General features: G+C 34.2%; 2 protein-coding genes and 1 non-coding gene across 4 annotated transcripts; 1 reads left to right on the top strand and 2 right to left on the bottom strand.

The window, feature by feature from the left end:
• Positions 1–24260: 24260 nt before the first annotated feature.
• Positions 24261–24333, bottom strand: TRNAR-CCG (transfer RNA arginine (anticodon CCG)). Its single transcript has one exon. It is a non-coding gene; the product is annotated as a tRNA-Arg (tRNA).
• A 12953-nt stretch (positions 24334–37286) lies between these two features.
• Positions 37287–52035, top strand: LOC108319145 (uncharacterized). Of its 2 annotated transcripts, none has more exons than XM_052877453.1 (9): positions 37287–37554; positions 38386–41204; positions 41296–41379; positions 48977–49129; positions 49274–49437; positions 49727–49874; positions 49957–50079; positions 50436–50523; positions 51574–52035. In XM_052877453.1, exons 2-9 carry the CDS (start codon positions 38415–38417, stop codon positions 51765–51767), a joined length of 3744 nt encoding a protein of 1247 aa, XP_052733413.1. In that variant the 5' UTR covers positions 37287–37554; positions 38386–38414; the 3' UTR covers positions 51768–52035. The 2 variants fall into 2 exon arrangements, with proteins under 2 accessions (XP_052733413.1, XP_017405668.1); XM_017550179.2 differs by having other exon boundaries at positions 38241–41204.
• Positions 52036–53824: 1789 nt separating this feature from the next.
• LOC108319141 (GRAS family protein RAD1) lies at positions 53825–55897 on the bottom strand. The gene has a single exon (XM_017550171.2). The coding sequence runs from the start codon at positions 55732–55734 to the stop codon at positions 54124–54126; it is 1611 nt and encodes a 536-aa protein (XP_017405660.1). The 5' UTR covers positions 55735–55897; the 3' UTR covers positions 53825–54123.
• Positions 55898–72089: the final 16192 nt, after the last annotated feature.

Raw genomic sequence — 72089 nt, 5'->3', positions numbered from 1 at the left:
GTTAGGATATCAGCCACTTGATTTTCTGTTTTGCAGTAAACTAGTTTCACTTGTCCTTCTCTTTGAACTTCTCTAAAAAAGAAAAGTTTTATCTTAAAATGCTTTGTTTTACCATGAAAAACTGGATTATTGGCAATTGAAATTGCAGCTTGATTATCCACAAAAATCTTTGTGCTATCTTCTTGTTCTATGTATAAATCAGTCATGATTTTCCTTATCCAGATAGTTTGATTTACAGCAACAGCAGCAACGACATACTCTACTTCTGTTGTTGATTGGGCTATAGTTTCTTGCTTTTTGAAATGCCATGAAAAATCTCCAGAACCAAGAGAGAACCAGTAACCAGAAGTGTTTCTCATATCCTGCCCAATCACTATCTAAATAACTATGAAAACTTAAGCTTTCAACTTTGTTGAACCATATACCATAATCAATTGTGCCTTTAACATATCTAAGAATTCTTTTTGCTACTTGAAAATGAAGTTCACTAGGACAATGTGTGTACCTTGATAACAAACTCACTGAATGCATGATATTTGGTCGGGTGGTAGTTAAATGCATTAAGCATCCTATTAAGGATCTAAACAACTTTTCATCAATCTTTTCAGCTCTATCTTCTCTGCAAAACTTTTCTTTGTGGTTCATTGGAGTTGTAGCTGACTTACACTCTTCCATGTTGAACTTTATAAGTACTTCCTTTGCATACTTTTCTTCGCACACAAATATTTCATTTTTCTTTTGCTACACTTGCATACCAAGAAAAAATGTCATCTTTCCAAGGTTCGTCATTTCAAAGACATTTTCCATTTCTTCTTTAAACTTGTCAATCATCTTCTTACAATTTCCTGTAACAAATAAGTCATCAACATACAGAGATATCATAAGTATATATATCTTCATTAACATTTTTAATATATAAGGTATACTCACTTAGACTTTTTACAAAGCCTAAGCTCATTAAATATGCATCAATTCTACTATACCAAGACCTTGGTGCTTGTTTTAAACCATATAATGCCTTTTCAGTAGATAAACCTTGTCTTCTTGTCCTTGAAGAGCAAAACCTTTTGGCTTTTCCACAAAAATTTCTTCCTCCAAATATCCATTCAAAAAGGCTGATTTTACATCCAATTGATGTATAAGCCAACCTTTTTGTGCAGCTAGTGCTAGCAACAACCTTATTGTATCTAGCTTGGCAACTAGGTCAAATGTTTCAGGGAAATCTACCCTAAACATCTTAGCATATCCGTTGACAACAAGTCTTGCCTTGTACTTGTTCACAGAACCATCGGGATTGAACTTGGTTTTATAAACTCACTTTACTCCAATGGCCTTTTTATGATCAGGTCTATCCACCAACTCCCACGTATGATTTTTTTTCAATCATTTTGAGTTCCTCTTCCATAGCATTTATCCACCTTTTTTCAGTCACAGCCTCTTCATATCCACTAGGTTCCATCACCGCAAAATTACACCTTTGATAGATGTCAGAAAGCAATCTTGTTCCTCTGACAGGTTCGCCATCAACATCTTCATTCTCCTCCTACAATCCAAGCTCAATGTTGCCTTTCCAGCTCAAACAATCAAATTGTTCAAGGTCTTTGTTGTCTTTCCAGCTCCAACAATAAAATTCCAAGAATTTCACATCCCTGCTAACAATGACTTTGTTGTTGTGTAGGAGATAGATCATGTAGGCCTTTGAAATCAAGCTATAGCCTACAAAAATTCCAGGTTATGCTTTCTTGTCCAATTTTTCTCTCTTAATATGAGGAATATAAGAGAAACACAAGCAACCAAAAATCTTTAAATTAAAGAGCTCAAGTTTGTAACTATATCATGCTTCAAAAGGCGTTCTTTGTTGTAAAGCTTTTGTTGGCAGTCTATTGAGTAAAAATATTGTTGTATTACAACCTCTGCCCAGAATTTGTTAGGAAACTCTTTGTCATGAAGTAAGCACCTAGCCATCTCCATAATCATCCGATTTTTCCTTTCTGCAATGCCATTTTGCTGAGGTGAATAAGGGGTTGTAAGCTAGTGTTCTACACATGTATCTTCACAAAACTTGTTAAATTTTTTGGAAGTATATTCAGTTCCATTATCGGATCTGATCATCCGCATTTTGCACTTGCTTTGATTTTCCACCAAAGTTTTAAACTTCCAAAAAATGTCAGCAACTTCATATTTAAACTTCATAAAATATATTCAATACATTCTTGTCATGTCATCAATGAAAATAATATAATACCTACTTCCATTCAATGATGGTGTGCTCATAGAACCTCCAACATCTGTATGTATCAATTGTAGATTTTGTATAGCCCTCCAAGTGTTGTTTTGTGTTCCATATTGACAAGCAATGCATGTAGGAAATGCTTCTTCTATATCAGGTAAGCCTCTGACCATGTTAATCTTCTTCATGAATATTAGAGCATTATGGTGAAAATGGCCCAATCTTTTATGCCAAAGTATTGTACTGTTGACCTCTTTGTGCATTGCATCTTGTTCTTCACTCATGAGGTCCAAAGCAAAGCTTTTCCTTTTCATTTTAACTTTAAATACTTCCTTGCCTGCTGAATCTTTAATCATGCAGTTTTTGTCTTCAAAAAACACCTTTTAACCTTTTTCAAGCAATTGAGGAACACTTAACAAGTTTTGATTAATTTTTGGAACATATAAAACATCTAAAATCAGTTTCAAACCTGTTTGACCTTCAATTGCCACTGTTCCTTTGCCTTTTACTACAATATATGCTTCATTTCCTACTCTAACTTTAGAAAGTGCAGTTTTGTCAAGGTCTTTAAAGAGTTCTAGATCATAACTCATGTGGTTTGTGCAACCATTGTCTATTAGCCACTTTCTATGGAGCTATTGGTAGCGAAAAATGTAACAGAAAACAATTGTTCCACTTGTGGTTGATCCTCAACAACCTTAACTTCTCCTTGTTGTTGATGAGACTTTCAAATCTTTTCCATGTGCCTTAACTGCCCACACTTATGACATGTTGCATCCGTCTCCACCAACACCTTTTTTGTGGATGATTGGTTTTCTTACAATGAGGACAAGGTGGAAAAACCTGAGTATTATTATTCTTGTTATTGATCTTGTTTAGTATTTCAGGTATGGTATCATTGTTATGCTTCTTCTTGTGTTTGTTGCCATTGCTCTGGAATTTGACTCGAAAAGCACCCTCCACAGATTCTTCTTTCATAAGTCTTCTTTGCTCTTGGGCCTATAAGGCATGCAACACCTCTGCCAAAGTGATCGTAGATAGATCCTTTGTGTTCTCCAAGGTAGCTATAGAAGCTTCATATCTTTCTGGTACTGATACAAGAATTTTTTTCAACAATTCTTGAATCAGAAAAAGTGATGCCCAACAATCTTACTTTTTTGACAATGCAAGCAATGTATTTGAGTACTCTTTGATGGTGTCAGATTCTTTCATTCGTTGCATCTCAAATTCTCTCATTAAATTCAATACTTGCATGCTTCTAAATTCTCTCATCTCCTACATATTCTTCTTCAAGTAATCCCAAATTGCTTTTGCTGTGTTGTGAGACATGATCATGGTGAAAATTAGTTTTGAAACACCAGAAAATAAACATGTCTTTGCCTTTGCTTTCCTAGTTTTCTTTTCCTTGTAGTTTTTCATTTGGGCTATACTCGGGTTATCGAGCAGTGGAGCAATATCGTAATCCTCCTCTAGTGCTTCCCAAAGATCCAAATCCTCTAGAAAGTTCAGCATTTTTATGGCCCAGAGATCATATCTATCTCCATCAAAGATAGGGGGGGCAACTTGAGAGAAACTTGTTTCAACATCCATTTTTCAGGTCCCTAAGATGTAGCTCTTGATACCAATTTTTAGGTTATTTTATTGAAAAAAAGTTTGAGAGAGTGGAACAAAGGAATATTAAACTACATAGATATATTTTATTGAGGAGTGTTATTGATAACAGTTGAAAAACTGTTATTTTTATACTTAAAATTGATATAAAAAACAACCTATATGACTAGAAACTAGCTTGGAATCATACTTTTGCTTATGTTTTTGGAAATAAGAGAGTTGGACAGGTTTTATGCTTAATTTCCTTGTTTTTTTGCAGGTTTTTTAGATGAATTTGATGAAAGAAGTGAAGTGGGACAGAGATGGAATCAAAAAAAGACACAAAAAGTGCAAAAGAAGATAAGCCGCAAGTACCGCTCAGCGCCAATTACCGCTGAGCGGCACTTTCAAGGACCCGTTGGCACCGCTGAGGGGTAAAAATGCAGCTGAGGGGCAAAATAGAAGAAACGCACTTACCGCTGAGCAGTAATTACCGTTGAGCGCCACTTTATTGGGCTTTGGGCCAATTTTCTATAAATGTTATGATCTGTTTTGGGCTTGGACCCAATTTCTATTATTCTTATGGGCTTGGGCTTAATTTTCTGTAATATTTAGAAGTCTATATAAGGCTTTAGTCTTCCTAGGGTTAGTATCTTTTGATGGCTTAAGCACAAAAACACACTTTTCACTCCTTGGGGGTAGATATGGGGATGGTGACGGCTCTCCTCTTCTCTTTCTCGGGTTTTTCTATCTCTTTCATTCTTTCATTCCATTATTCGTCTAGTTCTTCCATGACGATGGAGGGCTAAACCTTATTGTTGTTGGGAAAGATGTAACCTTCTTAAACTCTAATGTATTGAATTTCTTCTTCAAGATCTTTTATAAGATACATGCTTTCTTTCATTAATTGTTAGAGATATTCTTCTTTGCTCAAATGCTTGTGATATTTTATTCATGTATGGCATAAATCTTATGATTTGTAAGTATCAGGAATATTTCGTACTCCTAGAGTTGGACGATTTGGGGATGTGACAGCTCTCTTCTTCTCTCCCTAGGATTGTTATTGAGAGATATCTTACAAATCACGATTTAGGGAATTCTTCCAACAATATATTACAAACCTAGACATAGGAGTATGATAGTTGGTTGCCTTTTTTTAAGATTTGTTCACTATAATGCATGATTAATTGTTAGGGAGACAAGACATTGTAAACTAGTGATTATGATTAGGCTTTCTTCACCGAGACATCGGGTTTTAAGTAATTTAGAGAGTGGCATTAACATTAATGAAAAGAAAGACGAATTCATAAATGCATGAGAGTAAATTAGGTTAAATCTAAACCCCAACAACAATATCATCAACTTCATCCATTCTTTCTTGTGTTTAACCTCAATTGATCAAATTACATTCATGTTTATTTTATTGCATTCACATTCAAAAACCCCAAAATATTTTCTTTAGAGTCTTAATTAGTTGAGTAATCACATAACTGTTTAGTACCATGAGTCTATTGGGAAACGATACTTAGTCTTACCATGTTTATTACTTGATACGATTCGGTTACACTTGTCGAGGGTTAACAAGTCTTTGACTCCGTTTTTGGGGATTGAAGATTTGTTCATCAGTTATCGCTTTTATAAAGCAAATAACTGAACGTAAATGCACAAAAATATTGGCATCTATAACCACTAACAGTCAACATGACTTTTATTTTCCTAAAAAATAGCATAACATATTATTTTAATTTGTTAATTTCCAATAGTCATCAATCAACAATACAACAGAGCTGCAGGTGCTCCAGCAAATAGCTTGGCATTATGCTATAACTTGAATTTTCTTCCTATCTTTTCAAGTCCAAGTCAAGATTGGCATAACCTTGCTCCAGTTCAAATGCATCACCAGAACCTCTGCAATAGGGTAGATCCTCCCATGTTTGGCACCCTCCACCTGTGTTGTATAACACAGATCAGCCCTTGCAACATCACCTCCATTCCTGTTTATCAATTGTCCAGTGGACAACAATGTCCATTTTGTAAGGTCTTCATCAGAACTCCTCAATGTGATGTAGGATTCATTTTCATTTGAGACAAACACAATGTTTTGATAATCCTCCACCAAGATGTGCTGCAACTCGTTTTCACCAGCAGCCTAGTAAAGTTTTTCTTCTTTCTTGATCATCAACTGTTTTGTTTTGTGCTCTCATTCAAGGCTGAATGGACCATGAGTGGGAAAATGCTTACTCAACCATGAAACCAGTGACCATTTACGACCGATTTTGTGATTCACACCTAACTTCATCCCTGGCAAAAAAGTGTCGGTGGGAAAATCAAAACTTTCCCACAACACAGCAATTGCAGACCCATTGGGGTGAAATTGCTAAAGCACAAACTTGCCCGTGTTCAACAACATGACCACACTGTTGTTGATAGGTTGAGGTGGTGAATGAAGGATGATTTCTCCATGTTGAGATTCTATTTTGAGTACCCCAGAATGATTCAATGCTAAAACTACAAAATTTATGTCAACAAATTGTTCTTTGTTAGTAGTCCACACAGCCCAATCATCCTTTTGAGCATATATGTATAAGTTTGCAAGATTCTCATCATCATATGTTGTGCCAAAGTACATGCAATATGTACCCTTTTCTGAACATAGTTTGGCCCCTTCTGTGGCATTCAAGGTATCACTTGGCTTCAAAATATTACTGTTGGTGGCTTCAACATGAACATAAGTAGTCCACCACCAGAACAAGAACTAGGTCGGAAGTTGCACCACATGAGGTTTCCTTTGTTCATGCAAGCAATGATTTCAGTGATAGAATGGTTCAATTGCCGAAAGTTTAGGCTTCAATGAAGCTTTTTGTTTTGTATAATATAGGGTAGTTATTGATTATAAGCTCTCTTTTGAAAAAAGTTAAACATACAACCCCATTACTTTGGGAGACATTATTCAAAAGGATCTTTGTTACACAATGAAGGTGGAAGTTAATTACGTATGTAATATTGGAATGAGTTCATTTAAATATAATTTAAACATATTTTATACTTTTCTTTGAGTTAAGTTACTTTCTTCTTTTGAATTTAAAGATGAATGTTTCTAATTTCTATGTTTAAATAATAAAAAATAGATAATATATATAAAATATATATATATATATATATATATATATATATATATATATATATATATATATATATATATATATATATATATATATATATATTTGTCCAAGTGTGTACTTAAATGTTGTCCACCTAATAGGGAATATGGGACGAGTCATTTGGGTCAGTTTATATGCCTGAAAAAAGAAATATAGGATGAATTGAGTATTTTAGTATGCTTAGACTATCCTACATAATCCAATATGTAACCTGTAACTTGCACTTGCAACAGACTGACTTGACCTGCATTATTTATACAATGTAGGCCAACCTAGTCCGCTTTTTCCAGACCAAATGTAGGATGAATTGACCCGCGTTGTCATTTCTAGCAACTAAGTTAATATTAAGTATCACTTAACTTTAACCTCTCAACTACACTAATACTTCAAAATTCAACAATAATCATTATATGAAAATTTTATTATAAAAAATTAAAAGTGTGAGAATAAAATATAAGGAACCATGCCATATTTATGATAAAAAAAATACACCAAGACAAAAAGTTGACAACTAAAACCTATTATAAAAAATAAATACTTTATAAATAAAATGGTTAAATATGTTTTTATTCCTTAATTTTTCAGTGAGATTGGAATTAGTCTCTTTTTAAACTTCGACACATTTTTCTTTTAGTTGAGATACGTATTAAAAACCTTAAATAAACTTAACAAAATTTGGTTAAAAAAACTAAATTCATATTGTTTTAAAGATGAGTGACTAAGTTAACTCAAAGTTTTAAAAATAGACTAATTTCATTAAAAATTAAGAAATAAAAAGCATATTTAACCCAAAATAAAATAATACTTAAGTGAGTAATATAAAAAAACTAGTTTGTATATATAACAAGTTTGAGTACATTTCAGAATATAGAAAGACGAAAACAAGTTTTCTTTCAAGTATGTTACTTAAAATTGACTTCAATTACAACCTTTATGACTTAGAAATTAGCTTGAACTCATGATTTTGTTGAATTGTTGGAAATAACAGAGTTGGACAGGTTTTCTGCTTGATTTCCTTGTTTTTGCAGGTTTTTAGATGAAACTGATGAAAGAAGTGAAAAGGGATAGAGATAGAATCAGGAAAGGACACAAAAAGTGCAAAAGAGGAGAAAATGCAAGTACCGCTCAGCGCCAATTACCGTTGAGCGGCACTCTCAGACCCGTTGGCACCGTTGAGGGGAACAATGGAGCACGCGCTACTACCGCTGAGCGGCACTTTTCTGGGCTTGGGCCTACTTTTCTGTAATTTTTAGAATATTATATAAGCTTTAGGACATTCTAGGGTTTGTATCTTTGGCTGGGACGAATCTAAAACGCATTATTTCACCCCTTGGAGCAGGATTTTGGATGCTAAGGCTCCTTTCTCAACTATCTAGGGTTCTATCCTTCACTTTTCCATTATATTTCATCTAGTTTCACCATGAATATGGTGTACTAAACTTATTTTGTTGTTGGGGAATCAATGTAAATCCTTAGAAACTCTCTTGTATGGAATTTGTTCTTCAAGATCATTTTTTACGATACATGTTTTCTTTCATTAATAGTTAGGGTTTTTCCTCTTTGCTCAAAGCATGCATTGTTTAACTCATTCGATGTCATGATTATTGGTTTTGTCAATGTGGACACATATGGGAAAATCTAGATCTGGGAATCTCTCCCATCAGTATATTACCAACCTAGACATAGGAGTATGATAGTTGGTTGCCTTTAAGCTTCTGTTCACTATAATGCATGATTAATTGCTAGGGAGACAAGATATTGTAAACTAGTGATTATGATTAGGCTTTCTTCGCCGAGACATCGAGTTTAAAGTAATTTAGAAAGTGGCATTAACATTAATGAAAAGAATGATGAATTCCTAAATACAAGAGAGTGGAAAAGATTAAATTGATAAACCCAAACAACATATTCATCCATATATTTCAATTCACGTGTTTTGTTTCTTCTTGCCCATTGATCATCACATGCATACATATTTACTTTTCAGTCTTTTGCATTTGAAACTTACGACAATTTGTTCTCAAGTCTTAATTAATCAATAAATTACATAACTGTCTAGGTCGTGAGTCTCTTGGGAAACGATACTTGGTCTTACCAGGATTATTACTTGATACGATTCGGTTACACTTGCCGAGGGGTAAACAAGTTTTTGGCACCGTTATCGGGGACTTGTAGTTTAACTAGTCTATTTGTGTGATTTTTGATTATTTTTGATTATTTTTGACTTGTTGTGAATTTTATTTTTCTATTTTTATTTTCTGGTTTTCTATTTTTTTTTTATTTTTCGGTTTTTTTTATTTTATTTTATTTTTTGTTTTTATTTCCTATCTTCTTATCTTTTCAATTATATCTTTCGATTATTTCTTCTCTTTTCTATCTTTTTGTGCTAACAAAATTTTTCTAGGGTTTTGTTTCCTTGTGTATGCAGGGGAATATTCGAACTAGAAGCAAAAAAAATTTTGAACCTCTTCTTGAAGGCTTGGACGAAAGTAGAAGGAGAAGGAGAATTCGAACTTCAAGAGAATTATTCCCTTCTCTTGAGACACTCTTACAACCTTCACCACCAATGTCTTACCATAGCACTGAAAATATGGCAGAGGAGAATAATGGTAGACGGACTCTTGCAGATTACACCACTGTGGTTGGCCCTCAACATTTTAGCAGTATAGCAAGGCCGAGGGTCAATGCTACAAACATGGAGGTGAAACCAGCATTGATACAGTTGGTGAAAAGCAATCAGTTTAATGGGCTATCACATGAAAGCCCGTATGAACATCTCACTACTTTCAATGAAATATGTAACACCGTGAAGATAAATGGAGTGCCAGATGAAGCAATCAAGCTTATCTTGTTTCCTTTCTCATTGGGAGGCAATGCTAAGTTGTGGTTAAATTCTTTTCCATAAGGTAGTTTTACAGAATAGGAAGTTGTGGTTGCAAAGTTTTTAAACAAATACTTCCCACAATCTAAAGTCAACAAAGGAAAGCAAGAGATCTCTTCTTTCAGACAAGGCATGGAGAAGACATTAGGTCAAGCATGGGACAGGTACAAAAGCTTATTGAGAAAGACTCCTATGCACGGTTTTGATGAAGCAGCAATAGTTCTATTTTTCCTTGGAGGTCTTGGTTCACAAACCAAGTTGATGTTAGATGCCTCAACTGGAGGTAATATTAAATGTAAGACTCCAGAGGAAGCAACAGAATTGATAGAGAACATGGCTGCTAATGACAATGAAATGCATAGTGAAAGAGGAGCCTCTGTTCAACCGAAAGGGGTTCTATAATTGCAGTCAAATGACGCCTTGCTTGCTCAAAATAAGATTATAACTCAATAGTTGGACAATCTAACAAAGACACTTGCTTAATTGCCAAAGGAATTAAAAACTATTGCTCAAGTTCAACAACATATGTGTGAACTATGTGGTGGTGATCATATTAATGGTCAATGTGCTTTTCCAGTGGAGGCCCTAGAAGATGTAAATTTCATGAACAATCAATTTTCATACCGCCAAGGTAATTTCAACCAAGGATGGAAACCTCACCCAAGCATGAGCCAAAGTCAGGCACAATCTGGACAAGCTGGGCAATCAGGACAATTTAATACGCCACAACAACAACCATCATTATGGCAACAAATGTCTACACTCACTGAAAAACATACAAAGTTGGAAGAACCTCTTAACCAGTTTATGCAGGTAACCATCTCCAATCATAACAGCACTCAAGCAACCCTTAGAAGTATGGAGATGCAAATCGGACAGTTAACTAAGAAGTTGGAAGAAAGGCTTGATCAGAGTTTTGGGGCTAATACTGAGGTTAACCCTAAAGAAGAGTGTAGAGTTCTAGTGAGTGTAGATGTTGAAAGAGTTGAGTTAGAGAGAAAAGAAGAGAAAGAAAAGAGAGTAGAGGAGAAAGAAAAGAGAGTAGAGGAAAAAGAAAAGAGAGTAGAGAGAAAAGAAAAAGAAGAGAGAGAAGAGATAAAAATTGAAGATATTCTTCCTTTTCCAACAAATTATGAGAGATTAGAGAAAGAGAGACAATTTGGGCATTTTACTGAAATATTCAAACAATTGGAGGGTGATTTACCTTTGAAGGAGATATTGCAACAAATTGTAAATTATACAAAACCCATGGAACAAGTGTCCACAAAGAAAAGACATAGAGAAGAGGAGACAAATAATTACAAAGCGGTCAAGAAGAAGCTACTCCCTCCAAAAGAGAAAGATCTAGGAAGTTTCACCATTCCATGTGTCATAGAAAAGAAAAAGGTAAATAAAAACCTACTTGATTTAGGGTCAAGCATTAATTTAATGTCTTATTATTTACTTGAACAAATGGGTGATCTTAAAATCAAGCCTATAAAGATGAATTTGTTGATGGCGGATGGCTCTTCAAAGAATTTGTATGTTATAGCAGAGGATGTTATGGTTTGTGTTGGAGAACTCAAATTCTTGGTGGACTTTGTGGTGATGAAGATGAAGGATGAAAGGGTTCCTATTATTCTTGGAAGGCCGTTTATGAAAATGGCTAAAGTCATAATTCATGAAGATGAAGGAATAGTGGTGTTCTAAGACCGAGGAAAAAATGAGGTTATTGATGTCTTTAAAGAGGAGCAACAGACACAGACTAGTTATAAAGCACATGTCAGGATGTACCCATGACTAGTTCTGAATACTCTTTAGACTTTCTGAAATCAATTTGTATGTCAAGTTCAGCAGGTTCAATTTTCAAATCAGAGTTCAAATCAACAATACAATCAATTTCAGAATGAGGTTCAGTACTCTCATCACCAACATAAAGTTCACATACAGATTCAGAATCAACAGATGCATTCATACAATCACCACTCATCAGAGAATTGGAATTATCATTAACGGAATTTAAAACAGAATGTGAATTAGTGAAAGAAGGATTAGTGTATACAATTACAGAGGTGGTTGGACACTTAATCACTTGAAACTCTGGGGCAGCAGCTACCATCAGTGGTGCTCCATTGGTTTCTACCCCTTTCTCCTCTTCAGCTCTCCTTGTCAGCTTCTTGATAGTAGATACCAATTGAGCCACTTGATTAGTCATTTCTTGAAAGTCTGTTGATGGCAAATCTTGTTGCGCTTGATCACAGAATTGGTCCTGCCATGGCTACAGTGATTGGAAATCCTCTTGCTTTGGCTCCTCATATTGGTTCCAAGGTTGCTGCTCACAAATTGGATGAAAATAGGGTGGGGGTTGCTGCATGAAATTCTCAAGAAAAGACTCATAGAACGGGTCAAAACCTTGTGGTTGAGCATTATAAGGGAAAGAGAAATTATCATATGGAGAATAGTAACTCATGCTTACCCAAGGCTTACTGGAAGAAAACCAATCAGAACACTAAATCCTATATTACAAAACTCAAAGAAAAATCTATGAAAGAAAAGAAAAATTGTACAAGCTATATGTAAACAAGGCTAACTCTACACTCTTAAGCCTAAGCTATATGAACACAGACAGAAATGCAAGTAAGAAAACAGACCTAAACAAGACTAACCTAACACTCTAAAACTCAATTCGCCGAGTCCCCGGCAACGGCGCCATTTGTTGAAAGGCTTTTAGGTCGCACTAAAAGTCAACAAACCCTAGTCCCCACTAATGTAGTATAGGACAACCAGGGAATCAATCCAAAGACTCGACTAGAATTAAGTTTAAAGTGTAGAATTGAATCTTATATTTATTTAACACCTAATTATTAACTAATGCAAGGTGGGGAAATGAAATATGAACAATGAAATTAAAGAGAAAAGAATGAATGAATCAAATCTGTAAAAAGGAAAAAGATGAAGAAATAAAATGTAATTTGAAATAAAAGAAAAGAAATGAAAATAGAACTCTAAACTACCTAAACAGAAACAGAATTGAAACTACTATGAGAACTTAAATGCAACTAAAACTAACCTATGAATGCTAACAGTTAACAGTACAAGGAAACCAAAACTAAAACTGAACAAGATACTAAGATGCCTAAAAGAAGTAGTATATACAAGTATTAGAACCAAAAGAGTGGACATCCAACATCTAATCTACTGAACCTAATCTATATTCACAGGAAGACAAAATCAAAGTAAGAAGTATTGGCTAAAACAGAAATCAAATTGCAATGAAACCAAATCAGCCACACAGATCACTCTATCCTAATCTATATATCATCAAATAGAAAATAGGAGCAGAAATCAGAACTGAAACAAAACAAGAACAGTATTACAACACTGAAATTGAATTTAATCTGACAATTATGAAGCTTAACATCTCTCAAGAAGACCTCTTGATAAGTCATGCTCACTATGGAGTCATATTACATCCAAAACAGATGTAGAAATGTGGATGTTTTCCTTCACAAATCTCAAATAAAGTTTAATTACAGAATTAAAATCACATAAAAAAATTAATAGAAGAAAAAGAATAAAAACACAAAACTGAATGAGTTTTTATGTACTGGACTCATCTTTGGCTCGAGAAGACATCTCGAAAGTGAATGCTCAAAATAGAGTCATTTGATTCCAAAAGGAAATATAGAATGCAAAGAATCATAGTCCAATTCGTTTCTTCATTGAAACAACACAAGAAACACACAAGCATGAAACATAACAGAATAACAAAACACTGAACATGTGAAACATCAAGAACAAAGCGTATTATTAACGAGAAAAGAAAATTACAAAAATTGTACTGAATACATGCTCAATCAGAGTCACCGCGGGCTGTCACCACCGTGATGTGCGCTCTAAAAGCAAGGAGAACAGAACCCTACTCTATAGAAAGTGGAAAAGAACCCTAATCTACAGAGCTTAGAACTGTGAACTGAAAGTGTATCTCAAAGTGTGTAAAAAGTATTCTATTTACATGGTGAAAAACCCCTTTATATAGGGTTGGAGAACGAAAAGAGAAAGGGAAAAAGAAAATAGGAGAGGGGAACCTTGCTGTGACGCTTCGAGCTCTCCACGTGGCAGCTCCGGTCAGCTCTTCTTTCTCACTGGTCAGCTCCGGTCATCTTCTCCGGGCAGGTGATGTGCTCCTCTCTTCAACTCTCTTCACTCATGGGAGCCCTAGCTTAGCTCGAAGGGAAGTGCTTTTCTTTTCTTTCTCCAAATGAAGTGCTCCCGCCAAGAACCCCTAAGGCAATAGTGCACCAAAACGCTCCGCATCACTAATTAGATTTCAGCCCACCAACGTTTGCAACAGCAGTTTTCCCAAAACGCAGTCGTTTCCAGCAACCCAACAGTGCAGTTCAAAAGCGTTTTCAGCACTTCAGTGCAATTTGGAATCAAGTGTAGTGTTCCAGGGCCCAAGTGTTTTTCCAACCGCAACCATCAACCCAAATGCTTTTCAATGCCCAATTAAAAATCAGCCCATTCCAATTGAAGGCAGTAGTAGTGCACTTCTTCAAACAACATCACCAGCCCAATTTGTAAGGGTTCATTCTGCAATATAAAAAAATGAATTAAGGCCATCAACAATTAAAAAAAATCTAACAATCAAAAAGAAAGAATTTTATTAAAGATTTTCTAAAAAAAATATAATTTTCTTACTAATTAACAACTAAAAATTACATCTAAAAACCTATTTTTAACTAGAATTTTATAAAACTAAAGAATTAAGAGAAAAACATAAAATTAGCCTAATTCTAAGAAATTAAAAACTAGAGAAATCTAAGAAATGATTTTTAACAGAGAAAAATATGTAAATCTAGAGTGTTATCACACCCCCACACTTAAAGAACTGCCCTCCAGGGCAGGGACAAACTAAAAAGACAAAGGAAAAGAAAAAGACTCCATCTAAAAAGAAAAAACTAAACACATAACTAGGAACACTGGACTCTATCACAATTAAACTCAACTTTGCTAATTACACAACTACCAGCTATTTTTCTCTAATAAGAACTGCACAAACAAAATCACCAACTCTAAATCTAAGTTTCAGTAACTCTAGCAAGTAAATAACAGTTAAATTTCAACCCAAAACAAGCAGAAAATTACAATTCAGAGACGTAGCAATCCAAGTTCAACCTCACAGGATAAAGTGTTTCCCTCAAAGCACTCAAGTGTTTAGGTCAGCCTGTGTTTCACTCCACATAACATGATAGAACACAATTCACAACTTTGGAAAAATTCTAAGTGACACTGCTTGAATCAAGATAACTCTAGATCACTGGGACTTTCACGGCTTGTAATGTAATGGAGAATGGAAAGGGCTAGATGGAGGAGAAATAGAAATCTGGAATGGGTTAGAGAAATGTGCAAGAAAGAAAGGAGAATCTGAAACTCAGTACAGGTATTTTCTTTTAGCTTGGCCAGAATCCATTTTTTTTCTTTCTGATATTTTCTTTTTCCAGGTCTTTTTCTCAATCAATTTTCTCTTTTCCAAACTTCTTCTTTTTTTTTCAGATCAGATTTCTTTTTTTTTAGAACTCTTTTTCTCTTCAATTTCACATCTGGCCTTACTCTTTTCTACTTTCTAAGTTCCAAATTGTTCCTACCTCTCACAAATCTCTCAAGGTTGTTTATTTATGTGGTTGGGGAATGGTTTGTAATGGATGGAAAGCAAAGCAAAGGCTAAGGCTCAAATGAGGGTACAATGGAAAGAAATGTGAATGGGAAGAAGAAACAAGGCCTAGATCATCTCTAAAATTTCATCAAGATCAAGCACATCAAAGAGAATTAATACAAAATCAGAACTATGGCTACTATACATGCATGCATTCACACTAGAAAGAAAAAATGCAGATGATGTCTCAACAATAGAGGGAGGACATCCCCACAAAAGATCCAATTACACGTCATGTGAGCACCAAAGGCTCATGCTCTGTTGTAGATCTTACTCATTACACTTGTCAGTATGAGGTTTAGATTGATGAATATCCTCCACGCGTAGTGGTCGTGGGGCGATAGATTGCAGGAGAAAAGACCATTCATGGTGCTCCTTTATTGCCCACCCACGCGCGGGTGACAATTGATGAAGTCAGAAACCCACACACTCAAGTGTTTATGCAAACTTTTAAAATACAATTTGTGGGGAAGGCCTTAGGCACATTTATAGCTTGGCCTAAGGCTATGGTCATGCCATATTTTGGCCTACCAACTGTATTATATTGTTACTCTTACTGTTTTTATGTTCAAGTTATAAATAAATTATTCATAATTTTTATAAATGTTTCTTTTAATTTTATCGTTCTGACAAACAACCAATGGTTAAACTTGTGAGCCATGAACATGATGAGACAGTAGAAGATGATGATCCTCTAGCTAAATTGATGAAAAAAATACACAAGTTGAATAAAGGACCAGTAGAGTTGGAGTGGGAGTTAAGAGTATTTGGCCTTCAGTGTCATATGCCATTATATATTATTCTAAATGATGCATTGGAGGTCGTTGGTGGAGAAAAAATATTAAACATTTCAATCATACAACTATGGTGCATATAGTACTTTTAATTGTTTTTTCCTTTTTAAATATTCAAATTATTACTTTTTAAGATATATACTTAACTTATTGTTATAGGTACATGGACATTATCATAGTGTACCAAGATCAGGCAACCATGTATGGCTTTTTTGAACCTCAGGTCATTCAACCATTTGGAAATACACTAGAAAACAAGCAACCATATATGCAAACATGAATGTCTAAGTCTAAAAGAGAGATGTATATTGTGTCGTACATTGATGGGTATGTGTGATAGGCTGTCGTTGAAGCTATCAAATTAATACTACTTTTTAAGGCAACTTCAGTATTGCGAGGTAGTATTCAAGAAGGTAGATAGGGCTAAAGTAACCCTGAGTCGTCTCCCAACGAACACGGAATTGCTTTTGAATATCTGACTCTTACGAATGCTATGCAATGCATATGGATAAAAGTAATGTTTGGAGAATGTTTAAAGAACAAATAAGAAACTTAAAAACAATTACGATGAAATAGGCTAATTCCACTGCTTTTCCAAGATAGATTCATCATCGGTTATCCATAGATAATTGTTCAATTGATTATTGTTTAAGTTTCAAATTAATTAAAGTACATTCTTAATTAATTCGAGGGCGATCATGCATTTAACCAAAGTAAATTCTCAATCAAATGCAAAACCTTTCTAGATTATTCACAATAAATTCAACCAAAGTACATTCTCAATCAAATTCTATTGTGTTTAATCATGTCTATTCTTAAATCTCCTAACCAAGTTAAAAGTTAATCAATCAAAGTAAATTCTCAATTAATTATAGTTGAAATTATTACTACCAACCAAAGTACATTCTCAATTGATAGTAAAAATCATTTAATCATATGAAAGTTCCTAAATTAAATCAAAGTAGATTCTCAATTAAACCTAGAAACCCTAGAACTCATATAATCAATATGCATGTAGATTCAAACACATTATGATGCAAAAATCTTTACTTTTAACAAGATAGAGAGATGAAAGACATAGAGAGAGAGAACAACTTAAATCAATAATCAAAATAAACAATTGCATTAATTGAACGTAACCTCAGAATCCATCATGGAATTACAGCAGAATAGTCCTAGATGCTTAGCTCTCCATGAATGGAGTTGAATACAAGATGAAAGAAAAGTGAGAGGAGTATGAGAGAGTGAATGAATTAAGTGAAGTCCTTGGGTCTCTTTATAAAGGGCTTGATTGGGCTTGGACTCTGAGTATTCAGTTGACAAAATCTTTTACTTATATCTTCAAAATAACTAAAAGATTTAGATAATTATAACATTATTTGGAAGATATTTTCTGTTGATATTCTCAAATTAAATTAATTCAACAACTGAATTTTATCTTTTAGCTTTTTCTGACTTTCCAAAATTGCACAAATACCCTGAAATTTCCTCTATATGCACTTTAGCCCCTTTAGAATTTCTGAAATTGCAAGAAAGCCCCTCAGTTGACCATCCTTGACCAGATTCCAAACAACATTGACCAGTTTTGAACAGAGAGGTGTGCCCAATGAGGGCTTCACACATGGCTGCCCTCTTTCTCCCAAATTAGGGTTCAGATTTGGGAAAAGGGCTTGCCCCTGTGCCTGCGCCGTGAAGGGATTTTTGCTGGTGTGCGAGAATGATTGTGGCTGCACGGCGACGACGCTGGTTGATGGAGAAGACGGCCATGCGAGGAAGTTCTCTTGATGGTGGTGTTTCACGAATGGAGGAGGTGCTCGGTTGCGTCAATGGCTGCCTCTGGTTCTCTGTGTTTACTTTGCAGGTAATGGAAGAAGAGATGCTCTCTGTCGTGATGAAGGAAACGAAGATGGAGAAGCTTGATCTCACCGTTTGTTGATGGCGCGATGGGCATGGGGTTTCTGCGGCGGCGCGATATCGTGATGTTGATGGTGGTGCGCGACGAAGGAGATAAATAGTGGCACGATTGGGTTTTCTGGGTTTTTGGATTTGCAGGTCTGAGATGATGATTGGCCATGGAAGAAGGTCGTGCGACGACTGCAAGATTGTTGCGGCCATGGCAACGGCGGTGCTGTAGTGGCAAAGCGCGAGTGGCGGAAAGGATGGCGACGGCGTGAAGAACTCGCGAAGAAGAAAGGTGCAGTGCCGCGGTTTCATGGATGGTGTGCCAGCGGATGGAGAAGATGAACGGTGGTGATGGTTGATGGTGGTTGTCCGGCGCGAAACTCGTGCAAGGATGGTGATAAGCGTGGTGCGCGACGGCGGCAGTTGTGCGTGACGGATCGATGGCGCTGAGGTTGGCGATGGAGCAGCATGGCGGCAGTTGATGGCTAAGGTTGGGAATTAGGGTTTCTCTGTTAGAGAAGATGATGATGTGGCAAGGGAGGTGATGTGGTAGCATGTGGTTGGTTAGATCTGTGTGGGGAGGATTTGGACACGTGGCATGATCTAGTGAAGTCTGGTTTAGGAGGGGTATGGGTAGGGAAATTTAGGAGGTGTATTTAGAATAGGGTTACTGTTCGGCTTAGTATTGGGCCTGGTTAAGAGAAGAGGGGTGTATGTAGAGAAATTGGGAGGTGCAAGGGTAAAAGTTGTCTATTTGGCTCATCTGTACATTATTTTCCAAATAAAACCTGATTTTGGGCCTTGAATTGCCATTTGGACCAATAGAACTTATAATTTCAGCTGCACAAATAAACGTAAGAACATCCAAGAATATTTTATGCGCTAAAACTCACTTTTTACGTCTCTTTAATTCCCAAACCCAACAATTCCAATCATCACAAATTCACTTAAAATCAATCATTTAAGCACAATTATCCCATCAAAAATTTGAATTTTAAAGCATAAATGTGGACATAAATATGCACTCATCAATGTGTTACTCAATATTGTTCGTTATTATCAACATTTAATTAATAGACTCACTATTTGTTGGTACATGATAGGTGATAACAGTTGAAAAACTATTATTTTTCTTCTTAAAATTGACCTTAAAGACAACCTTTATGACTTAGAAACTAGCTTGGAATCATGCTTTTGTTTATGTTTTTGAAATGGGTTTTATGCTTGGTTTCCTTGTTTTTGCAGGTTTTAAGATGAATTGGATGAAAGAAGTGAAGTAGGAAGAAGTTGGAATCAGAAAAGGAAGTGAAAAGTGCAGAAAAAGAGAAGATGCGATTACCGCTCAGCGAAAATTACCGCTGAGTGGTGTTCTTGATCCCGTAGTCTCCACTAACGGGCAAATGCAGTTGAGCATCAATCTGAAGTGTCGCGCTTACCGATGAGCGGTATTTATCGCTGAGCGCCATTTTTATGGGCTTGGGCTTACTTTTCTGTAATTTTTAGAATAATATATAAGGTTTTAGTAGACCTACGTCAGTCATCTTTGGCTGGAACGAAGCAGAAACACTTTTTCACCCCTTGGAGGAGGATTTTGGAAGCTCAAGCTCCACTCTTCAAATTCTAGGGTTCTATCTTTCATTCTTTCATTGTTTTTCATCTAGTTTCACCATGAATATGGTGAACTAAACCTTTATTGTTGTTGAGGAATCAATGTAATCCTTTGAAACTCTCATGTATTGAATTTGTTCTTTATAATATATGCTTTCTTTCATTAATTGTTAGGGTTTTTCCTCTTTGTTCAATACATGCTTTGTTTAACTCATTCTATTGCATGATTATTGATTTTGTCGATATGGACACATACGGGGAAATCTAGATTTGGGGAATCTCTCCCAATAGTAGTATAAACCTAGACATAGGAATATGATGGTTGGTTGCCTTTAAGCTTTTGAGCTTTGTAATGTATGAATAATTGCTAAGGAGACAAGACATTGTAAATTAGTATTCCTGAAATGATATTTCAAATATTTTAGAAAACTTGTTCTAAGATTCCAGTAAATTACAAGTATTATATAAGGTAATGGATGCAAATCATTCAAAAATATAAAAAAGATAATTATTAACCAACAAGTTCAATTAATGAAAAACAAAAAGATAAACGTAAAATATATTGAAGAGTTTCGATTAGGAATGACAAATTAAATTTTTTTTAATGTATCAATCTATTTTGATCTAGTCTTTTAGTCCATCAAATTGGTAATACAAAAACAGAACGGATGACCCATTTTTTTATTAAAAATTCGAATAAAATATAATTTAAATCATTAAACTTTGTATATTATATTGTTTTAAATATATATATATATATATATATATATATATATATAATAGTAATATAACTTAAATCATTAATACCTACAAATTAAACTTTAATTATAATAGAATAATACAACATGTAATAATTATATTAATTTATCCAATAAAAATATTAATTAATTAATTAAAAATTTAAAAAATAATAATACAATTAAATATATTTTTAATAATTACATATATATATATATATATATAAACCGATTTTAAAGTAAAAGGTTAAAATATTTAAACAAAATTTACAAATTCTAGTTTATTTTGTTGTGACGTCAGTCTAACATATTTTTAACTAGCTAATGACGGATTAGATTAAAATGAATATGACTAATCAGTTTTACCAGCCGTATTTTCAATATGTCTCTTTCAAATAAAATTTAATTCTTTTAAAATTTAAATATTATTAAATTTGACTTACTTTTTTAATAAAGGGCTCTTTATACACTTAATATAAATTTAATCATAATAATTGAGATATTTATATAAAATTATTGAACTTTAAAATTGCCTAGTTAAAAATATTATTAAAAATATGATTGCAAAATTTATTATTATAACAAAGTTAGGAAAAATATTAGTAAAATTTATGTTAAAGTTATAATTTTTTTATGAAAATTTTTCTTATTAATTTTTGTAATGTTATAATATAATACGAATACTTCTAAATTTTTATTAAAAAAACTATGATAATATATATATATATATATATATATATATATATATATATAATAAAATAATGGTTATAATTTAAAAGATTTTGTAATGGTTATAATTATATAATAAAATAAAATTGTATGAAATAATTTTTTATACACTTAATATAAATTTAATTATAATTATTGAGAAATTTATATAAAACTATTGAACATTAAAATTTCGTCGTTAAAAATAACTCAAAAAATTATAAAAAATATGATTACTGTGAGAACCTGAATAATTAAGCACTTAAATCCACACTCTGATCACCATTTATTACACCTTGCCACGTCAAAACCCACTCACTTCCACTCTGCATGCGCCTGCCATGTGTCACTGAGGGAACGTTCCAAAATGTTAGTGGAAAACAAGTGTCATGCAGAGAACGGACGTTCGTCCTGTGTGGGAAGGGAAAACACCCTCTGCATGCGCTGACGCCATCTGTCACGTCAGAAGCTTCTAAAAGCTGTAGTGGAAACCAGGTGGCGGTACGTGAATGCATGGCCGTTTGACGTGGGAGAGAAATGATTTCTCTGAAAAACACTTTCCATCAATTCTGCATTTCACCTTCTTCCTCACGGAACTTTTGCTCTTCTTTCCTCCAACATCTCTCTAAACCTTCTTCATCTTCTCTCTAAGATAACTCACCATCAACACCTATGTTCTCGTTTCAGAAACCGTAGGATCGTTCACGGTGTCATGAGCTTTCATTTGAACCGAACACATTAGGATTTGGTGACTGGTAAGTTCTCGTCCCTGAACGTTCTCCCCTTTTGTTTCTGCGAACCAATTTCTGGTTGCCTGAATGAGTTATAGGTCTTAACTGTATATGATTTTGGTATCTTAGATTAAGTGAAGATTGTGGAGTGATTCTGTGAGTAGAAAGCTGTGAGAGAACGAGTAAAACCCTAGAAACTGGAAGTGCACTGCTAGACCAGGTAAGGGAAGCTTTAGTAATTTAATTTAATACTTGTTTGATGTGTATGAAAGCAATGAAGTGTACTGGATGTCTGAAATGCATGAAATATTTGATGTTTAGTTATACATGAACGAGCATGGTTGCACTGGATGTATGTGATGAATATTGTTTGAACTGTATGCTGAGAATGAAATGTATGATTTGGAATATGATTAAGTTTCTGTATGGTTTGGGATGATAATATGAATTTTGTAATGTATGAGATTTATGGTGGAGAGAAATTTTAAGTTATGAATCGTATGAAAACTGTAAAGTTATTGAAAAATGAAAAATCTGGAAAATATCATATTCTCTGCTTGATAAAATACGCTCGTCCTTGTACGGTCATATACCGTTCGGTTTCTCTAAAATTGATTTAGAATGAAATTCTTTCATTTGGAAAGGATTCTGTCTTATAACGAGCGTCCCCATTTGAAATGCTAATTGAGCGTTCTTCTTAAGTAGCGCTCGGTCTTACACTGAGCGTTCGTCCCAATAACGATCGATTTTATTAAACGTTCGTCTTAAGTGGCGCTTGGTCTTATGTCGAGCGTTCGTCTTAATAGTGTTCAGTCATTAACTGAACGTTCGTCCAAATGGATTCTCGGTCATGTATCGAGCGTTCGTCCTAAGTGGCGCTCGGTCTTAGACCGAACGCTCGTCCAAGAAGGTAAATGATAAGTAGCGCTCGGTCCTATACCGAACGCTCGTTCTTTCCGTACATTTTAACTAGCGAGAAATAGCGTTCGTCCTGATCTTAAATAATGTTCGTTCTGATCTTAAATAGCGTTCGTTCTGATCTTAAATAGCGTTCGTCCATACAGTTAATTAACGTTCGTCTTTTAGAGAAGTGTAACTAAGAATGAAAATATGATATTGAGGGAATTATAAAATGTGCGAACCATATATGAGATGAAATTATGATTTTGGAATTTGAACGAGCGTTCCAAGGAGGAACGTCTCTCTATGATTTGATTATGATGAGTTGTATAATATGACCATGGTAAAATCGCTGATGGCTGTTCATCCTGATATTCCGTGAGTGCTCGTCCTCACTTAGAGGGGAGTAGGTCATGTGTGGGAATGGCAGGAGGCCCTAGCCCTATTGAGTACTTTGAGGCTGATAGGGTTAACCTCGGTTGGCAGCTGATGAGTGTTCCAGTTACTACACCAACCGAGTGAACGAACGCCTGCGGTTACATGGATTCATACAGTCCGGACGGTCGTCATTTATGAGAGTTGGATAATTTATTCTATTCTGATTCATTGATGTATGTCTTGTGTGCTAATTTCTTATGATAAATTGTATGTGAGCTGTATGAATTAAATTACCTAAGCTTACCCTTGCAATTCCTTGTGTTGTCTACTGGTTATGTACGTCCGTCTTGTCAATGCAATGATCATCAGTTGTGGATGTGAGCAGATGGAGAGGCGCCACTAGAAGAAATGCTGGAAGAAGAAAATTTGGAAGACGCCAACCTTGTTGAAGCTGAGGTTAAAGCCGAGCCCTAGAGCGCTCGTCCAGTAGTAGCTGTTAGGGTTTCGGGATTGTATTTTGGGACGTTCGGTTATTTAGTTTTGAAAAGCCGTTCGTTCAGAGCTTAGTTTGTTGTATATATATTCCGAACCTGGTATCCGTTTAGCGTTCGGCTTTTAATAGCTGATTTTAGTTAAGACTGCACTGTTTAACTCTGTAAATGTGATTAGTTCTAATTAATGGTAATTACTATTTATTGGGATGTTACAATTACAAAATTTAATATTATAACAAAGTTAAACAAAAATATTAGTAAAATTTATGTTAAAGTTATAAAAAGAAATTTATAAAAGTAACTTTTTATTAATTTTGGTAATGTTATAGTTATATAACACTAATACGTCTAAATTTTCATCAAAATAAAAAGAAACTAGGATAAATTAAAAGATTTTATTAATGGTTATAATTATGTAATAAAATAAAAAAGTTTAAAATAGTACAGATATCGATCGCGATGGGACTCGAACCCACAATCTCCCGCTCCGGAGGCGAGCGCCTTATCCATTAGGCCACGCGATCAGATATTATTTTATATGATTCTTGATTTATGTCTTTAAAGTCAAACAAAATAAATAAATTCTTAAATATAATTTTGGTCCTATATTTCTATAAATGTGAAATTTAAATTCATATAAAACTTTAATTGTACATTTAGTTCAACAATGTTTTTGATTAAAATAACAAGATTACTTACATATTTATATAAAATAATATGTTAATAAAATCTTTTAATTATACATTTTATTATTATCATCAAAAATATATTAATTTTTTTGTTATCAACTAGATGGGTAATGCTAGATTAAAATTGTTTCATTTTAGAAACTTAAATAAATTAATGTTTTTTGTTAGAAACCAAAATTATTCGTTAAGTGCAAACTGCAGAAAGTTTAACTACAATGGAGTTCACTCTAAGAATAATGACATCTTTATAATTGAAGATAAATGTAACTAAGTTAAAAAACAACAAATTGAACATCAACAAGTTTAAAACGTATTACTCAATTTATTTCCGGACTGAAGTTTAATTACGGACTAAGTTTAATTAAGTGATATTTAAGATCCCTTTTTATTTTATTTTTCATGTAGTTTTCTTATTTTTGTAGATTAAATCAATGTTTTATTATATTTTCTAAATCAAATTTGAGTAGCAAAGAGGAAATTCATTTTGTTGAGAAATGAATATTAAGTTTTTCCTATTGAAAAATTAACTCATCGGAAATGTTGGATTCATTATGTGTAATTTGAGGGTTGATTAGCTTAATTAGGAATTTCTGGTAAGGAACTGAAACAGGAAATGTAAATTAATTAAATTAATTGTTTCTTCTTTGTGAAACCTTCCTTCGGTTTTTTTTTTTTTTACTTTAATAACATAATAGTTTTGGTTATGGTGATAATATCATGTTTTTCTTACTTTGTTAACTTATTTTTAAGGTAATTTTTAATTTGATTTTCTCTATGTAGGATTAACGGACAATTTTGGTTATTTATTATGTTTGGTCTTTCGATTATAGACGAGTTTGGTTAGAAAATGACTAATATTTTATCTGTAAAACGTTTTTTTTTCTCTCCTTAAAAAAATGTAAAGAAGTGAATGAAGTTTTGTCTGTGAAATTTAAATGCACTCATGCAGATAAATTGATTGCCTTAAGTTTAGAAAATATAATAAGGTATAAATAATATTCTTCTATATCATCTATATTTTTTTTTTCATAATAAGCATCAATTATCTATTGTTTAGTTTTTTTAAAAATTATCTTCGTAATTTGTTACATGGATTTGGTTGGTCTCATATATTTTCACTTTTGTTTTCTTTTAATAAATTTATCCATATAAATAGATCATATACCAATCATAAATTTAAACAAAGAAAAATATTTAATTCGATTCACATAATTTCAATTAAAGTTTCAATTTTTGAAATCAAATGTTATGTTTTGTTTCCCTATCTTATATCTTATTTAGTCTCTAAAAATATATTTTTCCATTTTTTTTCTTGATTTCTGCCACTTTTTACTATTAACCGTCTTTGTTGTTTGTATCTTTCTTTATTATTATTATTATTATTATAAATATAAGAACCTAGAAAATAAAGTATTAGAGCATATCGTTGTATTAAAATAATGAAACCGAATTTTTATTATAAAATAATCTTATAATATAAATAGAAACTTATAAAGCTCATCTCATTATCTAAAATATTGTCTATCTCTCTAAACACTTTCCTCTTCGTTCTCTCTCACTTTTCTCTAAAAATTCTTACTCCTCATTTATCTGTTCGACGATTAGGAAGTGTCTAGGCAATCTTTGCTTCGATCGAGGTTTTCTTTGAGTTGTGCAATTTTGAGTCGAGGTACGGGAAGTTAGATTATTGCTTTAGTTAGTAATATAGTATGTATATGTGATGATTCTACGTTTATTGTGTGAATGAACTAAAGTTAGGATTTTTAGAGTAATTGAACTGTGATATTGAACTGAAATTGGATGATGTTTGATCTGTGGTTAGTTGTGTGGAATGTTAGAAATCTATGATAATATGTATTGGTTATGAATAGAGTCACATTGTTGTAGTTTAGAGTTAGTTTTGAGGAAGTAGAGTAGTGAAAATGAGAATTAGGGGTTAGAGGCTCATATGGTCAGTTGTAATAACCAAGTTAAGTCAATTGTTACTTGTGGGAACTACGTAGTTGATAAAAAATGTGCCAAAAGTGGGAGATTGGGTTTTGGGTCTACAAGTTGGTGTTTTGGAGGTTTTGAAGTGGAATGGAGTTAGAAAACTTTGTGGATTGATGTTTGTAAGTTATAGAAATAGTTGTACAAGTCAAAGTAAGTATATAACACAATTTAGGAGTGTTAGAAGTTGGAAAAAATAGTTGGAATTGGTAAAATTGGTATAGGTTGCGTAATTCTGCAGATTTGGTGTTGCAGATTATGCAGACTCATTGAGCGAATATAGTCGCTTAGTGAGTGGTTTTAGAGGATGGCTCACTATTTGGTTGAGGTCTGGGAGCATTGTGAGTTTTATTTGAATAGCGAATGGGTGCGCTTAGCGAGTGTTTGAGAGGTCTAGACCACTGTCTGGACTTTCGCACAGCGAGTTGGGTAGTTGAGCGAGTGGTTTGGAGACTAGGGTTACTGTTAGGGAATTCGCACAACGAACTAGGTTGTTGGGCGAAGAAGTCTATGGTCGCTCAGCGAGTGTGTGCGTTGAGCGACTGCTCCTGGTTGTGATGTACTCTTGTCTTTCCTGTTCTTATTTGGTTTGATATGTGTTGTGATTCAATTGCAAATGTATGTATGATTTAGTTGGTTTCAAATGGTTTCACGGGTTGTAATATGGGTTCCATGGGAGAACTCCTTTTGTACGGCTTAAGTGTTTTAGAATCAATATAAGAGCTCAGTATTAGGGGTTATCCTAACACACTAATGATCTTTCAATCTCAAATAGAGAGGATTGATACATGTGGTAAGAGTAGTAGGAGGTCCTAGTACTTTGAGGCCTATTACGCGATAACAAACTAATCTTGTGTGTGTGGTAGGGTGAAACCCATGGCAATGGCTTTGCAAAGCAGTAGAAGTCACCACAAGTGCACAACCCGCCATAGTTCGGTATTCATTCTAAGTCTGGACAGTCAAATCTAAGTCATAACATGTTAGGATGTTTTGAACTAGTTTATTTTGCATGAATATTTATGTATATGTTGTATGTTATATCAAAGTATGAATTCTTTTTAAATCTAGCTTATCCTTCTATTTGTGATAGTGTGTTGTATGTGTGGTGTTTTTCCGTTGCAATGATCATCATGTGGATGTGAGTAGAGGGAGAGGAGGTTTCTTTGGAGCAGGCTTTGGACGAAGATGATGCAGCAACATGTAAAAGTCGAGAGGTTTAAAGAAGTTTGGAGCAGACAGGTGTAAGCAAAGATTGGGACCAAGCGGTTTAGATTAAAATAAGAGTGATATATAAATGAAAGTTTCAAAAGTCTCGTCCCATTCTCTGAATACAGCTATATCTCTCTAAATTCTTCTACTCTATTCTTTTCTCCTCCTTCTCTCTAGATTCCTTCAATCTCACTTCATCTGTTCAATAATCAGACTGAACCTAAGCAATCCTAGTGTCAAGAGATTTCCATTCCACCGATCGACTTAGTGTTTAGAGCTGGTAAGTTTCGTTCCTTTAATTCTTATGAATTTTTGGAATTTCTAGCACATAGAAGTAAGCCTTGATGCTTGCATGTGTTCATCAGCCTTCTCTTCCCCTTTCTAACTTCATTTTTGGTACTTTGGTTGGTCTCTTCTCACAAATCAGTGAGTTATAGGTGTTCTTAGGATTTTTTGGAGGTGTGAGCAAATTTTTGGAAGGGTAGAAGTCGTTCGGTTCGGTTAAGAGGTAAGGAAAGCTGGTTAATTTAATTGATTGGTTGATGATATATGAAAATGTTGTTTGATGGTTTGCATGTGTGTGAAATTGAATGTTTGTGTGTTCGGCATTGTTTGTGTGGGATGCTAAATGTTGTGGTCATTGAGTTGTGGTTATGTAGAATTTGGAGTGAATCCTGGTTTGGGATTGTTTGAAATGATGTTATAAAGGTTTAGGTAATCTTGGATAGGTGTAAATTGGTATATGAATCATGTATGGACGATTAGAAGTTGGGAAAAATGTTTAATTTTGGTAAATTCTAGTGTTCTTAATTCTGCAGAAGTTTTGCAAAATTATGCAAAAAGCTAAGCGTTCGCTATTGACAACTCGACTAGGTTTAGGTACTCGGTCATTAACTGGGTTCGGTCTCTTTAGAGTCCTACCCGTTCATGACCGTTCGGTCTTAGGGGGTATGGGTGGTCTCTTAGTAGTGCTCAGTTTTGTACTAGCACTTATTCTTAGTAATGATCGGTTTTGTACTAGCACTTGGTCTTAGTAGTGCTCGATTTTGTACTAGCATTTGGTCTTAGTAGTGCTCGGTCTTGTACCAACATTCGATTGAATACAACGTTCGGTTTAGTTATAGTTTTTGGTCTTGACACTAGTACTCGGTTTGTATTGGCATTCGGTCTTAACTACGTTCAGCCTCCTATGGGCCTTACTTGTTAAGGATTGTTCGGTCATGCTTTAGTGATCAGTCTTACCTGAGTATTCGGCCATGCTTTAGTGATCGGTCTTACCTGAGTATTCGGTCTAAGTTCTTAGTTTTCGGCCTAAGTTATAAGTGTTCGGTTTAGCTCTAGTGATTCAGTTATTCTAGTGTTCAGTCTCACCGTAGTGTTCGGTATTACATTAGTGTTTAACTGTATTCCGCCTTACGTTAGAGTTAGATCCTTAATAGTGTTCGGCCACTTCTTTAGCCTTACCTATTATGGACCGTTCGGTCTTGTTCTTTAGGGTAGTGAGAAACCGTTCAGTCTCCAATGTACGCAACGTGTTCGGTCTTGCATGTGGTTTCCATTGTTGTTTGATAACTTGTTTAAATTCAGTTATATGAACATGTGATGTATGAATAATGGAGTAGATGTTGTTATAAAGAATTATGTTCCAACTGGTATGAAAGAGAATTCCAAGGAGGAATGTCTTAGTGATTGGTTATCAAGGTGGTGGTAAAGTATGAATATGAACAACGAAATCCACGACGTTCATCCTAACATTCTAATGATTAGTAGAGATGGGTACGTCGTGTCGTGAGAATAGCAGGAGGTCCTAGCTTAGGGGGGACCTACGGTGAGTGATAACGGGCTAACCTCGTGTGATAGCTGATGGGTTTCCAGTTACTACACCCACGAGTGCACGAACGGCCATAGCTACATATTCATACTAGTCCAGACGATCAAGTTAAAGTGGTCAGTCAATATGTGTTTATATGTTTTATACATGTGTATGATTATCTGATCTGTTTGTTTGAATCGTATGCTCACATGACTATTAAATTACACTAGCTTACTCTTCTTTTCTGTCTTGTATATGTTGTTTGTTCGGTATTTCTTCTTTGCAATGATCATCCTGTGGGTGTAAGTAGAGGATGGTGAGTATTCTCTGAAGCAGGCGCTGGATGGAGAGGACCCAACTGCTTAGATTAGGGTCGATCGGTTGTGTGTATAGTTTTGTAGGGACCGTTCGGTCATGTAGAATACTTAAGAGTTTTTTTAAAGCATTTAGAAAACCTTCAAAGAGATAGAAAGAAAGAAGACTTGATTTTATACCAGTTCACTCTAAATTAAGCTATATCCAGTTTTCCCTTAAGCACTTTTAAGGAGTTTCACTAATCTTTAAAAAGATTACAACGAGTTTAACCACTCTTAGTTTTGCACAAAGTATAACTACTTATGGTATCAAATAGTCCAATTGAATATATCGTTTAACTCCACACTGAGTTAAACAAACAAATATTTTAAATCACTTCTTATTCTACAAAAATAGTAAAGCGTTTTAATGAAAAACAAGTACAGATAATAACTCTCGTAGAGAATATGAATTTTCAATACAATAAATATATGAAAACTTGTAATAAAAATTTTCTTTTCAAAGAAAGTGTTAAACGATGTAAGCAAGAGAGAATGTTGACAGCGCAAGAGCGATAATAATTATTGACTTCTTTATATGAAATCCTCTTTATATAGCTTTTTCGAAAAAGATCAGTTACTTAGAAACATTGAATTTTACAAGGATAGTAGCCTTTTGGTACGATGTAAGATGTTATTAGCTTTTGTAGAGATAATTTGTACATGAGTAGAGTGTAAAGAGCTAGAAGAGACATTTTCAGAATGTTCTCTTATCTCTTAACATTCTTCTAATTCAATTGGAAACATTTGAAATAGCTTTGTACTTTTCAGATCTACACAGATAAAGAGAACAAACACAAAAAATACTATTCGTACATGTATTTAATAAGTTAAGAGCTTAGCTTGATAGGTGTACTATAGCGTTTAGTGAAATTTGTTTTAAAAGAACGTTGTGTGTTTAAGATGTTTATACATGTATAACGTTTAATAATTTCGTCCTAGACGATTCATTTATATCAGACACTATTTCGTTAAAAAATATTTGTTAAACTTCAAAACATGAATTGTTAAACAATCTTGTTTTTTCAGAAAATCTTTTAGCATGTGATATATAGCATGATGATTTTTCTAATTCGATCTTTTTATTAGCATTTTAATAATGTGAGGTGAAAAAGAAGAACAAATGAAATATATGTTTAACAACAATATCACATCCTAGTGAATATAATCTTATCAAGTTCCACAAATTCATTGAATCAAAACTTATGAAGGGAACTATTACAATTAAAACACCTGGGGAAAAGTGAATTAAAAGCAGATAAATTTTGTAAAATATTAAGGTGACAATCACATTTTTTAAGGCATAAATAATCCTAAGTTATAGTTAAAATTAATGAGGGAGAGAAAACTTGAACATTTATTTGATTTTCGTTATTACTTAGAAGAGAAGAAATTGTTGATTCAAAACTTTTTTTTTTTTAAGTTAAATATTTTATGTTTTCAACAACCATGGATTTTAAATTTGGTTTGATGTTGTATTAATTTCTCCAATTTTGTATTTAGAATGTTTGATGATGGTTTACTTTCTTTTTCTCTAAGATCGGTTATGTGTAAGACCCATGAAAAATATTTATAATTTTATTACTAGTAGAAATGAATTTCTTTGAGAATGGAAAATATAATAAGTTTATGTGAAAAGTTAATAAGAAACTTTGGTAGCTTAATTGGTCGAAAATTTGTGGTGATGGGTTCAAACTCTTTTCTACCTTTTTGTCAAAAAAACGAAAAAAAAAATAAATAAAATTTAAACTATTGATAGTGGATAAAGCACTCAGATTTTAAAGCATTATTGAGGGATCAAATAGGCCAAGTGGTGACTAAAATATTAATATAATAAGATAATATTAAAATAATAAATAATATTAAAAAATTGTTAAATAGTAAAATTTTTGGACTATAAATAGCCATGAGAGGAGAGGTTATTCTGCACAAAGAGAAGAAGAATCAAGTGAGAGCTTGAGAAATAAAGAAGAAAGAGTTAGGGAGAAATTTTTAGTTGCAAGAAGAGTAGAGGTTCTGAAGGGTTTTCGGGGAAACAAATTCGGAGCAAGAGAAGTCTAGAATAGAGGTAGGGGAGCTAACCTTTCTAAGCTTTTATATTATGATTTAATACTGTTTTATTACTATTCATGTTTTGAAATTTTGTGTGAATACTGTTAATGCTTACTGTATATCTATCTATATTGAATTTCCGTGTTAATATTATATGCTATTGTTTTGAATCTGTATATAAGAAATTTGTTAAAACTAGTTGATGAACACTTTGGCTAAGGAAAGACTTGGTACTTAAGTTGTCCATTGTGACGCACCTCTCTTTCCTAGAAGTCTACTCGACAAGTTTTTAACTTAAATCTTGTTGAACAGATTATGTACTTAAACTATTGTGCAATATATCTCGTTGGAATGAATTCATGTTATTGTGGTAGATACGAAATTATGAATTATAATTGTGATGGTAGGATAGAGGAATCTTAAAAATCGGAGTTGGTACATCCCTGATCATAGAGCTCCAATCCAGTAAGTTGTGATTAGTCATATGTACTAGCGTTTATGGTGAGTTTGATTCGTCAAACATTTGATTCTTCTCCGGTGACCATTTATGGTGATATTTTAGTATTGTTAATTTATTTTGTGATATATTCATTTTGTATAATTTCAGTGATGATTGGATTTTATTATATTGAATTTATGCATCTGAACATGATATGAGTATTATGAGGAGATTTTGTAAGGGTATAATGCGAGTTGAGGAATATGAGCATGGTATGAGTCTCGTGGAGAGATTTAGTAATGATATGGTATTTATGTTGATTTTGAGGGTCCTGTAGTTTGAGGTTATCCTGATACTCTAATAATCATCTAGTCTCAAGTAGAGAAGGATGAATTATGTGGTGAGAGGGGTAGGAGGTCCTAGTCTATGTTCTGGTTTTGAACATAGTGTTGAGGATTAACCTTGTGAATGGTATGCAGTATTTTAGAAGTGTATTTGTAAGAAGAAGTAGAAGTCATCACAAGTGCATAACCTCCCGTGACCGCTCATCAACGTATCATCCGGATAAGTGTCTATTGGGTATTGTGATGTCTATTGGGTATTGTGGAACGAGTGTCTATTGAGTATTGTGGGATGAGTGTTTATTGGGTATTGTGGGACGAGTGTCTAATAGGAATTGTGGTATGATGGGATGAGTATCTATGGTATGATTGTGGTATGATGGTATGAGGGTGTCTGACATAATTATTATATGATGTTTGTATCAAAGTAATTATGCATGTTTTATAAATGATTTGTTGCATGTTAGCTCACCCTACTTGTTTGTGTTTGTGTATGTGCGATGATCGTATAATTCGTTATACGGGAGCAGATGAAGGAATGTCGTCTGATCGAGTGCCAATGAATAAAGAGATAGAAGAATAAATTAGAAGAATTCGAGTTATATTTTTGAGTTTGTAGTTGAAATTTGAGTTTAAAACATATGTATAGATATATATATCAACTATAAATTTTCAAGTGTGAGATTACGGGATGTTACCGTAAATGTCATGTTACAATATATAAATTATGAATTATCAAGTGTGAGATTATGTGATGTTACATTAATGGTATCAGAGCGGTTCGTCCTTATGACGACCTAAGAGTTGTGGATTTATCCTACGAACTCATATTATGAATCATAATGACAATAATTCTCTGTGTGAACAGAGAAATGACACGCACACAACCCAACGGTGAAACCTCTAATATGCCTAGCTTGGCAAGAGCTTTGGAGGCTATCATATCTGCTCTTCAACAACAGGGCGTTGCTTTAGTGCAACAGCACGAAACGACTCTACAACAATTAGAAACGACTAGGCTTAGTTCTGAAGCCAATCAAAGACAACATGTGGAAGCCTTAAGGCAACTATCTGAGAATGGCACGTCTGTAGAAGCTCAAAGGATTCGGGAATGGACCTTAGAAAACTTTCTACAACACCGTCCACCTACTTTTAATGGGAGGACAAGTCCGAACGAGGTTGATCTATGGATAAGAAATATGGAAAAGATTTTTTATGCGAAAAATTGCTCATCAGAAACTAGGTTGGCATATTCCAAGTATCAACTGTTTGAAGAAGCAATACACTGGTGGGACAACATGAAGCTAGTATTACAGGAAGGTGGTGAGATTATTGCCTGGGAAGTTTTTAAGAATAAGTTTTATGCTGAGTACTTTCCGGACAGTGTAAGATATGCAAAAGAGGTGGAGTTCTTGCAGCTCGTGCAAGGTAACAAGTCGGTGGCTGAGTATGCAGACAAGTTCAAACAGTTGGGACGTTTATACACCCAACCAGCAAATGAAGAATGGAGGTGTAGGAAATTTAAAAAGGGATTGGGAGCAGACATACAACTAGCCGTGAACCCTTTAGCTATTAATGAGTTTTCTGCTTTAGTTGAACATGCCAAAGTTGCGGAAAGGTTAACGAGTGAGATTGAAGTTCAGCAGAACTCACAAAGGGTAGGAGGACTCTAGGTCACGAGTTGGATAGCATGTAAGGAATCGACCTTATGACAGACCACAGCCTCATAGGAATTCTCATCAGTAACAACATCAACAAAGAATAATCTAATGTTTCGTCTGCGGAGGACCTCATCTGAAGAGCGTCTGTCCACAAGTTAAACTGCGTAACAAATGTTTTCTTTGCGGAGCAGAAGGACATTTTGCTAGAGATTGTCCCTCTAACAGAAGAGAAACAACTCAACCTCAACAATCGCCTCAACAGGGAAGGACTGACAATAGGCCACAAGCGACTGGAAGAGTCTATGCTTTAATGGGAGCAGAAGCTGCCAAATCAGGTACTCTCATCATTGGATGTTGTAGTATAGCTGGTAGAGACTTGAATGTGTTGTTTGATTCTGGAGCGACACACTCCTTTTTGTCTGAAACTCTTATTCAAGAGTTGAACCTACCCGTGAAAGAGCTGCAGTATGACCTTATAGTGTCTACACCGACCTCTAAATTGATAAAAACATCGAGGATGTGTTCTCAATGTCCAATCATTATAGAAGGACGTAGGTTCAAAGTACATCTTATATCTTTACCTCTGCAAGGTTTAGATGTAATCTTAGGAATGGATTGGTTATCTGCCAATCGTATCCTTATAGACTGTAACAAGAAGGAGTTGATTTTCCCTGATCCTGAAGAATCGAAGTTGTTGTCATTACAACAAGTGTTAAAAGAAGTAAAAGAAAGATCTTCGTGTTTCATTATCTTGACTCATGTGGAAATTGAGAAAAATGAACAAAATCTTGATATTCCCATAGTTAATGAGTTTAGTGATGTGTTCCCAGAAGAAGTACCAGGATTGCCACCTCAACGAGAAGTAGAATTTTCCATCGATTTAATACCTGGAGCTGGACCAGTATCGATAGCTCCATATCGAATGGCCCTAGCAGAGTTGGCAGAGCTGAAGAAGCAAATTGAAGAGCTGTTGGAAAAACAATTCATCCGACCAAGCATATCACCATGGGGGGCACCGGTACTGCTGGTGAAGAAGAAAGATGGTAGCTCTAGATTGTGTGTCGACTACAGGCAGTTGAACAAGCTAACCATCAAGAACAAGTATCATTTGCCTAGGATTGACGATTTAATGGATCAGTTACACATACACACACACACACAGATGTGAGATATAAATGTTATGACTTGCTTCTTACTAGAAGGTGGTAAAAAGAGATAGGAAAGTTATTTGTTGTTTGACTCTAGGCTTTAGACCGAAGAACTTGTGAATTCTTATTGTTTCATCCATCTATTTAGCATGTGATAGAGAAGATTATAAATGTTGTTCATGGATTCGTCCTTATGCAATATGGTTTTGTTGTATTTATTTTTTTATTATATATTAGCTTTGTTTGGAAGAAGCTTGTAGATTATTGGCTTGCTCACAAGTTCTTTCTTGATGTTTTCCTTGTATAACATTTTTTTCAATGAGGCTTTTAATTTGGTATCCTTTATCCCAACTTTGGTAGTAGGAGTTTATTACTCATTTCCTAGTGGTCATATCAATGATCTCTTAACTAAAGAAAATTGTGTAGTAGAGAATTTTGGATTTGATGTTCCTTTCTCTTATGACTTTAATATGAAGTCATAACATCTTTACTAACTTTGGATAAATATAACATTCTTCACCAGAAAATAGTTTTGTATTCCAAAGCTTGTGAGAGTTATTATAACCCTAAGCCATGATAGTCAAATTATTTAACATCAATCCATTGCTTGATATGTAAAGAGACTATAAAGTGATTAATGTGATTGACATCTTAAAAGTTACAAGAGTTTCTTGCTAAGAAAACTTATGAACAATTACTCTTTCAATACATAAATAATTCGAAAACATAACCTAATTTTAGTATTTCCATAAACTCATTTACAAAAATTGTGTCCAAGTATTAAATATATTATAATCTAAAATTATTTAGTATAACTTGAAATGATTAAAAATACTTTATTTATCTTACTTTTCTTACATAGTAAAGAGTTCATATTTATCAACTAATACTCATATATTATTTTACAAGTGTTCTACGATGTAAATAGATTGGTCATAATCTTAGGTTAGATTCACTTAACTTGTTACCTAAATAAATTTAGATAAATTTGATCTAACCCATTTCATAAAATGACAATAAAATTAAAAAAAATATTATAAGAAAAAAATACTAAAATATTTATTTAACAAATATACATACATTATAATAATTTTATCTAAAACTAAAATTATTTTTAATATGACTTAAATTTTAAAAATACATATTTGTTTTAATTATTTTGTTTAAAATTTATTTAATTTTTAAAACAAATAAATTTAAAGTGTCCTTTAACATGGAACCAAACCTAATTTTATTATGACATCACCTCTTATATATTGGCTGCTGCAGTTCAATAAATACCTACTAAGTTGATTCTTGGCCCAGTTTCTTAAGTGAATTAATGACCAATCCAAAGTTTAATAATATTGTTAGCTAATATATGGGATTAAAGATTTGTTTGGATGAGTTAACTAAAAGAAAAAACGCAGAGATATGTAAAATAGAAGTAAACAAAAATACTATGAATATATTGATGGGTAATAATAATAATTATAAAATAATTTTTCTTTAATTTTAGATAAAATAAATACATAAACTATATTAAAATTATGTAATGTTAGGTATTTTATTATTTTTTTACTTTATTTTTTCTCAAATAATTAATATTTAATTCCTTTTAATTGTTTGAAAAAGGATAAAGAGAGAAACCATTGTCTTTTTGTTCCATTCCATTTCATTATAAAAGCAAATTTTCTTCCAAGTTGCCAGGTCACACGTGCTGATGGCATAACAGTAGTAACTACAAAGATGCAAGGGTACTTTTGTAACTCGCAAAATGTCTGAAACTATGTACAACAGCGGTGGATGGAAAAATGTTTAGAGAGGGAATTTTCTGTTTTCTAGAGAGAGAAAGAGAAAGCGCAGTCATTTTCAGGGGAAAAGAAAGGGTCGAAGCAGGAGCAAACTCTGAAGAGATAGCGTAATTGGCGAAAGCGTGAGTAACCTGGAGTGGGTTCTTTTCATTTTCCCTTGAAACCTCTGTTTCTGGTTCAAATTTCGTACTTTTATTTTCAATCTTTCCCCTTTTCAACTTCAGCAAACACAAGGACGGGTTTCCCCCCTTTCATCAGGTACATGTTCTGTTATCAGTTTTTGCCATGTTTAGTTTTTATGGTAAGAGGTTAGATTAAGGAAGTAGATTGATCGTGTGTCTGTGTGGTGTGTTAAAATCATCAAACTAACTTATTATGGTAATGAAATTCATTACATAAAAATGTGATGGACTAAATTGACTAGTTTCTGGACTATATGTGTGAGTGCAATTTATTTAGAACTTAGTGACTTAAACAACAATTTTTCACTTGTCATCTTGCGTACTGCGTGATATTGATGTAGTGTCATACTAGTCATTCCCAAATGAGGTTTGGTTATGAAATGTGTTGTGCGTGTGTGTGTGTGTGAGAGAGAGAGAGAGAGGGAGATAGTTTGATGTTCGTTTTATGGCCACACGTGAGACACATAATGGTCCTATAGCCATGGAAAGGAAGCTGGAATTTTCCACCAAATAAAGTTGTTCTACTGCCTAAATTCTGTTCTGTCTAAAAAAATGTAGTTCGTTATGTTTCTTTATAAATTAGTAATTACATCTTAGCAAATTTTTAATGTTATCTTTAAGCCTATTACCCAGGTTATCAATATGTAACTTAGCATTTATAGTTGACCATAGTGGTCATTTGTTTCCATCTGTAGTGATTGTATTGTTGCATTTTAATTTGTTTCTTAAACTACCTACCTTGATTCCATTGTGTTCACACAGGGCCACTGCTGTGCAATTAAGTTGTGTTTCATTGGTGCATGGGAGTTGCTCTTATCTTGGAAGTTTCAATTCGTCAAATGTTTATATGGTGTCCAAGTATTACTAGAGGTTTAGAACTTATTTTTTATTTCGTTTCTTAATGAAGTGTTCTCCTAAGAAGTTAAAAACAATGTCATGATGGAACAGTCTAGATTCTACAAACATCTTCAATGCAATAACATGGAGCCTAGAAATGAGGAGTTCCAGTCGGGATCTCAATCAGTAATTCAGGACCATATGGATGGCATGCAGAGTATTAGACGGCCATCTGACTATAGCACATCAGATGTTAAACCGGTACTTAATTATTCAATACAGACGGGTGAGGAATTTGCTCTTGAATTCATGCGAGATAGGGTGAATCTCAGGAAGCCCATGTTTTCAAATGTTAATGATTCCAATTCCAATTATGCAACTGGCTGCATGGAACTGAAAGGTGTCTTAGGCATCAACCACACAGCTTCTGAAAGTGGATCAGACATTTCTATTCTATCAAAAACTGAGAAAGGTCTGACAGAGTTTAACAGACCGAGTACATCATTACATGGAGACAGAAGCAATTATGGGTCAATTCGGTCAATGCCAAGAGTTTCACTGAATCAGGAGAATAGTCGATTTGTACGTGGGTATGGGTCTTCTGTTGGTTCTGACAGCTCATCAATGATGAAGTGTCTTTGTAGCTTTGGTGGCAGAATATTACCACGACCAAGTGATGGGAAGTTAAGGTATGTTGGAGGTCAAACTCGTATTCTTCGTCTAAGAAAGGACATATCTTGGCAGGAGCTTATGCAAAAAGCTTTGTTAATTTATAATCTGGTTCATGTACTAAAATATCAACTTCCTGGGGAAGATCTCGATGCATTGGTATCAGTGTCGTCTGATGAGGATTTGCAGAATATGATGGAAGAATGTAATCTTCTAGAAGATAGAGAGCGCTCAAAAAAGCTTAGGCTGTTTTTGTTCTCAATGAGTGATTTGGAAGATGCTCATTTTTCTCTCAGCAGCATTAGTGATGACTCTGAGGTCCAATATGTTGTTGCTGTTAATGGCATGGACTTTGGATCAATAAACAGCTCAACCCCACTTGGTGTCAGTTTCTCAGCTGATGATCTGCATGAATTAGAAAGGCAAACTTCACAGAGAGAGACTAATAATAGAGCTGCTGTAGAATCTGTAGGTGCCAGCGCTCCCTTGACTAACAAATCTGATCCTTCATTGACTATTCATTCTTCACAAGCAGTTTTACCAAATGCCTCAAATTCTTATGAACTTGATCAACTTTCTTATGGTGACCAAATGCCTCAATTTGGGGATTATAGTCGTCAATATTTTGTTCACCATGGCCTTAATTCCACTCATAGCCCTGTTGGAGAGACTTTTATTCCTATGGCTCCTCATCTGCTTAACAATCAACAAGGGGTTCAGAATGAAGACCATGTATCTAGTGGATTACAAATTCAAAATTCTCAGTTATCTGCAATGCAGGTGAAAAAGATAAGTGATAATTCAGTTAAGCAAGGGAGTGACTCTGAAAATGTTTTAACCTCAGAAACCACGTCTCCAGCTCCCTTACAAACCTCTGACAGTGGCTTAAAAAGTAATTTTCATGAAGCATCGGTTGTAGTTACCATGCCTGAGGGACATCCACCTTCATTACCTTCAACAAAAAAGGTTCAGCACAAGGATTATGAAGAGTTGTCTTCTACTTCTAGCAGTGCATTTGTTCCTGCTTATGTTGATTCCCATCCAAATGCAATTGATTTGAGTTGTCTTCATCCTCCTCCACTTCCTGAAAGAGTTTATTATTCAGAAAGAACTCCGAGGGAGCAAGTAGAGTTGCTGAATCGTTCCTCAAAGTCAGATGACACACACAGTTCTCAACTACATGTGTCAGATTTACTTTCTGATGTCAACCCAGAGGACCCAGTAACAGAATCTGGGGGCAACTTGCATCCAACTGACGAATTGGGTAATGCAGAAAAGCCCTTGCATGCAGATGGCCATACCACTGACAATGGGTTTTCCAAAAATCAAATGAGCAAACCATTGCCTGATACAAACAGTCTTATTAAGTCAAAACTATCTGAGCTCACAGACCCTGAGTTGAAGCCAGTGTTATCAAGTAATGAAGGAACTAAAGATGTTGAAACTGAAAATTATCGTAAAGATAGCCAAATTAAGCCCTTGCTTGACGAAACTGAAACCAAGACCAAAACCAAAGATGGTAAATCAGATGTTCCTACATTGCATCATGTTTCCTCTGCTAAGCGTCTTGATGATCTAGCATCCAATCTTCCAGAGATTGATTGGGGTGAAGCCTCAGGGAAGGAATCAAATGATGGTTGTGTGGTGGAAGAACTACCTGTATCTGTAACTGGGAGTGTAACTAAAGATGTTAATCAAGATTTCCCCCAAAATGTTGTTTCCAAACAATCTCAAGGGGACATTCTTATTGACATTGATGATCGATTTCCCCGCGAATTGCTTTCAGATATGTTTTCTAAAGCAATACATGGAGAAGATCCCTCCAGTCTGCATCCATTGTCTGGAGATGGAGTAGGCTTAAGCATAAATATGGAAAATCATGAACCCAAAAGATGGTCATATTTTCATAAATTAGCACAAGGGCTTGATAACGTCTCTCTTATTGATCAAGATCATCTTGGTTTTCCACCTGGCATAGGAAAAACAGAAGATAATAGAACTCATCACGTTATGCCGCTAACAACTGATGGAGATCCCCTACATCATGAAGATTCCCATCTCAAATTTAATGAAGAAAATCCTGAGGACTTACATGTAAGGATTGAAACTGAAACTACCATTCTGAAGTCTAATTATAATCAATCCCAGCTTAAGGACAATGAGAGCATGCAGTTTGATGCTATGATGGAAAATCTAAGAATGCAAGGGTCAGAGTTTGAGGTACTGTTTCAATTTTGTTATTTTATTTCTTTGTGCGTAAGGTTGTACTGATCTGCATTTCCAATAATAAAAGATCTTTGCTTCAATTTAGGATGGCAAATTTGATGTGAAAAATAGCAACCTACCTCCAGCCCTTGATCCTTCTTTTGGAGATATTGACATTAGTACTGTGCAGGTAAAATCATGTTCTTATATATGCTACATTTCTTATATACTTTTTTTCATACATGGAACATGTTTTTATATTTTTGGGCAAACTGAAGGCTCTGTTGCCTTCCCAATAAGCCTTGCACCTGCTGCAAAGAGTAGATTATATCACTTGTGTAAATGGATAATTTGTGTATGTTTCAACTTGCAGGAATAATTATAACTATTAGAGTATACTTGAGTAAGTATACTCTATTAGATATGGTTATGAGTACTGCTATGATAAAAATCTCAAATATGACAATTTTCTATATATGGTTACAACAATATAATGTGTACCCATAAGGTTGTATCTTGTTGATCACATACTGAATTGTCTTTTGGACACATACACACACACACTATATATATATATATATATATATATATATATGTATATTTGTGTGTGTGTGTGTGTGTGTATGTATGTATGTATGTATGTAATGTTTGGGTATGATGTATTGCAAGCTTGCTTCTTAGTTACTCTTTATTACCATTGTTACATAATTTTGATTTGGATTCTTCAGATTTCAGAAGCGTATTGGTAGTAATAATTGATTGGATCTGGGTTCATATAATCTATACTTGGACATCTCATGTTAATCTAATTTACATTTATCTTTCATTTAAGGCTTAGTGCAGATGTAGAGTCTGTCATAACAGCAACTAGAACTTGCAATATTTATCTTCCGAGTCTCTCCAAGGTTTTAAAGAATATTTAATACTCTGTAGACCCCGGCTGACTCTTCTCTTAATGTCTCCGTAAGTAATAGGTTGAATGAGGCCTGTTGCCGATAAATAAGAAAAGGATTGAGATTGGGATCTATCTTATTATTTCTGGAAAGGATTTAACTCTTAAGAGAGCGGAGAGAAATCAGGATCTGTTAAATAACCTGTGTACTATTGTAATTCATCTTTGACTGTTACAAGAGTTCTACTAGAGAATAATACCAAAGTATTCTTCATCTATTTCCTGTCTAATTTTTTTTTCCTCATCCAGTTCTATTGATAGAACTGGTATCAGAACAATGAGAAAGAACTGATTTTTATTGGGTAAAACTAGGGAGAAGCCCGCAAGGAGCCAATACACTTCTCTAGATATTTCAAGAGGTCTGGATCCACTCTACTATTTTATTTACCAAAAGTCCATAAACAGTTTATAATTATTTCTATGTACAGTAAGATACTGGTCATAAACCTGCCCTTTATGGGCATAATCAAATGCAGGTCCTGTCTCATTCTTTCTAACACAAACCCCTTTTTTTCTTTGTCCAATTAACCTAATTATCTAACTTATGGGTATCTATCATCCATCAACGGGTATTAGAGCTCCCATATTTTGGGAGCAATTCATGGTGCATTCCAAAATAGAAGCAAGAATGGAATCACTAGTAGCAAGAATTGTAAGTCTCTGTTATTTGGTAAGGAAGCTTATGAAAGAGATGTTAGATTGAAGGGGTAGATGAAGAAAGAAAGAAATAATGCTGGCAGTGGCAGTGATTATGGAGTGACGTGGAGCTTAGGAGGAGGATAAGTTCTTGATCAACTCAAGAAGTGTTAGAGAAGAAGCTTGCCAAAGCATGTCCCTTGGTGATTCAAATTTGTATCTCACCAACCCAATGAAAAACATGTAAAACAAAAACATTTTGCAAAAGAAATTAGAAAATGGATTGAGACTTAGAAATGATAAAGAACATGCCACCTTTGTTATGAACCCCAAAGGATAAGTGCAAGAAGATTCGTTACTCGATAAAGCTTCTCAAGATAAGAACCAAAACAAGAGTAGATAACTCTTAAGACTTTCAAAGTGAACTCACAAGGAAGATTTCATTGAATCTGTTAAAGATATTATCTTTAGTTTATATTTATCTTTTATCTTTAGTTAGTTTGTTTATATTTCTTATTTGTATTTTGGGCTTAGCCCATATTTCTTTTATTATAAAGAGAACCCTATGTGTATATTCAACACAAGGGAGTTTTCACTATATTCAATTTGGTATCAGAGCTCTAAGTTCTTTGATCCTTTTCTACTCTGTCTTTGTTGCCGCCGTTGCCCGGTGGCAGCCGCCACCGGTGGCCCCCTAAAAGTCTCTTTTTCAACCTATCTTTGTAACTCCAATTCCCGTGGCCAAGTTCCTCTTTTAGAATTCTGATTTTTTTTTCTCAGCCTCAAGATCACGCTTATAGTGCCTCGCTTGACCATGCCCTTTCGGACCAATACCTGAAACTGGTGCCTTCCCTCCTGTAATGCCCAATCATAGGCATTCACATTAGCTTCCAATCATCTGAAGAATTATTGTTCGTTGTTTTTCCCCTGTTCACCGTCGCTCTTCGCTGCCAGCCTCCGTACGTCGTCGGCCACCGTTTGCCGCCGGCTGCCACCGTCGGTGCCTCATTTTCTCAGGAAAAGTTAGGGGTTTTGTGCGCCTCCTCGCCTGCGACCCAAACCTGGTTGTCGCCGTCTTTATCTCGTTCGCACGCGCCATCTTCCGCTTCCGCTATCTTCTCCTCTTTGCTGTTTCCTCACTGTCCGCCACCTCCGACGTTCGCATCCGAGACAGGAGTCGCGCCGCTTTGCGAGCTACTGTCAATCTCACAAGATTGCAACCCTTGAACAATCTTTTTTGATCTTCGGGTGTTCAACTTCCAATCCAACTTGAAGGAGTTGGAATCTAAGCACGCTCCTTGTTTGGACCAAAAACGACCGCTCTAGACGCAACTGCGTTAGTTCTTTCTTCAATCGTTGGTCACTTTCTTCTTGGGCTCCAATTTAGCTTGTACTTCTTGTGATCACCATTTATGAGTAATCCAGCAGAGAACATTTGGACGTCGAACTTGGCTTTTTGATGCAATCTGTCATCCTTATGCTTTGTAAGTAAGCAGCTGCGATGCTCCTATTGGGTGTCATTTATTTACAAGTCTCCAAGGACAGTAGGTTAACACCAAGGAATTTCAACACCAAAGTCATGGGTTGATGGTTTCTTGGAGAGTCTATTCCTAGCAAGATTCAAAATCTTAGTCAACAATTTCACCAACCCTTTGTCATATATGTTTTTGTGTCCTTTGATGAATAAAGGAGACCATTATGATCTTCCACTTTCACGATTTGTCATCGGCGCGTCGTCATTTCTACAGTTCATCGTGAGGGGGAGTATGTTGTTCCAGCCACATCCCACCAGTCAGCAACCACATCCCACCAGTCAGCAGCCACGTCCCACTAGTGAGACACTAGTCAGAGGCCCCACTAGTCAGGGATGGCAGTCCCTGCTTTCAGCCACTGCAGGCCCTAACTAGTCAGAGATGGCAGTCCCTGTAGTTTTGTCACTTTCAGCCACTGCAGGTCCCATACTTACTTGATGGCAATCCAGTCCCTGCAGTTTGTCATTGCCCTCCTTTGTCAATGTCATTCTACTTGAAGTTTCATGGTGCTAGTTGAAGGTTCGCACTTGTCCACCACTTCCAATCCATAAGCTGCTCTTCCATAAGCTGCTCTTAGTGTTCATGTGACTGAACATCTGTTTGTCGCACACTCTTGAAGACAAATCATATATTTCAAATTGTGTTTATTTATTCCAAGCTTGGTTCATACAATCTGTATGCTCCAGCTTGAGGGGGAGTGTTAAAGATATTATCTTTTATCTTTAGTTAGTTTGTTTATATTTCTTATTTGTATTTTGGGCTTAGCCCATATTTCTTTTATTATAAATAGAGAACCCTATGTGTATATTCAACACAAAGGAGTTTTCACTATATTCAATTGAATCTAGTGATTTTACAAGAGGGGTTGACTCTCTTTTATAAGAAGCATGCCATGGTTTCGAAGAGGAAAAAACACCTCTCAAGTGTTTAGAAACATTAGGAAGCCCAAATGCACATAAGATTGCTTAAGCTAAAGTTAACTCAACTAATCCTATGTTTAATACTTAATTAACTCCTAATTAATCCTAACACATGGTTGGTTCCTTAAAATTAGAGAAAGGCAAACGTTAGCTAACTAGTAAAATTAAGAAAAAGCTCATCATCACATCTCCAAAGAGCACATGTAGTTCATGAATTAGTAGAAAGCCATGTTAAGTTGTTATAACCATCATTACACTCAATAAAGTGACATATTGTGGTTAATAACTCTGACTTTCCTAACTTGAAAATTTCGTCCCACATGATTTTTGGGTGACTCTTGGATTGTAGAATATTCTGGGAGAGTTAAGGAATATTCTATGATCTAAGAGTTTAAAAAAATTGAGAGCTTCATGTCTTCTTCAACTTCTTTCAGCCAACCTCTTGTGAATCTCCCTTGGAATTCTCTTGACAGCCACCCGGTGACAATTTAAGGGATTTGACATGAATTGGCGGACTCTATTACCGCACAACTAATTTCAGGTCTTGTGTTAGTAGCATACTTTAAGTCACCAACTACAAATCTGTAAAGAGTTGGATGCTGAAATAAATCACCTTCACTTTTAGACAGTTTGCTTGTAGAGGTCGTAGGAGATGAAATAGAATGAGCATCAGCCATATTATTCCTATGTGGGAGATCTCTAATGTACTTGCTGAGTCATAAAGAAAGGATTTGTCAGGTAGGCGCTTGATCTCAATACCCAAAAAATAGTCCAAATGGCACAGCTGTTTCAGACGTTCAGTAATCTGCCGAATTAGTTGGGGTGAGCTGCCAGCTGTGATGCACATATACAATATGTATATCGGATGTGATGTGTATCTGATAGGACAATATGTTTAATTTGAAAATAATATGATACAATACATGATATATGTATATTGAAAAATGTACAAATTTTTTTTGAAACACGATTAATATGTGATTACTATTGTGTGAATTCAAATCAAAATAACATGTATATTCTCAAAACAAAAAATTATAAATTATTATCGTCACAAAAATATTAGTTATTACTTTATAAATTAGATACTTCATTGATAAGTATCAATAAAGTATTCTAGCGTACCAGCTGCGGATGTCGGATACGGATATGTGACACAAATTGAAGTGTCGGTGCATGATAGGCTACTAGTGATGATAATATCATCGACATACATAAAGATTAAAATAGTGTGAGCTTGAGTCTTGTACAATAACAAAGACTGGTGTTATTTACTAGCTTGAAACTCAAACTGTTAGGCTTCTTTGGTCAAGAAGTCTATCTTTCTCTCAAAACAGCACACACCCACACAGAATGCTGGACAACAACAGTACTGAATATTATTCTGATGAACAACCCTCTCCTTCTCTCAAGAACACACCAAACAGAACTGAATAGAATGTATTATTGATGTATGAGTGAATCAGAATACAAAGAATCACCCCCAAGGAAGCCTTCCTCCCTCCACTGGACTTTGTTCCAGTCTAACAATTCACAAATCCAAAAACTACCCTCTACCAGACCTCCAGTTGAAAATAGGACTGATTTTATTATTCAGAATCATAAAGAATACATTCTCATATCCTCTATTTGTAACAATCTAATTATGCCTCAAGGAAGCCTTCCTCCCTCCACCGGACAATGTTCCAGTCTAACAATTCACAAATCCAAAAATTGCCCTCTATAGACCTCCCTTGCCTTCTTATAAAGGCAACCCACTTCTAACTACCCAACAACAATTAATTCCTAAAACTGTTTTCTCTGTCCTGCACCTATTACCCATTATAACCTATTTTATTATATCCTATCACAAACTGAGTAAATGTAAGTTTTAGTCCATCTAATCACTGCCTGGGTGCTTGTTTTAGGCCAAAAAGGGCCTTGTTGAGTTTGCAAACGAGAGATTTCTCTTCAACTTCAAATCTTGGGGGCTGCACCGTAGAAACTATTTCATCCAAGAAGCCAATAAGAAAAGCATTACTCGCATACATCTGAAATAATTCCCAATTACTAGTGAGGGCAAGAGTGGTAATGAGTCTGATAGTAGCAGGTTTAACAACAGGAGAAAATGTTAGAGCCACGGACTTGATGAAACCCTTTAGCCACTAATTGAGCTTTGTATTATGAAACCCTGCAGCCTAGAATTATAAAATCCAGACTTATACCTGGTTTACATGAGATGCTTATTAACAGTTCTGGGAAAGAAAATCAGTGGATGCAGAAGACTCAGAAGGGGATGAGGAGCTAGACTATGTCTTTGAGACAGTGGGTGACACAAGTGAAGGGCTGCCTTGAACGTTATGGTCACCAGTTTCAAAAGAGGGACTGACTGCTGTGAGGGTGTAGCAGCAGGTATATGAGAAGGACTTAGTGAGACTTTACTGGACAAGACTAAGACAGGTAGAATAAAATTGACCTGCTTTGATACTAACTCAAGATAAATAAAAAAGAAACAATGTTCTTTTGCGAGCTTATTTTGCCTCTCTTAGGTTCTCATGTTTATATATTAACTGTAGATTGTTCTCATATAAAATGAGGAGAAGAAAGAATAAAAAACAAGTAAAGGCATATCTAGGATCCTAGGTAGAGATAGGTACAGCACAAAACAGCTTTTTAGTAAAGCCTGTTTTAGGCCTATTCTAACAGCTAAGGAGATTATAGAGAACAAGGTTTTGCAAGTAGTAACTTAATGACAATGGAAGTGATTATGTGTTGGCTGATAAATATTATTCCCAATTTTCATTTGAACAATTGAAGGAAAGGATGACAATGAAGGCTGCCTAAGCTGGATGTGATGAAGATGTCTTAGAAATTGATTTTAGGGTCTAACTTAATTTTGCAAACTTTATAAGCTTTTGTTTAAGGCATATTTCTAGTTGTGGGACTAATCCACCGACCATGAGGCTGCAATTAAGACAGCCCTCCAAAGATGTCTCAACTAAGGATGATTGCAATCAAGGAAGCTTTCAAGCAGGATGGCTAGGGTTTTAGCCCGGATGCAGAGCCCCAAGGTTGAGCAATCTAATACCTACTTGGAAAATGGGGAGAAGTGAGTATCATTTTCTGATAATTTAAAGAGAACAAGCATCAGTTTTTATACAACTTCGATCATAATGCTATGCCCGAATTATGGACATCAAATCAGACTTAATAACCACAAACAAGGAAACCTTGACCAATTAATCCAAATGAAGGAAGATATCTGATTAAACCTGTATATAAATAAAAAATGCACAGGTTACATGTTATAGCAACAAGGAAACGTTGACCAATTAATCCTAATGAAGGAAGATATCTAATTAAACCTGTATATAAATAAAAAATGCACAGGTTACATGTTATAGTACCATGCTTGTGCGGCATCATTCTCATCACCATTACACTATACCTCTTCCTCTCGTGGGCTAAATGTAGTCTGGCATTCTTTAGCACATATTTTTGTAAAATATTTAGCTTTTCTAACATGTAGATTTTCATTGTCTTTAAAGAAAAGTTTATAAGCCTCTTGTTCAAGATGTTCTGTTTTAGAATTTTTCTCTCTTTTCACCTCGTAAAGTTTGTTTATTTGGCCATTTAGCTGTTATATGTGTGTGTGTGTATTCACAAATTTTGAATGTGTACATTATATCATACTGTAGTGCTGACCTGAAACCTGAAAATATTTAGTTCATGACTTCATTTATTTCTGTTTTCTATGCAAATTGGTAGGTCATTAAGAATGAAGATCTTGAGGAGCTGCGAGAACTAGGTTCTGGTACCTTTGGGACTGTGTATCATGGAAAATGGAGAGGAACAGATGTTGCTATTAAAAGAATAAAGAAGAGCTGCTTCACGGGTCGGTCATCTGAACAAGAGAGATTGGTAACTTTTTATTTAATGGATGTTGTATAGGATGCACTATTCTTTGTTTTCATTAAAATAAAATAAGAAAGCGATTCTTCTGTCATTGAATTTCTTTAACCATGATACATTTTGAGGTGAGATGATATTTGCTTCTTTTCTCAGACTGTGGAGTTTTGGCGGGAAGCTGACATTCTCTCCAAACTTCATCATCCAAATGTGGTTGCATTTTATGGTGTGGTACAGCATGGACCAGGTGGTACAATGGCCACTGTGGCAGAATATATGGTGGATGGTTCTCTTAGGCATGTATTACTTCGCAAGGATAGGTAATGCTTTTGAAATAGATTTTGCATCTCTGTCGTAGTGCATAAGATTAAGGCTTTTACTACTGCCTCAAATTTGTTGAAAAGAGATCTGTCCTGTTGCAACTTATTTCTTGGATAGAATGCATGAATATTTATTGGGAAAACTTCATGATTTGGTATAATTGTGTGATAGCCAATCAGATCTACTAAAGTTTATTGAGTCAGCAAGAGCATGAGTTTTAAATTATATGTCCAGTTTTTTTTTTTATATGATTTTTGTTCAAGATTCTTACAATAATTTTATATTTAGGTATCTTGATCGTCGCAAGAGGCTGATAATTGCAATGGATGCTGCTTTTGGAATGGAATATTTGCACTCAAAAAACATTGTGCATTTTGACTTAAAATGTGACAATTTGCTTGTAAACTTGAAAGATCCTTTACGTCCAATATGCAAGGTATGTAGACTGGGTCTGGTAGTATTTTTCTATCAGCATGAAAGATCACTTTTTGTGTTGACTGAGAAATTTTCTTACCTAGGTTGGTGATTTTGGCTTATCAAAAATTAAGCGAAATACTTTGGTTACTGGTGGTGTGCGTGGGACACTACCTTGGATGGCACCAGAGCTTCTGAATGGAAGCAGCAATAAGGTCTCAGAAAAGGTAATATTTCAACTTATCTGTATAAAATTGTTTTCTTCAATCACATGACTCAGTTGAAATTTAATTTAACTAAAGAAATGTGGTCCAGTATTCATTTCTCTTTCTAGACGTATAAATTTCTTTTATCTCACGTGACAATAAAACTACCAGTTCACCATACTCCGGTTATCAGGAAGTTACTGTTGAATTATTTTTATTTGATCATTTTCAATTTCGAGCATTCAAATTTGCCTATTTCATTCTCTTACCACCTTGAAAATCTTTTGTTGCATATGTGATATTTGTAGTTTACATCTTAATAGTATCTGGGAAGGAAATTGTTGAAATTAATTTTAGTTTGTTACCCTTATCTGTAGGTTGATGTGTTCTCCTTTGGCATTGTATTATGGGAAATTCTTACCGGTGAGGAGCCATATGCCAATATGCATTATGGTGCAATTATAGGTAATATCTTATTCTCATCTTTTATCCTTACTAGTCTTTTTTGTGTCTTCTTGAAATTGACACTTTTTATTCAAGAACAAACATTAGACAGTAGTAGAATATAGCAACATTGTTAAAATTGATATTATGCATAGGATAGGGTAAAAGAGGGGTCAAGTTGTAAAATACCCTAAATAGTACGATCATAACAAAGATCACAAAATTCCATTGAAATCAGGTCAAACATATAGAAGATGCCCCTTGTTGCTTCACATCAGACCAGTGTTGGGTAGGAATGGTTGGGAAACAAAACATGCTATAACCAGATAATGATGGATATTGTTAGTTCTTTATTAAAGAAACAAAACCTTTTTTAAGTATCTAGCATACCTTCAGCAACTTTCTTCATTGTTCTGGAAATGGATGAAGTTTATATAAGAAATTGATAGAGTAATGCTATTGAATTATAGCTTATTTTGTATTCCTTACAGATTCTGATAAGAGAATCCTTTGGAGAGAGCAATTGGATTAGCTTTCTATATTCCTTACAGTTTTTAATCAGAATCTTTCGGATTAAGCTATTTGAAAAAAATAAAATAGTAAGCGATTCTGTCAAAAAAAATTATCAACACAAAATATAATGTGTGCACACATTCAAAATCTATACCTACCTTAGTATGGTTGTAGACTTTACTATTGACTGGGCTTAAGTTTGTTTTTAGCTAACTTTCTAGTCTATCTGTGTGGTTCACATTTTGGTTGAATTAATTTTGGAAAAAGAAACTGATGTTGAAAGAATTGGTTTCTATTTGACTGGTAAAGGAGAATCAGTTTTGGAGGGTCCATAAAATTGTGGTTCCTTTACTAAAATCTATTATAGTTCTTAAAAATTGGATTATAAAACCTATTTCAACCTTACAAAATCAAATTGTTACGTGAAGCTCATTAATTTATATGCTATAATTTGATGATATCTCTAGTCTAGTTCTTCAATACACGAGTCTATGGAAAAAATTATTCAAAAAGGATTTCTGTGTAGAACCTACCACTAATTTGTGTCTCCCCTGACAGGAGGAATTGTAAATAACACATTAAGGCCAACCATCCCAAGTAACTGTGATCCTGAATGGAGAACACTGATGGAACAATGCTGGGCTCCCAATCCTGCAGTCAGACCATCCTTCACAGAAATTGCCAGTCGTTTGCGCATAATGTCTGCGGCAGCAAGCCAAACCAAAACACAGGGCCATAAAACATCTAAATGAGTTATACATTGTAAAGTTGGTATTCATACAGTCATTTAATGGTGATCCAAGGAAGTAACTTATACAAGTATGGTTCTATATACTGTAGTCTTTTTTTTTTTTTTTACCATAATAATTTTATACTACACTATGCAAGTTGTATACCAATGCTTCAACACCAGTGCAAAATTTGTCATTTAGTTTCTGTGTATTGTACAATGTTTTTCTTGGTTTTCCAATCTTGTAATATCTAACAATGATTTTATTATAGATGGCTATTACTCATGTAGAGGGCAGTGTTAACAATGTGTTAGACATCTCAAAGCGGAAGCAACCTCATTTAAATATAGGCTATTTCTTTCTACATTCCCACAATTACTAACTGTATCTCCAAAATAAAAAGCACGCTTTACCTCTGCACCACACCACCACTGTTGTTGCCATTAAAATCACTGTCCACCACCATCACCATTGCTGGTGTAGAGGAAGAAGAGTGGGAGAACACTGTAAGGGAAGAAGAGAGAAAATGTGAAAAAAAAAAAAAACTCATTTTCAAAAGTCTGTTTTGAAATGTATGTGTTCCGGAAAAAGCTTTTCGAAACATTTTTCATGTGGGGATGTTCAAAAAATTATACCAAAAGACTTTATATGAGTTTCGGAAAGGTTTTTTCCGAAACTCTCATTTCCAAAATTTTATTGTTTTTTTTTAGTTTCGGAACTTTTATTTCAGAAATTTTATTCTGGAAATATTGTTTTGAAAACTTGTTCCAAAAAGTTTTTTGGAGTATATGCTTCGAAAGTCACTTTTTCAGAAGGAGAAATGATCATTTTAAAATTTGAGGAATGCTCAAAGAAATTGTGGGAGTGAAGAAAGTAAAAGCCTTAAAATATACTCTTTTTTTTTCATTTCTCACGATGCAGTGGTTGAAACTTTTGTCTCTTTTCAGTTGTTTGGTTTTTTAATTTTACACGTCATCACAAGTGTCTTTTTAACTTTCTTCTAAACAATTCTAGCTTTACCATAAATGTAAATAATAACTTTACATATCAATGTCATATGTAATAATCTTCAATTCTTTAATTATTAGTTGATAAAAAGCTTGTAAGGTTACACATAATTTTATTACAATAAGAATTTATATCAAATTGTAAGCATTGTCATTTTTCTAAAAGGATTGCAGTATTCTTATATATTTATTTTTAAAATATTGATATAATATAAAGTTAACTTTTTGGATTGTTTAATTATATTTGTAACATATGAAAATGTGGATGATTAAAATCTGTGTTCAATAAATATGAGGGAATAGATTAGAAGACTTGCTGTTATTTAAAAAAATACTTGTAAAAGTAAAATAAACTAACAACGAAATTTTTACAATTTTTTTTTAATTTAAGTTAATAATGTTAATAATAAATTATATAGAATTAAATAAGACAAATATTGAAGACATGTCAAAAAAAATATATAACAATAAATTGTTATTGCTTTGATAAAATCAAATTTGAATTCAATGTGCACGAGTAAATGATTGTTGACATAATGATTGTTGTGTTTGGATGTTTTACAATAGGAATATCTCTTTGGTCAATCTTGTGTTTTATGTCTATTTTAACCCTAATTCTTGAGGATTTTGGGCGACTTTGGAACTTCTTATGCTGATAGGATTGGGGGAAACTTGTGGATTGTTATGTGTTGGTCAATATTTTCATGTTTAAGCTTCCCAAATAAATTGTTGTAAACTTTATTTACTTCTTCCAATCTATATCATGCAACAAGGATGTGAGAATAAGGTAGGTGAAGTTTTTGGAAATTCCCATCGCACCATCTTTCGATGAAAAGTTTTCCACCAAGAATCTTGTGTTTCTTCTATGAAATTCAAGCATTCAGAGAATGGTTAAATTTGAATAATGTCTTTTATTGTCTTTGATGCAACTTGTGAATAGCCATGACCACCACTAAAAATTTGTTGCACTTGGTGTATGTAGCAATAAGCATGGAAGTGCAAGTCCCCCACTTATGTCTTAGAATCTCGTCAATTCAACTTGTACATGTAGCTTCTAGATTGGTGATCTAATCCTTATGAGAATGAAAGGATCTTGATCAGCTCAAGAGATGTTGGAAAAGATGAAATATCAACAATACAATGGCAGAAACATGTTCCATGGGGTTTCAATCCGAATTCTTTGGTCAAAAGGTACAATCACAAATAGCTAACTCAAGATGCTTGGCAAATTTTGCATCATCAATGAGGGAAAGTGCAGAAGATAAGGCAGAAGATGACTAGTTTTATCAAATTAGTTGTTAAAGAAACATAGTATTGCAATGAATAACCAAATGAACATTTTTGTCTTTGCTTCTTCTGACTAAGGAAAATCAAACACTTGCCACTTGCCATGCAGAAGACATAATTACTGGCCTTCCTTTCCATCCAAGTAGAAGGTTTCCCTTTTCACTTGATAATGTGTAGCCATCACAGTCATAAACAGAAAGCATCATTCTAACTTGGCTTGTGCACTTCAATGGCATCACCTGAAATCCTGCTCTGCCTAATTGCCTTCTCCACTGCTCTACCCTTTCATGTCTTTCTATTCTCTCTGGACCCTCATAAGCTACAATATTCAGAATTTCCTCTGCAAAGTGTAATCTCTCTATCTTCATCCTTTGTTGGCTGTTTCTTGGCATGCATGCCTCAAGAGAGTCAAATATGGCTGAGTAATAGTGAAGGGACTCCAAAAATCTCCCAAGGAAGAAAGGGCCATTATGGTTTGTGTCTTGCTCCACCACTGTAAAAGCAGTTGGACCTAACTTCTTCACTGACAGCAGAATTTCCTTCAGATTGCCTCTACTCTCTTTCACATACTTGTGCAACTGCAAGATACTATTAACAAATAAAACTTCACCTTTTCTCAAGTTCAGCTTCTCCACAGTAAAAACTGAAGGAGATGCAGGCTCAGAAATTGTGTGGAATTCAAGGTGCATTCCCAAAGAGCTTGCTTCCTGCACAAGCACATTCATGCTGGTTTGAAGTTTAGAGTTATCTTCATTGTCTGTTAAGCCAGTGATCCTAACCATTGGAGGTCCTTCAGGCCTTGAAACAAAGGCCCTGATCAGAGAAGACCATTGAAGGGTATGCTGCATTCCTAAATCAACAATGTGTATTGAGCTCTTTCCTTGTGATGCTTGGAATATGGCTTCATTTGCAACCATGAAACCAAAGGTAATGTAAGGTGTGATTTGGTAAAGAAGTTGAAATGCTTCCAGCTTATTCTCCCTATTGATCAAAGGCATATCCATAAAAGTACTTTTTGACAACCTGCACTTCAATCCTGTGGCAAAACAGTAAGAAACTCTCTGCAGTGCATCTCCTGAAGGGCTTGCCAAAGCCCAGATTCTGTTAATCAGCAACTCTGTCTGGTGGTTGTCCCTGCACCCCACAGCTTCAGCACAGGCCAGCAGCATATGAACCAACTCTAACCCTTGCTCCACACCAAGGTTGGCCTCTTTTCCACAATGCACAAACTCAGGTAAAGTACCAAAAGAGTCACTCATTGCAACCTCTTCCTCCAACATTGTCAGATTTTCATACATCTCCAACTCTGAATCCTCCATGGTGGCTGGAAGATATCCAAAGACATCATTCATGGAGGAGTATTCATCAGCATCAGCCTCATCCTCATCATTATTCATCACCACAAAGTGGCCAAAACTTTGATGCTTCTCTTGGTGCCCTTTATCTGCTTTCTCATACTGATCCATGTTGATGAAGCTGTCAACAAAGTCATCAACTTCTGATGAAGCTAAACAAGGAGTGCTGGCATCAGAATAACATAATTCAGTATCATCAAACACTACTCCCTCTTGATCTTGGCACTCTCCTCCTTGCTCTTGCTCCATTCTTGCAGGACAATACCTTCTGATGGCAAATTCATGGTCAACACTTTCATTCAGATAAGAGGATAATAGCCACCTGTTTATGTCTTCCATTGTTACTTGAGGTGCTTGAAATCTGGAAAAAAAGAATGGGAAGAAGGATCAGATTAGAGTGATTTGTGACCTTAGTTGTGTTTTTCAAATAGACTTCCCACACACTTTGTGTTTTAAAATGCTTCAAAAGTAGCTAGCAAGATACATAACAAACACTATTCAAAAGGGGTATTATTGAAGAATGATACTTTGATTCTCTTAGCCTGTGAGTAAAACTTGCTTGTACATAGTTTATTATTTTTGAAATAAATTGAGAATTTCCAGTTCAACATGTTCATGCAACATTTTTCCCCTTTCTTTATTGTTTTTGCGTTTGCTAAAAGTTCGTTCTGCTATGGCTTTTTGGTTATGTCATCTACTGAAGATTCTATCGAGGAGGCTTTGCAACAGTGCCACACACTATGTACAATTCTTTCAGAATAAAATATTCTCTTGACCATTTCTCAATTTTTACCTATTGTTTTTTTCCACGAAACATTTTCATTATACTTTTCTTAATATATATATATATATATATATATATATATATATATATATATATATTATATTGTTGCATATGTAAATAGTCAATTAGATTAAGTGAAGAAGACTTGAGTAGGGTCCCTAGGAGCTGATACTGCTTCAAAACCTAAAATTTTAAGATAATAGATTATGATTTATATTCATATTTGGATTCATAAAAATTTCTTTTATTTCAAATGTAAGTCTCTTCATATTAATATTTTTCAGTATATTCAGTTTTGATACCAGTGATGTATCCTTTGAGGAGATTCAATGAAAAAATACAAATACGTTATTATTTAACTTTAAAACAATAAGTTTGAGTTTTTTTTATATGTTATTATTTAACTTTCTCATTTCCATTTAAAATAAGATTTAGACTCATTTTCTTGATAATTACAACTTTAGGTTCTTTTATATTCAATTTTCACATAATTTTAGTCTTATTATAATAATAATTCTGTGTGATTTTTTATTGTTAATTTTGTATTATAGAAACTTATACATATTTTGTTAACGAAAAAAAATTGACAACTAAGTTTGATGAAGGAAATATCTAAAAAAGAGTGGAGACTCAAATTTAAAAATTTAGGTTTTTATCTTCGTTTACTCCATAAATCCCTTTGAATTAAAAACTTTTATGTACTATTTTTTTTTAATGTGTTAACAAGTGCATATTTAGTTAAACTCATGGATGATAATTACTTACTTTAATTAGCCCTTTAAATATTGAGTGTTAATTTTGTGCCCCTAAAAAATAAGGATTTTAGCATCCTTTGATATGGATAGTGAAAACCCGACATATATGTAACACTTTTAATTCAATGTCAACTAAGTGAACCTTACTATATTATGATACATAAGAGATGAAATTCTACGTGGGTGTGAAAAAAGAAGGCTTTAACAACATCTTCATATTCGAACGAAGAGGCAAAGTCCCTACGGGTGTAAAATAATAATAATATTATTATTATTATTATTAGGGTTAAATATGTTTTTAGTCCCTTAACTTTCAGCGAAAATTGGAATTAGTCCATCTTCAAAACTTTGGACTAATTTAGTCCCCAAACTTTAAAAATGTGTAAATTTAATCCTTTTAACCAAATTTTGTTAACTTTATTTGATGTTTCAAACGTATTTCTCAGTGAACATTGAAGCAAAAATGTATCAAACGGTGTAAACAACTCAAATGCTATCATGAAACGTGCTTGAAACATCAAATAAACCTAACAAAATTTAGTTAAAAGGACTAAATTCACACATTTCTAAAGTTTGGGGACTAAATTAAGCCAAAGTTTTGAAGAGGGACTAATTCTAATTTTCGCTGAAAGTTAAGGGACCAAAAACATATTTAACCCTTATTATTATTATTATTATTATTTGACAGATTCCTCTCACATATGGCATCTCTTCATTAGATCCACCTCAAAGATACTAAAACTCTCTATTCTAAAAGGATACCAAGACAACACCCTTAAGTATTAGTTTAATCAAGTTAAGAAAATAATGGTAAGATGTTTAGATAAAAGGTTACGTAATCTTAAAAGGAAAATAAAAAACAATAATAAATCATATCAACATTGGTTATCTATAATATTTCATCAAAAACTAGTTTAGTATTTTATTTTATTTTTACTTACATTTGCCATTGAAGTTAAAAATATGAATTTCATAGTACATTCATAAACAAATCTCCAACTCAGCCGTTCCATTCCATAGTTGGGGAATTCTTAGTTAATTCAGTACCTTGAATCAATAATTGATCCAAAATTTCAAACATTGCAATCTAATTCAAACATTGAAACTTATTAATTATGCAATGAGTTTGTAACAAAGCATGAAATACTCAATTTATACAAAATCTCAATTTAATGCTAGTTTGATAGATTATGTTTTTAGAGAAATATATACGAAAGATTCAGTATTAATGATTAATGAGTCAATCGATATAAAAGATTTGACGTTGTCTCTTACATAAAATGTTAATATAATGAGTGTATAAGTTTTATTTTTTCATATACATATTTTGATCATAGTTAAATATTTTGTAGGTTGATTCGTGTTAGATTTTATTATGAGTGTGTGTATTTTGTTATTGGCATCTATGAAACAGTTTTACATTATTATTAAACTTTAATTAATACTAATATTACGCGTGAGTGAAACTTCATTGGTTTAATAAAATGTCTGATGTGCATGACCATTATTTTTTAAAAGTGTGTAAGTAAATTAAGAGATGAAAATATATATGAACAATTTTTTTCTTGGATTATTAAATAATGTGAGACTTTTTAAATACAAAAAGTAAATGATGACTGAAAAATCAAAGAGAGTTTTTGTAAAAAAGAGAAAGAGTGATAACAGGTAGTGGTGATAGCCATGTTGAAATTATTAATCGAAGCCAGCAAAAATGAAAATTGTAAGAGTACGAAGCCGGCCACACACTACACATCTATATTAATATTTATGGCCGGTTGCTTCACATAATTAATTACCAAAATTCTTTTATTTTTCTATGTTCTCCTATCTTTGTTTTAAGTCTATTCTCACTATATATGGTCGGCCAACAAGCAATGAGACACAAGGTGCCTTCAAAATATTCCATGTATTTTTTATAATATAAGATTTCATTATATTTGTGTATGATATACACTCAGGACCGAACTGTTAACACTAAGTATCGTTCGGTCCATTCGCTATGTAAGAACCTGTATTTTAGAAGTGGTGGGGACATGGTGGTCACTCACCTCTTGCATTATTAGAATGCAATTATTGGAGGTGCATTATTACTGAAAGCTTAGCAAAGGAGAGGGGCTCATTTTGGTCATCAGGGGAGAGCAGCCAAAGGAAGGGAACCCTTCCTTCCATTTTCAACCGTTCAAAGAGCACCTAGGGGAAGCAATACCAACTTTAGAAGGGCTGAGAGGAGGATCTGGGTTGGGCCTCTTGTGAGAGTGAAGTTGTTGCAGCAAGATCTGGGAGAAGAAGTGGAGAACTGCTGAAGTTGCTAGGAGATCTTGATCTGCACGTCTGGAACGAGATAGATCCCAAATTTTACAAAGGAAGTCTTCAAGAGGTAAGGGGAGTTCGATTTATTTCATTAATTGTTGAAATAATCTGTATTTGATGCAAATCTGGGAAGAAGGGGATGAAAATGGGGGTTTCTGGGTTTTCTCTGGAATCTGGTGCGATTCTGCAGAATTCTGCAGAACGCGCGTACGTCCAATTTTGGTGAGTCAAAATTGGACGTTCGTCCAATTGGTGCTCGACCAAATAGTGGTCGGCCAAATTATAACGTGTAGAACGAGCGTTCGCTCAACTAGTGCTCAACCTAGTGGTCGGACAAATTAACCGTTCGGTCTTGCCTCCTCCAGTAACGAGCGTTACGTTCGTTCTGGGCTTGTTCAGTGAGCGTTCGACAATCGGTCTTCGTATATTAGTGATTATAACTATCGGTTTTAATTTGGTAGTCTCAGCTGGTGATCCTTAGCGTTCGGTCTTGATTATGCATTGGTAATAGTAAGCGTTCGGTTTTGATGAGGTATTCTCAGGTTTAGCTTGTGAGCGTTCGGCCTTAAATTGATATTCTAAGTTTGAATCTTAAACGGTCGGTTTGATGTATTAGTGATTATAGCGTTCGGTCATAAGCTAACCTTATTAGGTTTGAATCTTGAACGTTCGGTTTTTGGGTATAAGTGAGCGTTCGGTTTTAAGTTGCTTATTCTTAAGTTTTGAATCTTGAACGATCGGCCTTGGGGTATTAGTGACTAATGAGCGTTCGGTCGTTAGTTTTTGCTGATCGGTTAAGTTTTGATTTTAGCACCGTTCGGTTAGCTGCTAATTTATGTCGTTCGGTCAGGCTTCTTTTTAATGTCGTTCGGCAAAGTGACCGAGGGGTTCGACTAAGTATCAAAACGTTCGTCCTAATCGTGTCCGGATTAATAGTGTTTGATTTGAGTGTTCGGTATTGAGATATTAGTGAGTATAAGCGTTCGTTCTTAACTTGGAATTCTTGGGTAACAATCTTGAGCGTTCGGCTTTAAGTTGGTACTCTTAGGTTTGGATCTTGGACGTTCGACCTTGGTTTAATTGTGAATGTGAGCGTTCGTTCTCAATGATGTTAATCCTCAGGAAGTACTCGTCAGAGGTATTGTTACGACTACTCTTAATCTTGAGCGTTCGTCCTTTGGGGCTCGGTTTAATAACGTTTGGTGTTCATCGGCAACGTTCGGTCCTTGATGATGATTGATTCCAGAACGTTCGTCCAGACAGTATCCGAGTTGAAAATAGCGTTCGTCAATAATGTATGAATCCGTGGGAGTATTTTGAAACAATTATTGAGAATTGTTGGTTATTTCCTTGATCTAATATTGGTTTATTTATACATGTTATTGAGAATATGTATGAATTCGTGATTGAGCACGTTTACTTTGTTGGAGGTGGTACATACACTATGTTATTTACTTGTAACTTTGTCTGTCTTTTGAGCATTTTTGCTAGTCTCGCATGAGACTGAGATTCGAGTGTCACCTTCTTCTGCGCGAGGAGGTGAATGTCTCGCCCAATGACTTCGGCTCATGTTGAGGATAGTGCATCGTTACACGTAGTATCGATGTTTTTACTCGTTAGTCCTTGAGGAGTCAGGGAGATAGGTCTGAAGTCGCGATGGAAGACGGCTCGGGTCGCCTGTTATTGAGAACAGGTTATGACGACGAATTACAAGTAAACGACATTGTTTATGAAGGACTAGTCTGTAATGTCATGTGTGTCGACTTATATTAAATCATGGAAATTGTGATAGTTTATATGTAATGGGTTTATGATGTGATACTTCCGGATATTCATCTTGCATGTTGTGGCTGTGGTTTCCAACCGTGATGATCGTACTGGTACGGGAGAGATGGTAGTACAGATACAACTGGATTTGGAATAATTCTTCGAGAGAGACGGGAAGTAAAACTTGTTGGGTCTATAGGTAGTAGCTAGCGTTCTTATTAGTGACGTTCGGTCTTGGTGTTATTTATTTTCAGGTAGCGAGCGTAATTAGGTAACTGTTGATCTTGATGACAGTTGTTCTCAGATAGCTAGTGTACGGTCTTAATTTGGTACCCTGAGGTTTAGTTTAATTACGTTCGGTCAGTACTTTAGGTGGTCGGCAAAGTACTCTAGGCGTTTAACCCAGACTCAAACGTTCGTTATTATAGTGTTCTGTCTCGTAGCGATCGTTCTTAGAGAATGATCTTTATTGGTGATGATGTTTTGAGGTTGCAATCATTTATGGGGAGTGACCGGCCTTGATATTCGTTGAGGTAGCGATCGATTAATAAGTAGTGATCAGTCATGATGATGCATGATTCAGGCAATGATCATTCATAGGTAGTGCTCGGTTTGGATGATGCTTGTCTTAGATAAGGATTGTTAACAGTTAGTGGTCGTACGTAGGGAACATCCGGTCTCGATGAGGTTACCCTCAGATAGTGTTAAATCCAGTAAAGTGATCAATTAAGCGTTCGTCCGAATGGTACTTAATCTGTGGTGCGCGAGATTTGATCTTTGAGCGATCGTTTGAATAATGTTCGAAATAATAGCAATTGTTCTAGTAGAGTGTGCTGTCTCAGCGTGAAGTCTAAGTGCTTGATCTTACTTAGCGTTCGGTCTCTTGGTGTTCGACCTACTGGTATCCGGTCTAATAGCGTTTGGTGTCTAGTGTCAAGCCTAAGTGATCAATCTTAACGTTCGTGCAAACATTATTCGATAAATAGGAAGCTCGTTGAGTTAGCGTTCATTTCTGTGACGTTTAAGCAAATAACGTTCGGCCTAATAATATTCGATCTGGCGTTCGATTTCTAGCGTTCGGCCTAGTGTTTGATCTCAGTGTTCATTATGAGAGTGTTCGGTCATTATGGTTTTCTGAGTTTAGCGTTCGGCTCAATAGTACATGATCACCTAGCGTCCATTCAAATGGGATTCAGCCAAATAACATTCATTAAATAGCAGTCGGTGGATAGCGCTCGGCAGATAGTGTTCGGCAGATAGCGTCCGTCCAAATAGTATCTGGTTAGAATGTTTGGGGAATAGCTTTGTCCAGTAGCTCATCAATGTATCATCCATATGAGTGTCTAGTAGAAATTTTGGTATGATGGTGTATGGGGATGTCTAACCTAAATATTATATGATGTTTATATCAAAGCAATTATGCATATTTTTATAAATGATATATTGCATGTTAGCTTACCCTTACTTATTTGTGCATGTATCGGAAAATCATATTTTTGCGATGATCGTATAACGTATTTGTTATACGGGAGCAGATGAAGGGATGTCGCGTGATTCGGCGCAAGTGCAGGAAGAGATGGAAGAACGTATTAGAAGGATTCAATGTTATCTTTACTGTTAAGTCTGAGCTTAAAAACTTTTGTATAGATTTGAGCTTGAGGTTCGGGGTGTTACCGTAATTGTATTATTACAATATTTTAAATTTTGAATTTTCTTTTTAGGGCAAATTTTTTGGGATGTTACACGCTACATTAATATTGAGCCATAATTATGTCGGCGTTTAAGTTATTACTGTTTAAATCATTATTGGGCCAAAAGTCCAACAGACGGTTAAAATAACCAAAGATATCTTATTAGAGATATTGATAAAGCCGTTGATGAATAACTAACCGGATCTCTAGGTAAGTTTGTTATTATTTGGTCTATGAAACACTTGTAAATACAATGACAGGGCCAAAAGCCAAGTACGTTCCACTTACATTCTACTTACGTTCTACCCACACTCCACTACGACCAAATACTCAATAGTGATAACCGTTCACTGAATATTAAATAGTGAGCAGAAGCTCTTCAAATCCCACTCATAACTTGAGCGTCGGAGTGCCTTTCACAGGTACCTCCCCCTCTGATCAAGAGTGACAATCCAAGCGTTCGGAAGTATGAAGGACACGTCGGAAAGGTTAGTCTCTCAATCCTGAACTAATCCCTACCGAAACAATATGTAAATTAAATTATGAATTTTATAGAAAAAAAATTTATCGAAAAGACACCACAATATTGGAATGTAATTAACATGTATTTTAACCACCTTAAAATAATAAATTTATAGATATTTATTTTTATATAATGATCACTTTTTCATTTTTCCTTTTTATTCAATATTATACTTAATTCACATTTCTCAGTATTTTATCCAATTTTTAACAATATATATATATATATATATATATATATATATATATATATATATATATATATATATATATATATATATATATATATAAAACAAATCTTTTGAAACAAACTACATATATTCTCTTGATATCATCTTCAATGCAAAGCAAGTTTTATATATTGTTTAAATTTTTCATTTTTATATCAAGAGAGAAACTAATGCTTAAATTTCAAATAACATGTAACTTAGTTAAAATTATTAGTTTTTTTTTCAAATATGTTTATTTTAAAAGTAAGTAATATACTTCTTTAAGGTCTTTTTTGTTTAAAAGTACTTATTTCGTAAACACTTAATTAATTTAAAGTTTAAATAAAATAATTCATGAATGAACTGATTCCTTTTCGTAATATGTTTATTATTATTTTTTATTTTAAAAAAACTTTGTATACATATTAACAAACATATGATGACATATTTGAACAATTTATATTATATATATAAACTGGTATGGTGTTTAGCCCCAGCGGTAAACTCATAGGGTCATCCCGTTAATTGGGACAGTGCTAAAGGTATGCAGATGAAAAAGTTTCATGGGTCTTGGATCATAACAAGAAGTGAGGAACGTTCTCAATGAATTGTCACTCTCGTCTATCAGGGAATGTTCTCTCTGAACTCCTAGGCAAAAACCGAGAAGTGAGGAACGTTCTAAATGAACTGTTATTCTCGTCCACCAGGGAACGTTCTCCGTGAACTCCTGGGCAAAAATTGAGAAGTGAGGAATGTTCTAAATGAATTGTCACTCTCGTCCACCAGGGAATGTTCTTAGTGAACTCCTGGACAAAAACTGATAAGTGAGAAGTTCTTAATGAACTATCACTCTCGTCCCCTAGGGAACGTTCTCTGTGAACTCTTGAGAAAAAATTGTTTAATGAGTCTTTTGTAAGATCAAAATTGCAGTTGACTGATATTCTCACCAAAGGAGTGTCAAGAAGATTATTTAATGAGTCTTTATTCTAGTTGGGAATGTGTGATATCCATGCACCAACTTGAGTGAGATGTTAAAATATGTCAAATATTATATTAGTAAATATTAGGTAATCAAATATTGTATTGGCTATAATTTAGACATTATTATATTTTGTGCAAATTTGTGCAGTTATCATTCATTTAATAGATGAGGAATTATACAACCCTTGTATCTATACATATGTTACCCTACTCTTTGAAATAATACATCAAAATTATTCTTTAAACCTTTTTATATGATGTATGTGAATCAAGTATTTTGTATGTCTTATATTTGGATATTTCTAAGTCTTTTTAATATTTTTATTTATTTATATTTTTCTCACATGAGAATGTTTAACTCTCAATTTAAATGTTTAACCGCATAAACTCTTCATTTAGTATGTAATATTAAAAAAAATATCTTCTTTATTCTATTATTTTTAATTTTTGTTTCATTTGAAGAACTATTTTTGTTTTGTTAAAACAATTTTCATTATCTCAACAGTTTAACTAATTTCATATGTGGAAAATTTTCTTAAATATTTAAGATATTTTTCATCTTATCACACCTTTAATTATACATTTTGAAACACAGGTAACCTCTATAAATGAGAGATTTGAATAGAGTTTAAATTATTTTTTTTTTTTTTGCAAATAAGTGTTAGACGTTATTGCAAGGGTTTGACGGTCTACAAGTAGTGATGAATACTTAAAGATTTTTAGAAGCATTTAGAAAGCTTTTAAAAACGAAAGCAAAGATGAAGACTTATGTTTATACTAGTTCACTCTTAATTGAGCTACATTTAGTTCTCCCTTAAGCACACTTAAGATGTTTCACTAATCTTTAAATGATTACAACAAGTTTGACCACTCTTGGTTTTATAAACTAACTCAACTAGTTAGATGAGTTTTGTAACACCCCTAACTAAGTGTCACTAGAAAATCACAAAATCCAAAATTTACGCCAAATTCTTTTTTTTTATATTTAAAAATAACGTCGTGGAAACAAAGCCTCAAAAGTTAAGCGTCTTACAACATAAAGTTGAAACCTTACAAATATCAAATCTTTTATTCAAAAACATAAAATAACTTTAAAACGCGATAAATTTCCCATATTTATTCCCATATCTCTCGTTGTGCTACTCCATCCCTGCCTTATCTACAACGCCATCTACTCTCGTACAAGTACGATCATCGCAGGTGGAACCACAACCACAAAAGGAAATGGTGAGTAACTAAGAACATAACATAGCATATAATTTCAATGTCAAAACATTATAACATGGATTATCCTAGTCGTAACCTTACAATACATCACATTGTTCAACTCATAACCTAAATCATCACCACCCAAACTATCATAGTCATAATTCAACTCATAACCTAAATCATCACCACCCAGACTATCATAGTCATAAATCCACAATACATCATGGTATTCGAAACAATGACTCAGATTATTCTCACAAGTTTCTGTTGTTTCCTTGAATTTTGTCGTACGAAACCTGTTTCGCAAAACAGGGCGATTCGAGTCGTCTTCCATCGCAACTTCAGACCTATCTCCCCGAATCCTCAAGGAATTACGAGTAAAACCTTAGGTTAGGCGCACCCACCGAGCACTATACTCACACAAGCCGAAGTCATTGGGTGAGACATCCAACCCTCTCTAGTCCTCACGCACGAGGAAAGGGTGACACTCAAATCTCAGTCTCCGCAGAGACTCAACACACTATCGTATTGCAATACGAACACCATCGATTCGACAAAAATTCTAAGGAAATGACAGAACGCTTGCTCTCACAACTTCACATCACAACGATACATAAATCACCATCATATACAACGTCAATCAAATTCATTGACCAACAATTAATTAAAAATTCACTAATAATTAAATAACTTAATTTAATTATTTTTTCTACTCACGCACCCCCATGAAATTACTAATTTTACACTTCCATAAACTAGAACAACATTTCTAGTGCACCCCCACTTTTTACTAAATTCCCAACACCAAAGAAAACACCTAATTCCAATACACCCCCTTTTTACTCTAAACACACTCCCTTCTATATCTACCTTTTCAAGTGGGCCCCAAGGCCATTAAATTACATTTTCTCTCACTTCCAAGGTAGGTCCCTGATGAGTGCATATTTATGCCCACATTTATGCTTTAAAATTAAATTTTTGATGAAATTCATGTGCTTGAATGATTGATTTAAAGAGGATTTGTGATGATTGGAATTTTTGTGTTTGGGAATAAAAAGAGACTTAAAAAGTGATTTTTAGTTGTATAAATTATTCTTGGATGTTCTAATATTTATTTGTGCAGCTGAAATTGAAACTTTATTGGTCCAAATTGCAAATTAAGGCCAAAATAAGATTTTATTTGAAATCCTAATTGGGTGAGAAATAGGGTTGCCACGTGGCAAGCTCTCATTGGTCGTGCCCTTCCTCAGTCAAAGTTGGTAAAAGTTGGTCAAACATGGGTTTTGGTGCAATTTTGGAGAATTCTGAAGGGGCTAAAGTGCAAATAGAGGAAATTTCAAGGTATTTGTGCAATTTTGGAAAGTCAGAAAATCTAAAAGATATAATTCAGTTGTTGAATTTAATTTGGGAATATCAACAGAAAATATCTTCCAAATAATTTTATCATTATCTAAATCTTTTAGTTATTTGGAAGATATAGGATATAAGATAATTGAGTTAATATCTATCAAATATTCTTTAAAACTGATTTAATCTAATGAATATTTGAAAGATATAATATATCAACAAAAAATATCTTATCAACAAACTATTCAGAGTCCAAGCCCAATCAAGCCTATATAAAGAGACCCAAGGGAGGCAGAAAAAGGAACTTCACTTAATTCATTCATTCTCTCATACTCCTCTCACTTTTCTTTCATCTTGTATTCAACTCCATTCATGGAGAGCTAAGCATCTAGGGCTATTCTGCTGTAGTTCCATTATGGATTCTGAGGTTACGTTCAATTAATGCAATTGTTTATTTTGATTATTGATTTAAGTTGTTCTCTCTCTATGTCTTTCATCTCTCTATCTAGTTAAAAGTAAAGATTTTTGCATCATAATGTGTTTGAATCTACATGCATATTGATTATGAGTTCTAGGGTTTCTAGGTTTAATTGAGAATCTACTTTGATTTAATTTAGGAACTTTCATATGATTAAATGGTTTTTACTATCAATTGAGAATGTACTTTGATTGGTAGTAATAATTTCAATTATAATCAATTGAGAATTTACTTTAATTGATTAACTTTTAACTTGGTTAGGAGATTTAAGAATAGACATGATTAAACACAATAGGATTTGATTGAGAATGTACTTTGGTTGAATTTATTGTGAATAATCTAGAAAGGTTTTGCATTTGATTGAGAATTTACTTTGGTTAAATGCATGATCGCCCTCAAATTAATTAAGAATGTACTTTAATTAATTTGAAACTTAAATAATAATCAATTGAACAATTATCTGTGAATAACCGATGATGAATCTATTTTGGAAAAGCAGTGGAATTAGCCTATTTCATTATAATCGTTTTTATGTTTCTTATTTGTTCTTTAAACATTCTCCAAACATTACTTTTATCCATAAGCATTGCATGGCATTCGTAAGAGTAAGATATTCAAAAGCAGTTTCGTGTTCGTTGGGAAACGACTCAGGGTTAGTTTTGCCCTATCTACTTTCTTGAATACTACTTGGCAATACTGAAGTTGCCTTGAAAAGTAGTATTAATTTGATAGCTTCAACGACAGCCTATCAGTCCCACTTTAAGTCACTCATTTCTCACCAAACTCTCTCTTTCTCTCTCCCTTTCTCTTTGCTTTTTACTAACCCTTCTTCACACACCTAAATACTATAGTTTTCATTTCACTATTCTCTCTCTTCCAATCAATGCTCACGGTCCCACCTCTCTTTACTCACTCTTTTATTTTGTTTATTCCCAACAACATTGACTACTCTTTTCTTCTCACTTTACGTAAAGAGTAGTAATAGCTTGACACGCCTACGTGTCACTTACACTCATTTGACACGGTACACATAAGTTTTTTTAAAAGAAAATTGAAAAGTGGATGTGGGTAAAAGGGGAAAAAGTAATATTTGAGTTTTGATCTTTTCTCGTTCCTCGTTTCGAAAATCACATTTAGGTTTTTCTTTCTCTCACGATGCATTATTCTTCGTCGATCTTCGTTGGTGTCCTGAGCTGCTTCAATAGGTGGTGTGTTTGAGGTAGGCTTCTAATCGCTGCCTTCTTGTTTTTACAAACTGATTTTGTTTGAAAGGTAATAACAGAGAAATCATTTTGTTTTATCTTTGGCATTTGCAGATAGGTCAATTTGACTAAACTTCTTACCAAGCTCTCTAAGAAAGTAAAATAAATCAAAGTTTTGAAAAAATTTAAAATTAATTCATATATCTCAACTTTAATCTTGTATTTTTTGTTCATGGGTTTGGTTTGACCCAATGTTTTTTTTCTCATTTTCTTTTAATAATATTTGTCATTTATATATCTCATTTTTTGTTTTAATACAGTGATGCCATTTATAAGAAAAAAATTAAGACTTGATTGTGGAACTTTAGCAATTAAAAGGTTCTTGCAGATTGAAAGGTAATGTGATCCTTGATATATGCAACATGCAGATCATCAAATCTCCTTTTGATTGCATCTCAATTGTTATATCCAAGCTGTTCCAGAACAGAAAACATGTCCTGCAGTAGCTAGTTCTGGTCTACAAAAATGTGAAACAACAATGTATAAGGAGTGAAGGATCCAAACAAGCATGGAAGCAGCTCAACAAGTTTCAGAGTAGTGCATACATGGAGCAACAAAGTAGTGTAGCTTGATCCTCTTGGAATTCTAAATTTGTAATCTGTTTTAGATTTAATTTTCTTTTGTTTTTCTTGTAAAAGGTCATTTAAGACCAAGTGTTTGGAAGAGTCCTTGATGTAGTTGTAAGCATAAAAAACCATATATTCTTGAATGGATAACCACTAATTACACTAAGTAATATGACCCTTTATATTTAACTTAAAACATTTGTTTTAGTTGTACATAACAAGGTTAATAAATAATCAAATAGCACTTGCTATATAACCACTTACTATACCAAACTAATATCATCCTTCATATTGAACATAAAATTTTTTTAGTTGTACAAAATCAACTTCAGAAATAACCACATCAGAATGAGTACATAACCAGTTACTGCACCAATAAATGTGATAGAAATTTATCCTCAGGAACCACTAGATTTGTTCTACATAACGATTTTACTTGTACAGAACCAACTTCATAAATAACCACATACGAATGAGTACATAACCTGTTAATGCACCAATAAATGTGATGAAATTTATCTTTAAGAACCACTATATTTTTTCTACATAACAAGTTTCATACTAGATCACAAACCCTTGATTGGATAACCACTTATTGGACTAACTAATATGATCCTTCATATTCAACTTAAGCATTTTTGTAGATGTACATAAACAACTTAAGAAATAACCACATACAATTGAGAACATAACCACTTACTACACCAATAAATATGATGAAATTTATCCTCAAGAAGTAGTAAATTTGTTGTATATAACGACTTTCATACTACACCACATATCCTTTATTGGATAACCAATTACTGCATCAAACTCATTTGATCCTTCATATTGAACTTAAACAGTTTTTTAGTTGTTTAGAAACAACTCAAAAAATAACCACATATGAATGAGTACATAACCAGTTACTGCACCAATAAATATGGTGAAATTTATCCTCAAGAAGCCCTAGGTTTGTTCTACATAAGGAGTTTGATACTACATCACATACCCTTGATTGAATAACCACTTACTACACCAAACTCATTTGATCCTTCATATTAAGCTTAAGCAGATTTTGAATTGTACAAAATCAGCTTTAGAAATAACCACATACGAATAAGTACATAACCAGTTACTGCACCAATAAATGTTATGAAATTTATCCTCAAGAACCCTTAGATTTTTTCTACATAAGGTGTTTGATACTACACCACATACCCTTGATTAGATAACCATTTACTGCATCAAACTCATTTGATCCTTCATATTGAACGTAAGAGTTTTTTAGTTGTACAGAACCAGCTTCAAAAATAACCACATACGAATAAGCACATAACCAGTTACTGTACCAATAAATGTGATGAAATTTATCCTTAAGAACCACTATATTTGTTCTACATAACGAGTTTCATACTAGACCACAAACCCTTGATTTGGATAACCATTTACTGGACTAACTAATATGATCCTTCATATTCAACTTAAGCATTTTTGTAGATGTACATAACCAACTTAAGAAATAACCACATAGGACTGAGTAAATAACCAGTTACTGTACCAATAAATATGATGAAATCTTTCTTCAAGAACCACTACATTTGTTGTATATAACGACTTCCATACTACACCACATACCCTTGATTGGATAACCACTTATTGCACCAAAAGTAATATGATCCTTAATATTGAAGTTAAGATTTTTGACCGAAACTGCACCACATAGGACTTAAGACTTAACCAGTTACTGCACCAAAACTTGTGAAATCAGTTTTTGACCAACACTTGTGTTATCTATGTTTCATTTGTGCAAGGTGCGCGTAATTAAATGCTTTAGTCATTCTACTTTGTTGTAATATGATTTAAGTCTTATTCAAATGCAAGATTGGATGACCCTATATTTTTTTATTAATGATTTCGTCAGTTGTACACAACCAGTTTAATTCATAACCACATATTGCACAAGGTATAACCAGTTACTGCATCATATTGTCAAGTTTTTTTTTATATGAAAGCAACATGATATAAAACTTAGAACATAATATACATTACATAACAACTTAATGCAACAACTGATCCATGAAGTTGACTTTATTACTTAAAAAATTTTACAACAAAACACATCCATGTAAAGAAAGACAATACTCCATACTAATAATAAAGATAAATCTGAAATACAAAACGGGAAATTATGAAAGTCCTAAAATTTTTCAACATTTAATATTCTTGTTTGATCCACTGTCTTCAGGTTTTTCGTTGTTGTCAACCGATGGAATGAATTTGTTAAGGATGTCATCAACGGAATGTGTTGGAAGCTTGTTGGTAACAACTTGTAGTGATATACATACTAGCTCATCAATTGGAAACACCTGCAAATACTGACACTATCAGTGAAAGTGGTCAAAACAAGTTAATCACAAGAATCAAAACATGGCAATATTATTAAATATCGATGGCCATACAAGCTATCAACAGGAATCAAAACACAACATAACACTACCTACAACAAAGCAGTACCTTGCTTCCTTTCACTGATTTACACACATCATAACACCTACTACTTATACAGTGTCTATTAGCCAATTTTTACCAAATCTACAAGTGTAATATTTGTTACCTCCAACAATGATGAGGACTATATGCTCCTTCTATTAAGCTCTTAGTTATATATTATAAGAGCACTCACCTTCAATATTATAAACAATCTATATATATATATATATATATATATATATATATATATTGTAAAGATATTCACTACTCTTAGTGTGTTTTGTACACCTTGTTAAATCCTTATCCATCTCATTTATTAAAAGAAGTAATGCATATACTAC

The sequence above is a fragment of the Vigna angularis genome, chromosome 5 (assembly GCF_016808095.1).
Source record: "Vigna angularis cultivar LongXiaoDou No.4 chromosome 5, ASM1680809v1, whole genome shotgun sequence".
NCBI lineage: Eukaryota > Viridiplantae > Streptophyta > Magnoliopsida > Fabales > Fabaceae > Vigna > Vigna angularis.
Note: the sequence above shows the minus strand (reverse complement) of the source record. Positions and strands in the feature narration are given on the sequence as shown.

What these genes read in the sequence shown, in the direction of transcription:
- LOC108319145 (XM_052877453.1), top strand. Translation starts at nt 38,415, where the DNA reads ATGATGGAACAGTCTAGATTCTACAAACATCTTCAATGCAATAACATG. An exon ending in TGCAAGGGTCAGAGTTTGAG is followed by an intron (nt 41,205 to 41,295) that starts GTACTGTTTCAA and finishes GCTTCAATTTAG; the next exon opens with GATGGCAAATTTGATGTGAA. An exon ending in GCATTATGGTGCAATTATAG is followed by an intron (nt 50,524 to 51,573) that starts GTAATATCTTAT and finishes CTCCCCTGACAG; the next exon opens with GAGGAATTGTAAATAACACA.
- LOC108319141 (XM_017550171.2), bottom strand. Translation starts at nt 55,734, where the DNA reads ATGGAAGACATAAACAGGTGGCTATTATCCTCTTATCTGAATGAAAGT.